The 72,089-nt window shown below is 44.6% G+C and overlaps 1 protein-coding gene and 1 pseudogene across 2 annotated transcripts; both read right to left on the bottom strand.

Moving 5' to 3' along the window:
* Window positions 1-6,467: 6,467 nt before the first annotated feature.
* Window positions 6,468-10,225, bottom strand: LOC119349412 (beta-1,2-xylosyltransferase XYXT1-like). 2 transcript variants are annotated; one of them, XM_037617442.1, is made up of 4 exons: window positions 9,581-10,225; window positions 8,460-8,543; window positions 8,131-8,280; window positions 6,474-8,059 (listed from the first exon to the last, which is right to left on the bottom strand). In XM_037617442.1, exons 1-4 carry the CDS (start codon window positions 9,744-9,746, stop codon window positions 6,861-6,863), a joined length of 1,599 nt encoding a protein of 532 aa, XP_037473339.1. In that variant the 5' UTR covers window positions 9,747-10,225; the 3' UTR covers window positions 6,474-6,860. The 2 variants fall into 2 exon arrangements, with proteins under 2 accessions (XP_037473340.1, XP_037473339.1); XM_037617443.1 differs by lacking the exon at window positions 8,460-8,543 and having other exon boundaries at window positions 6,468-8,059.
* Window positions 10,226-16,822: 6,597 nt separating this feature from the next.
* On the bottom strand, window positions 16,823-47,784 carry LOC119350802 (annotated as a pseudogene).
* Between the last annotated feature and the right edge of the window lie 24,305 nt (window positions 47,785-72,089).

The raw sequence follows: 72,089 nt of genomic DNA on the forward strand, positions 1-72,089 counted from the left end.
AAATGTTGAAGTTGCCATGTTAGCACAAGATAGTACGAAAGAAAGTCACAAAAATCCTCCACTGCACAAACCTAAGATGTGGCAGCTCACACCCTGTCCATCATGGAACAATGACTTGACATGTGTTCAATGGCAAAAAATGTGCTAGGTTGAAATTGCCATGTTAAAATGCAACATAGAATACAAAAAAGCGATGAAAAACATCTAATGAACAACCTGAAATTGCCACAGTGTGTTCAGATATCACAAGTCATCATGGCAAAACACGGAAAATTGAGTCTATCGTACAATGAATTTGCCACATTATACTGACTGTAACATGGCAACCGACATGCTGTGTTCAGAAAAATACTTGCCACATGGAAAGCATGTATATGGCATATGACAGAATTGATGTGCAAATTAGTTGCCATGTTATGCAGCCAATTTGCCACATTATCCTGTCTACAACATGGCAATAGCCACAGTGTGTTCACAGTCTATTTGCCACAAAAACATACTATCCATGTGGCAACAGATACAGTTGATGTGCAGATTAGATGTCATCTAGTGCAATTTGTTGCTGAAACTGCAGTGACTACCGAATTACTAAACTTTACCATTCCTACAGTGTGGCAACTATCACAATCATTCAGGAAAATTAGTTGCCACGCAGAAAAGCATGTTTGTGTCAACTACCATAGTCATTCAAAAAATTAATTGCCACATAGAAAAGCATGTTTGTGGCAACTACCATTGTCATTCAAGAAATCAGTTGCCACATGGAAAAGCATGTTTGTGGCAACTATCACAGCCATTCAGGAAATTACTTGCCATACACTCGTGACATTTACTCAAACTACCACGTTTGCCTTCATACTGCAGTTTGAAAAACAACTAACTAGATCTAGGGTTCAATGGCAACTATAGTGACTTGAAATTCATCCCGAAAATTCTCCCCGAACTGATCGCAAACACCAATTCGAAGCAATGCGCAACTATGAGACCGGAAAACAACGGCCCAATCCCAAGGCACAACCAGTGTGTGTCTCCGGACAGGCAGAGCCACACCGGCGAGACCTCCGCCGCGGCGACGACGAAACTGCCCAGTGCCACCGAAAACGGCAAGCACATGACACCGCCGTCGGCGCGAACACCGACGCATCGCCGAATCGCCTGAATCACTACGAATCTCGAGCGAAGCATCGGACAGGGAGGGGACGGGAAAAAGCAGGCAAGGATTGTGAGAGTGGGAGCGAGCATTACCTTCAATCTGTAGGCGCTCCGGCGAAGCCGCTCCGGTCCGACGAGCACCACCGACGGCCGCGAACACCGTCGACTCTTCCGCCTCTGCCATCGCCTTCTCCCCTCGTCTTCTCTCCCAATGGTATGAAATGCGAGTGTGCTTGTGCGAGTAACTGCGGGGATGAGTGAATGGAACCGTGAGGGGGAGGTGGGCGAAGTGGGCGACGTGTTTGACGTCAACCACGGTCGGCGTGTGGCGTGCGGGCGCATAGCAGTTCCACAGCACGCCCCCGAGTGGCAACCGCTGACCGCGGGAGGGCAACCAACATGCGGGCGATCTGTGTTACATACCACACACTTGCTTTGTCCTACGTGGCACAGAAAATCGACCATATTGTGCCAAGATTTGTGCATCAAGTAGTGGACGGTGATGGATGCGTGTGGTCGAGATGGTGAACGCCCACACGTGTGGGCGTTAACATTTCCGAATTTTAATTGTTGTAATCTATGAATCTTTCTCGTTGGTCCTTGTCACGGAAACATGTACTCCCTTGAGAATTTGATTTGCCGAGACCCGCTTGAGAATTTGATTTGAACAAGGTCCTTTCCAAAAATAGCTGCATGCATTTCTGTTTTTCAAAATGTTCCAAAGGACAGCGGGTGCTTTTAATTAACTTGCTCTTTTTTGGAGATTGAGACAAGGCCCTTCAAGATGAAGTTCCAACAGCTCACGGAGATCGGTGCAAAGCCGAGCTTGATGGAGGCCTAATAATGCAATCCGAACCTCATTGGACTTGAGCAGATGAAAAGCCTATGATGCGTGTTATTCCGGTCGTGGACCGAACATACTATTTTAAGTTTGTTAAGTTGTAATCGTCGAAACCTGGTGCCTTGGTGGCTTTATTAATTTAAAGTCGGACGCTTCTAGCATCTACGTTCCAAAAAAAAACCTCATTGGACTTGGGCAGATGAAAAGAAAACGTGAGCTTGACTTTGGGAAGTGGTACATATGAATCCATTTTGAAAAACACATTTTTAAATGATAAAAAAACTGAAAAAGGTTGCACTGGTACATCTTCATGTTCTATGTGAGTGCATAATTTCACGGAAAAGTAACTTTTTTTGTGTCCCGTACAGAAGAGACAAAAAATTGTGTCGTGAAACACTTTTTAGAAACAGTAAAATTTGTCTTTTCTTCGGAGACAAAACAAAAAGATGTTTTTTTTATAAAACTTTGTACCGCGCACACACGTTTGCAAACATGTATATGTGAAGTTTTCTTTTGAATATTTTGACATTTTAAAACGTATTTAAGATGCATTTTTTGAAAAGTGGGTGCACATGCCCATGTGTGCAGGACGTGCCCTCTCGCTTGACTTTTCTCTAGACAGCAGCTCAGGCAGGAGCCAGCCTCATGGTGAGATGGGTAATGATTTTATAGCGATATTTGATTTTTTGACGGAAACTGTAGGAGATGCTCCTAGAAGAAATTTTATTAAAGGAAATAATGTTAGTACAAAATAGGTACACAATACTAATAAGGAAAACAGAAAACAAAGAAACAACTAGGGAAGGGCACGCAACCAACCTAAAAAGTGGTTGCCTATGCTTCTCCTTGACCCTATATATGCACAAGTAGGTCAATGGTTTGATGCTCAATCCTATGACACTAGGTTAGAAACTTAAAGTGAAATCCAAATTTGTAATTAATCAACTTAGGTCATAATTGTTACTAAAGTGCACTTGTTTATATTTGTTATTGCACGATACAAAAGAGTGCAAGTTTGTGTAATTCATGTGCAAGTTCTCAATATGATATAATTCTTGCATATAACACAAAGTTTAATTCTAAGTATTTATGATTTGTTCATATTAAGCATAGTTGTATAATGTTAAGTCTATTTAATTTCTTGTTTTCTTTCACTCCCATAATTCATTACTTCTTGGAAAGAAAATGCTTTTTTGTTTTTGTTTCTTTGTTTTTAGGGTAATATCAATGGCCTTAATCAATTCTACTTTAGAATAACACATGTTTTTGTTTTTGTTTTGTTTGAATAACACATATTTTTGTTTTTGTATATGTCTTTGTTTACTCATAAAAATATCTAGCTTGACTTTTTTTATTTGCTTGTGCAAATGTTCCTAGCTCTCTTATTTGTTATTGTCTAGTTGATTTGATGTTGCAATCTTGTGACACCATCTTTTATTTGGAACTTATAATATAACTAATTTTTCTAGTCATAACTATTCTTGAAGTTGCACTAGTTTACACTTATTATTTCATAGCACAGAAGAGTGCAAGTTTTGTGTAATTCATGTGGAAATTTTGATTATATTATTGTTGCCACATAAAAGAAAGGACTTTAACATAAGTCTTTATAATTGGTTCTTGAGTGTATAAGAGCATCTCCAGTCGTTCGGCCCCCCAGGGCGCATAAAAATCGCCCCCTGGGGGCGAGCCGGCGATTCTTTAGGCGCTGGGGGCGGTTTTGCACCCAGTCGTCGCCCCCAGCTCGCCCCCAGTCGCCGATTTTGGCCCACTATTGAAGCCCCATTTCGGCAAAAAAGGCCCATATGGTCGAGAATAGGCCCATATTCGGCGTGGTTCGCCGTGGCTCGGCGTTCAATTATCAACATAAATATTTTTTTATCACATATTTCATCACAGAAATTTCAAATACTTCAACAAAATAGTACAACAACAAATAGTTCAATACAAATTATATGATTCAACAAATAAAAACTCATATTTCATCACATGTCGCGCCCGGTGTCGCCCTTGAGCCTCCATAGGTGCTCTATCAGATCTTGCTGCAGTTGATGATGCACCTGTGGGTCTCGGATCTCCTGACGCATACTGAGATAGGCAGTCCAGGTTGCCGGTAGCTGGTGATCAACTTGGGCAAGAGAACCCTGCCGGTGGTATGGTTCAGTGTCAAACACTGGCTCTTCCTGCTTGCTCTCAATGATCATGTTGTGCAAGATGACACAGCAGGTCATGATCTCCTACATTTGATCTTTCGACCAGGTCTGAAACGGGTACCGGACAACAGCAAATCGAGATTGGAGCACACCAAATGCCCGCTCGACATCCTTCCTGCAAGCCTCCTGAATCTTCACAAACCAGGCGTTCTTGCCTCCAGGCACAGGGTTTTTGATGGTCTTGACAAATGTCGACCATCTCGGATATATGCCATCAGCTAGATAGTACCCCTTGTTGTACTGCCGCCCATTGATCTCGAAGTTCACCGGAGGAGAATGACCTTCAACAAGCTTGGCAAAGACAGGAGAGCACTGCAACACGTTGATGTCATTGTGAGTTCCTGGCATACCAAAGAAGGAATGCCAAATCCAGAGGTCCTGTGTGCCCACCGCCTCAAGTACCACACTGCAACCGCCTTTGGCGCCTTTGTACATCCCCTGCCAAGCAAATGAGCAATTCTTCCATTTCCAATGCATGCAGTCGATGCTTCCAAGCATCCCAGGAAATTCTCTTGCTGCATTCTGTGCTAGGATCCGAGCAGTGTCTTCCGCATTGGGTGTTCTCAAGTATTGCGGTCCAAACACTGCCACCACTGCCCGACAGAACTTGTAGAAACACTCTATGCTGGTGGACTCGTCCATGCGCCCATAGTCGTCATGTGAGTCACCGGGAGCTCCGCAAGCATCCTCATCGCTGTTGTGCATTTCTGGATGGAGGTGAATCCAAGTTTGCCGGTGCAATCCATCTTGCATTTGAAGTAGTTGTCAAACTCCAGGATGGAATTCACAATCCTGAGGAAAAGCTTTCTGTTCATCCGATAACGGCGCCGAAATGTTCTGTCGCCGTGAAGTGGAGCATCGGCGAAGTAGTCGGAGTAGAGCATGCAGTAGCCTTCGAGACGATGCCGGTTCTTTGCTTTCACCCGCCCCGGCGCCGAGCCACCTCGCCGCGGCTTTTCATTGCTCGCCAGCAGCTAAGCGAGGGTGGCGAGCACCATGAGATGCTCTTCTTCCTGGATGTCGGCCTCGGCTTCCTCCTCCAGCAGTGCGGCGAGCACTTCCTCGTCATCCGAGTCCATCGCCGAGGCAGGCAAATCGCCGAACACCTTGCGCATGGTGGGCGTGCACCCGTCGCTAAACCGCGCCTCCGCGGCCGGAAAGGGCGGCCGGAAACGCCCAGCTGGTGCCGGAGGGGCTGTCGCGGCGAACCTATGCTTTTTTTCCGGCGGGGAATGGTTATCTACCGGTGAAGGGCGGCGGGGCGGCGCCGGGATATACCTACTTGCGGCCGAGAGCGCGGGGGGTGGGAGGCGGCCGGGGAAGAAAATCTTGACTTTTCACCTGACGGCGTGGGCCAGCCGCGCTTTTCCCTTGCGCCGGAGCCCCCAAGCGCCCCCCAGCGCGCCGGGTTCGGCCTGCGGCCGCCGGCTTGAAAAAAGGGCCGAACCGGCGTTTTTCGTCGTCCTGGGGGCGCGACTGGGCTGTTTTTTTGGCGCCGGCGCCGAAAAAGTGGCCTGGGGGGGCCTGTTGGGGGCGCGGCTGGAGATGCTCTAAACCACGGCAGTTCTTGAGTGCAAACCATGGCGCCAGCAGTACCTTGACCCCACGCAACCCTAAGAAGGACTTTAACATAATGTGTAATTGAATGGTGTATCTTGAGTGTAAAAACAATTTCAAACTCAAACTCAACCGATAAAGTAACAGCTACTTTCTTTTCAAACTTGACTTGTTCCCTCCCGATACTTAGATTCTTTATTGGAGATGGTCCGGTTTCTAATTAGTGTAGGTGACAATTTTTTTGAAACCTTCTCAATTTTTCACCTCAATATATTGATGTCATATGAGGGCACCATGCCAAGTTTCATGTTTTTTCAGACTTCCTTCACATTTTTCATTATAAAAAAAGAACCTACATGTTCAGGATCGAGTCTTAATTAGCACCCAGATGTTTGGAAATCCTTTCCTTTTCCTGGATAAGACCTAAACATTGACTAAAGAACACAAATAGGTTTTTGTAACCTAATTTTGCAACAACGACACAAATCGTGCATTTGTAGTTCAAATTTGAATTATATGCACTAAATGCTTAGAAATGCAATTAATGACTTAAATATAGCAAACATACCCCAAACAAATCAAAATTTTGCATTCGTCATGTAATGGTGCATCTTGAGTGTACAAAAAAAATTGAAGCTCAACAGATGAAGTAACTGACATGTAGATGTTTGAACTTCATTTCCTTTTCTTAGATAAGGCCTAAACATAGAATAAAGACCACAAATAAAAATAATTCACCAAATTTTGCAAAACATTTCATGCACTTGCAGCTCAAATTTGACTCATTTGTCATTCTCAAAAAAGGAAAAAAATATAAGAGTAGTTAAGGAGGTCATGCCGATGTCATGCACGTGCTCAAGTCTTGTTTTCCGGTTGATCGATTTGGACGCCGTGCATTAGTTGTGACCTCGCTTGTGCTTAATTCTTGTCTATTGATCTGACGACTGAAACAACAAGAAAGAAGCAAGCTCTCTGCTCCCATGGTGTGCTTCTTGTAACCTACACCCTAAAACGTTTTGGCAGCTTAAATTCAAACTGCCAAGATATCTTGCATTACATTTAGGAACAGAGGTACTAGTATCACGTATCAAGTTCCCCTATTCCCGGAGTGTGCGAAGCAGCTGATGCAGCGTGGGAGCAAATCTGGTGACATTCAGTCTGATGTCCTGCTCCGCCCAGAAGTAGCGCTTTGCACCCTGCCAACCCTGCTTGTGTACCGAGTCCGGGTCACTTACCGCCGGGTGGTCCTTGCCGTACTTTTCATAGAGTGTGCTCTCCTCGGCGCTGATGAAGTACTGGATGTGTTGCACCATCACCGCCTTGGCCTGATTGCCGTAGTAATGCAAGGCCTCGCGCTCCAGGCCCAACCCCACCACCTGCAGCAGCACCGCGTTGGTGCGCAGGAAGAAGAAGTTTGTGAGCGCGGCCCCGTGCACACCCATCAGCACGTCGCACGAGTCCACCGCCCGGGCGAACTCCTCGAGCCTCATGTCACGGCTCGGCTCCATGACCAGCAGCTCGAACCCGGCTGCCTGCACTGCCGCAGAGACCTCCGGAAGGTTGACGAACTTCCTGCTCTCGCCGCGATTGATGAGCAAGAGCCGCGGCTTTGGTTTCTCCGTGACAGTGCCATTGTCGTTGGCTGCGTTCTTCTTACTGGCCTCCTTGTACGGGATTCCTCGGCTCTCCGGCGGAAGCGAGAAGACCTCCCGGATGTAGAGGCGAAAATCTAGCAATGTGTAGTTGTGCGGCGTGCGGGTTGGGTCGATGTCGAGGTCACCATGGCTGCGGAGGCCGACTATGATGTGCGGGTAGCAACGGACGCCGGCGTCCTTGTTGAAGTCGACAATATCGTAGCGTGACAGGTTGGTGAGGATGAGACGATACTTGTCCACGAACCACGGCTGGAGCTCGGTGACAAGGAACTGGACCTCGCCGTCGTAGGCGCGGGTGGTGATAAAGAGCGGGATCAGGACATCGCTCAAGTCGTGCCATGGGTTGCCTATGATCCCATTCATGGCGAAAACGACGGCAGGGACAGCGTGCCGTGAGGTGCACTCCGGCGCCACCAGGGACTGCGCGGCACTCAGGGTCTTGACATTCACCTCGACGATGTCCCCGAGGTTCTTGCGGGACTGGTCCTTGATGGCCCACTCCGGGCCGTCGGTGCCGCGCTCGTCGGCTGGCGGGACATAGAGGACGGTACGGTTGGCGCCGATGGCACGGGCGTCTCCGATGATGTCGCAGATGTCGTACCTAGGGTCAGAGAGGTCGCAAATGGGCTTCCCCGGAGCACCTGCATGCACGCGGCCGATTCAGAGATGAATGAAATGGCATTCGAATGGAAGCAAGCTAAGCGCAACCTACCATGTATGACGTCTCCATCGAGTTCTTGACGAATGAGCTCTTCCTGCATCTTGTCATTAGTATCATTTTTTACTGTTTGGCCTAACTGGTCCCTTCTTTCCCCATCATTATTGGCTGCGTCGTCCTTCTCCCAGTTATCTATGTCATGTACTGCAGTTGTCAATGTTAGTATGCCAATCAACAAACAAAATACCTAGGATTTGGTATATGTATCTACTACTATGAATTTGGTATAATCGCATTCATAGTTTCATACACATATCTACTACCCTGATACCTATATATGCTATATAACAATATGACCCGACACGCAGTAGTAATTGATATACCTTGAATAGAATTATTAGGTGCCAAGAACGCTGGAGGAGAAGAGATCCTGGCATTTTGCTCGCCCGATGTGGACTGCAGAACGACTACACAAATACGAAGAAGCAAGCATATATTATTCTAAAGTAAATCATGTATATAAATAAACGACTCACAAATTTTAGAAAATATATGTGATCCCGTTTTGAGACTAGAAAAACTCCGTGAGCGAATCTTGTAGCTTGTTTGGCAGTACTGCCCAGCGCTAAATTTCAGTTAGTACTCCCTTCGTAAAGAAATATAAGATCACTTAGAGGGAATACTAGGTAAGTATGAATCGAGGGCGGATTCTATAGGAAACATCGGAGAACTACACACCACGCAAACATGGGCCCGCAGCACATAAACAACTAGTGTCAAAATAATGGACAGAAAGAGAAATATATTAGTGGGGAGAAACCAAAACATGCCAGTACTAAAGGAAATAAACATGAGAGGAAAGTGGAGTTAGGACCCGAGGCGGCTATTCGGATCTCAAGCTCATGTGAGATTGAGTGAACAATAAAATCAAATAAAAAGGAAAAGAAATCAAAAAGTTCTGATTTTTTTTGTGGAAACATTGAAAAATGTTTTGATAGCTTGCAAAATTTTGTCACCAGATGATATTTGTGGAAAATATGGCAAAAATAATTGAAGCTCCAAAATGATATGTTCAAAAACAATTTTTGAGCATTGATTTTTTTGCCACGTCATTGCAGGATGAAATTTTGCAAGCTATATTAAAACTTTTGTCAATGTTTCACACAACAAAATCAGATTTTTTTTCATTTGATTTTTTTACTGTTCATCCGAGCTCACATGAGTTCGGGATTAGAACAACACTTTCGAGATCGAACCTCAAACAGAAGAGGTTGCATCATATACCTACCCTATCCCACTACAAAAGATCTTAGATAACTGACAACAGAAGAAGATAACCACTACTAAGTACCCCTTCGTTCACTATTCTAAGATGTTCTAACTATTTTCTGATTTGGATGTGTATACACGCATTTTAGTGTTTCTGTTCACTCATTTTAGTCCTATATAGTCTATAGTAAAATATCCAAAACATTTTATATTTGTGAACGGATGGAGTACTAACCAATGTCATTCGTGGACCGGGACGGGCCAAACACCACGGTGGTGTGGAGCACGAGGATGACGATGAGAGCAAACAGGAACCCAACCACGGCCTGGCGGCGGTGAGCCAACGTTTTCGCCACGCCCTTCACCGCCTGCGCCGGTGCAGAGAACGAGTTGGCAGCCATCCGGTCGCCGCCCTGACCGGCTTACGGTCGCTTCTCCTTCCGTCTCTTGATCTCTTCTCTCCCTCTGGTCCAACTACATTCTAAATCTACGTGTTGAGTAGCCTCTTCTTCTCTCCCTTTGGTGTAACTACATTCTAAATTTGTGTTTAGTAGTCTCTTCTTCTCTCCTTCTGCTCTAACTACATTCTAAATCTGTGCGCTGTGTAACCTCTTTTTCTCTCCCTCTGCTCTAACTACATTCTAAATCTGTGCCCTGGGTAAACTCTTATTCTCTCCTTCTGCTCTAACTACATTCTAAATTTGTGTCCTGAGTAGCCTCTTCTTCTCTCCCTCTGCTCTAACTATATTCTAAATCTGTGTGCTGGGTAGCCTCTTCTTCTCTCCCTCTGCTCTAACTACATTCTAAATCTGTGTGCTGGGTAAACTCTTCTTCTCTCCCTCTGCTCAAACTAGATTCTAAATTTGTGTGTTGGGTAACCTCTGCCTGTGGCGCATATGTGGAGTATGTGTTTATATACACGCAGCAGGCTGTTTGTTTGCGGGCGCCTATGCAGCGTCCTAGTGATCTCCATGTGCGTGGTTGCAGACTTGTAGTAGTAAGAGGTTTAAACTAGGAAGGGTTGGGCGGTGAGCCCGCATGGGCGCACCTAGTAGCTTCGTCCTTACTCCTGCAAGTCAGCGACCTGGATTAGAATACTGGTAGTACACGAATAGTATGGCAAACGGCTCTCTGTTTGACGATCAGCTGGCGCGGTTAATTGCAATTAGACAAGTGATGGGACCCGACCCGAGGTGGTCAACCCGCCAAACACGCCATTAATAGGGCATGAGAACCCCGAGGCCATCGCTAGCAACGTGCGCCGATCCGATCCGATACCAGATGCAGAAGCCAACCAGCTGTGCCGTGCCGACCCTATGCAGAGGTGGGTGCGGACTGGTGTGGAAGGATCTGGGACGACACCTCGGACGTCGGGTCGGTTTGCATTACTTTGGCCCTGTTTGGATATTCTAACATAGTTAGAGTTAGAGTTACTTTCTAACCCACTCTAACCCAAATAAGCACCTCTCCATCAGGATAGTTGGGTTAGACGGAACTAACCCACTCTAATCCTCCCTATTTGGATACTTCTGGGTTATTTGAGCCCCTAACTAACCCAAACTAACTCTAACCTCATGATCCAAACAGGGCCTTTGACTTGTGATGACCAAAGGCCAATGAATATGAATTCTGCAGTCATTGGCTGAAGAAACGTAGTAGTACTACAAAGATTCATGCATTGGCTTGGATTTCTCATGTGAGAGTACACTCATCTTGCGTATTCTAAAAAAAAAGAGTATACTAATCTGATGGAACACACATACTACCTCCGGTTCTGGTTTATTGGACCCTGTCAGAAGAGATAGAGAGCGAGGATTGGCATAATCTGCTGGATCCATTATTGAGCGTTGAGAACGAGTATATACTGAGGGCTGGTTTATTGGTTCTTCTTGTATTTTGTGTCAAATTTTGACCTATGATTTACCTAACACATGTTAATGCATGTTACAAAAAATAATATCATTGAAAACTACGTTCAAATACGAATCTAACGATATAATTTTTGGTGACATGCATTAATATTTTGTTAGTTAAATCTATGGTCAGAATTTGGCACAAAATCCAAAGGGAGCCAATAAACCAGGACGGAGGTAGTACAAGACTTGAAGGGCAAGACGCCTCCTAGAGATAAGATGGAAACAAATTCTATCTAATCCCGGACAATCTCTAAATGCCAAACCTCTAACATCCCACCGGGATTGTAGCGGTAGCGTTGCGAACAACGGAAGCATTGCGGACAATCAGGCTGGAGAGAATAGCATCCGATTGGCTGACATCCCCCTGCAGTTGCAGCGGGAGCATCATGGGCGGTGTCACATCGCGGACGCGTGGACTGTAGAGGAAGCCGACGAGTTGCCCAAGCGAGCTGATAGCCCTTTGTGCCGTTGTCGAGGTAGCCGAAAGCATGGGTGGTGTAGCCGTGGTCGAGGTAGCCGTGCAAGGTAGTCGTTGTCGATGTCGAGTCAGGGTAGCCAGTGTCGAGGGAGTCGCCATGGAGCTGCGGGCGTAAAGAGGCGTCGAGTTAGTCATGTCCACAGTGGCGTCGAGGTAGTGGTGAGCCGGGAAGAAGACGGTATTGATGAGGCGTCGCGCCGGGTTTGCCAAGCCCGGGGACACCGGACACGGAGTGAACGGAGGCACATGTCGGTGTTGCCAGCACCAGACATGCGTAGATGGACAAAGACAAAAGTTGATGAAGTGTCGCTCCAAGCTTGCCAGGCCCAGGGACACGTCGTGGACGATGGCACGCATCGGTATTGACATCACCGAACATGCAGAGCCGGGGACCTGCAAAAGATGTACGCTATGTCGGAGGAGTCGGAGGGGTTAGCGGAGGAGGACTCAACAACGGTTGCGACGCCAGTTGGCGTGGGGCCGATGTCGCCGACGATGTTCAGAGTAGACGAAGTGGTCGGGGACGATGACGGCGACGTTGGCGATGAGCTGGTGCTGGACGAAGATGAAGGGGGTGGACGGGCGGCGCGACTTGGGTGAGCGAGTAGCAATGGAGTCAAAGAAGAGCGGCAGCCGGGCCCGGGCAGCTGGGTTAGGAGCACAGCGACGATGCTCGAAGTAGGCGAGGAAGAACCTAATAGCGTGACGAATACCAGCGCCGACAGTGGCGTTCTCGCGCGAAGGAAGGCTACGTGACACGTACCACAGGGAAGTCGACGCACGACGACGGCGTAGTGGACCGCGTGCCGCGGCGCTACGGCCTAAAGCGGCAACGCATCAGCAGCATACTAATCGGGGCGTCGACAAGAAGACCTCGCGTGGCAGCAGGGACCGCGTGATACGCTCGCTACGGCCCGACGGGGCGACACCGCGGCAGCGTGAGGGTCGGTTCAGCATGGGTACAACCTAGAGCGGACGACCTCGAGGCGGCGGTGGACCGCGGGCCGCAAAACTATGACCCAAAGGGGCGACACAGCGGCAGCGCGCGGGTCGGCGCAACCATAGGGACGACCACGGCGGCGGCAGGGATAGCATGCCACGATGATACGGCCCGAAGGGGCGATGCAGCGGCAGCGCGCAAGTCGGTGGAGTGGTGAAGAGAACGACAGGGAGATGGCGCTGTCGCCTGACGAGGCGACGCAACGACAACCCGATGCTCGATCGATGGAGGGGCGCGCTGTTATCGAGAGTTGTCTTCACTGGACCTTCGGAGGGGCACGCAGCTGACGGGCCAGATCAGTCGCATGATGCAAATGTGGCGGATCACAGGAGGGCGGGTGATCAATTGGGTCACGCGCGAGGTCGGGGACGCTGGTCGATGGAGGCGGGGTGGTGGTGGAGTCCGAGCTGAAGCCGGCGATGACGGCCGGTGGGAACGGCGTTCAAAACGAGCGGTCAATGCGGCATGGACGCCCAATCGGCCAGGCCCGAACTGCGAATGCAGCGCCATACAGAGATGACCGTCCAAACACGGTGGAGATGGTGGATGATGAAAAAACCCAGTCAGAGTAGGGCGGCAGACGCACGGACGATGGACGTGAGGGCGGCGTGTCACGCAAGGCCGCTGGGTTGAAGTGGAGGCAGGTGGGTCACGCCAATGTCGGAGTAAAGACGCGCTGGGTCGACGGCGACGATGCGCATCACAAATAGATCGTAGATCGAAAAAAAAGAGAAGCACAGATCAAGACGACCAGTGGGAGAGAGAAACCCTGATCAAAAGATCGAAAAAAAACTCTTGAGGGCAGCCGGTCAATAAGACCAGCGGACGAACCCTATGTACGGGCGGCGCGGCCCCCGGCAGCGATCATGGAGACGGACCGCCCCGGGGGTGGCGTAGAGCGGAAGCGGCGGTGACGACTAGGGTTTAACGGTTAGGTTGATACCATGTCAGAAGGAATAGAGATGGAGGATTGGTATAATGCGTTGGATGTATTATTGAGCCTCGAGGGCTAGTATATATTGAGTAAGACTTTGAGGGCAAGACGCCTCCTATAGATATAGATAGATGAAAATAATTCCTATATAATCCCGAACAATCTCTAAATACCAAATATATTTCTAACCGCCCTCTTAGTATTTTGTGCCAAACTTGGACCATAGATTTAACTAAAAAAAATGCATGTCACCAAAACTTATATCGTCGAATTTGTATTTAAACATAGTTTCCGGTGATATTATTTTTGTTTACATGCATTAACATTTTGTTAGTTAAATCTAACGTCAAAATTTAACACAAAATGTGAGGGGACTAATAAAATAGGACGAAGGTAATACTGGCATGGAAAAGGCTGTAACCAGTATTTCCTGGGGTATTTTCTCCGTTCGAAAGTACTTAATGCTCTGATAGATGTATCTACTAGCACCAAAAAACGTCTAGATATTTCTGCTTGGGTGTCATCTAATTCCGGATGGAAGGAGTAGTATTTAATGAATCTGAACCGACAATGAGCGAGAAACTGAAAGGTTGACACAGTATCAATAATTCAGTTGCAAGCATTTGATTAAAAAAAGAGCAGCCCGATGCATATAGCTCCCGTTTGCACAGTGTCCGAGGAAAGGCTCAACCAGTTTGGGTCTATAGTACGTAGCATTTTTCTTGTAAGTGCCTGTTTCCAGGACTTCAACACATGAGGCTGGTCACAATGGGGAGGAACTTAGGAGTAACATCACACACTCTAATACAACTTTGCTCATGTGACACGTATTTAGTGAAGAGAGAGGTGCTTGTGGTAACTAGCTAAGTTACCGGAACATCACACACTCCAAGAAACAATGAGTCTATAACCTAATAAATACATCGTTGCATGACACTACATAGATGTTCCTACTCACTATGATGGTAGTAACATAGTCTAGGGAAGTGTGAAGTTACTAGCTTATGTTTTTGCCCATTGTGACCAGCCTGACCTCATAGTTATAAGACAACAACTTTACCACTGCTCCAGGGCTCCCTTTCTTACAAGCACTTGATTCCTTGATAAAATCCGTTTGACTGAAACCAATGGACACATGCAAATGGTTAAGCTAAAAATAATTTTCCAAGAACCATGAGCAAGCAGAATACTTTGGAACTGGTACTCCCTCCATTTAGGTGAGTAAGTCATCTTAGGTTGTGCACCGTGATCAAGGAGGAGGAGAAAACGAGAGAACTTAATGTTCATTTGCTAATTAATAGCATTGCATGCAATGAACTAACCACTGCATGTCGTGTTTGGTAGTCTCAAGTCATTAAAAGCATGCACACCCCACATCTCTTATTGGTTGATATGTCAAGAAACAAGAAACGAGGTAAAATTTAATGCACCGCGCCTAAGTGTTTTGGGATTATTTGGTTTTCGTAAGATAACTTATACACCTAGACGGAGGGAGTACAACAAGTCTGAATGCTCCAGACAACCAATTAAAAAAGCAGCACGTGAAAGGAGGGGAGAACAATACAACCCATGTGTAAAGACTAAACGGAGTTACTATAAAAAATCATTGTGTGCACTGTGCTCTTCAAAAAGTAAGGGAGAAGTACATCACAGAGTGCAAGATTATAAACTGAAGATCTGAATGAATTTCCATGAAAGTTGTGCTCTTCAGAAAGTTTGCAGGATTATAAACTGAAGTTTTGCGCAGCGCAAAAAAAAAAACTGAAGTTTTGCTGGAATCTCCGTCATGCAACAAAGTTTGATCTTGGAGGACTTCAATCCGAAGTCCAGAGCCTGTACTAACCAAGCAAAAATCTTGCAGTTAAGTGGCAGACCAACACTCCCAAATGAAGGGGGCAGCAGCAGCAGGGAAACGAACAAACATTGCCTTCCAAATTTCAGACCTTCTCGACACTCTGCTTTTGCAAGGTGCTCAGGCACTTCGGTGCAAAAGCCATGCATCACCCCGCTTGGGTGCAAAAGGGGATTTTCAATCGCTCAACATGGGATGTGGGGTTAAACTCTGCGAGGCCAGGAAATGAAACATGAACTGTTCGATCTGAATCTCCATCACCACGTACGGCCGGCCCTGATGCCCACAAACTCGATCCCTGAAGGAAAAGATGAGACACCAAACCATCATTTTTACACATAATGTACTCTGCTCTGTCTGTCTTACAGGACATCGCATAGGAATTTTTCATGATTGTGAATTCGTAACCAATGTATTGCAATTTATATACAGCATCTTTGAGCCACGATGGGTTCGTGCAGAGATGAACGAGAAATTACAGTGAAGAATATTACTCTTTGTCGGGAAAGAAAAGGTGAAGAATATTAGAAAGGTTAAAAAAGATACTTTGTACCAAGCAGTAGCTACTAGTTTATCAGGGAAATTCAGTGCACCAAACATTCAAAAGAACTGTACAGGCACTTGATTATCAGAGAAGCCCAATCGACTGAAACCGATCAACGCATAAGTTTGTTTCTGCAGACGGTATGAGAAAATAATTCCATCCAAGCACCATGAACAAGCAGAAAATTTCAGACATACTCCCTCCGTCCCAAAATATAAGAACGTTTTTAGCATTAGTATAGTGTCAGTATAGTGTCAAAAACGTTCTTACATTCTGGGACAGAGGGAGTAAGTAGTATCAGAAGTCTGAATGCTCCAGTGTCCAGGCAGTACATGAGGGGGCAACCAAATGAAGTTTTAAAATTTATCATGTGCATCGCGCTCTTCAGAACGTAAGGGAGTGGTACATCACAGAGTACAAGATATTTTTTTGCGATAGCACAGAGTACAAGATTACAAACTAAAGTTTTGCAAGAATTTCACGATTGATTTAGTGCAGCTGACAAACCCATTGTGCAACAACAAAGAAACTAGTTAACTCATCGTGATCGCAGAAATAAGTTCAGAGTATTCAGCAAAAGACATCCATGATTACAGTTCAGAAGAGTAGTAAAATCTTACATGTATCGGGATAATTTAACAACACAAAATTCTTGCATGTACCACAATAATTACGTCATAAATGTATCAGAAGAACTAAACTTCTTCATCTTTGTTGAGAGGTATATAAACAAGGCACTGAGATGCTGCTTAAGATCTTCCTCGCCCAGGTTAACAGTCCAGAGCTCTCATTATATGGGTTGCAGCACACACACTGGCTCCTTCAGAACAATAATGCTTATTCTGCAGTTGTGTTCTTTGCAAACCTTGCCCACTTCACAACCACAAGTACATAGACTTGATCGTACGCCTCGTCAAAGAACCGGAAGAAAGCAATTCTCCATGTCCTCTTGAACAACAGTGCACAAAACACTATCCAGAGCCCCGCCACAAGTCCCAGCACAAGACCAAAATGAAAGGTCAGTGGATCAAACTCTTGCTTGCTGCTTCCGAGATCACCATGGATAGAAGTACCATTTGCTGAACAATTGCTATGGAGAGGAGGCCCACAAAGTCCACTGTTGCCGATGTACATAATATATGGGTTGTCCGAATTGAGGGTGTCAAGTTGGCGGCCAGAGGGTATCCTTCCGGATAAATTGTTGTAGGATAGGTTCAAGGCTTCCAAAGATGTTAGACTTGACAAGCTTAATGGGATTCCACCGGAGAGCTTGTTCCCAGAGAGGTCAAGAGATACCAATGACTGCATGGCCCCAATCATGTTTGGAATTTGTCCACTCAATTTGTTCGATGATAAATTCAGATTCATCAGTGCAGCAAGGGAAGTGATGTCTGTAGGGATTTCACCTGTCAAGGAGTTACCTGATAAATCAATGCTCACAAAATATACAAGTGTTGTACCATATAGAAGTTGTTGTCCTTTTATAACTACTGACAATATTTCTCTGAGGTGACCAGCCCCTATATCGATCGGGCCGTCAACCTTTGTGGCTCCAATATACCCATCTTCCATATCCATGAATTCCTTTTGTACTTTTGTCATAATTGTTAGGTTCAATAGGTACCAAGGTATTACACCTGAGAAATTGTTGCATGATAGATCCAAGTATTGAAGGGACCTAGGTCTTGTTATGTCAGCTGGAATATTATCAGAAAACGCATTGTGACCCAGAAGCACAAAACGTAATCTCCCCAGATCTCCTATCCATGTAGGCAAGCTTCCAGACAACTTGTTCCATGCAAGATCCAAGAACTCCAAAGTTGTGTTATTCTGCAAAAATGTTGGTGAAAGTGCAACTACCCCTAGGTGGTTTTGGTAATTTCTAACAACAATAGCTCATTGAGCTAACATCATTCCAACATGAACATTTCAGGAAAAGCTCAATGAATGGCATGCCATGGATAAGGAGAGTGGATCCCTCAAAATACTAAGGATAAAAGGATTGGCTCAAGCTCAAAAGCTCAAGACTCTACATTTTATAGTTTAATGATCCAAGATCACATTGAGTCTATAAAAAAAGCCAATACTATCAAGGAGGGATGAGGTGTTGTTTAATGAGTTTCTTGCTCCACAGTGCTTAGTGATATGCTCCAAAAACCCTCAACTACTTTCTCATATCCACATATGACCCAAACCAAAAGTCAAACTCGGCCCACCGATTCTTTCTACCCGACGCCACCGAGTTCAGATGTCATAACCACTGCCACAAACCCTAGGCAAATCGATCTCACCGATAGGGATCTCAGTCTCACCGAGATAGGATTGTAATCTCTCTGTTTCCCTTCGTAACGTTTCGGTCTCACCGAGATGAGCGATCGGTCCCACCGAGATTGCAATGTAAACTCTCTGTTTCCTTTTCGTAACATTTCAGTCTCACTGAAATGAGCGAACCGGTCCCACCGAGTTTACCTGACCAACTCTCTGGTTAGCTTATTACCAAAATCGGTCTCACCGAGTTTGTGTATTCGGTCTCACCGAGATTACGTTATGCCCTAACCCTAACCATATCGGTCCTACCGAGTTGCATGTCGGTCCCACCAAAAATCCTAACGGTCACTAGGTTTACTAAATCGGTCTGACCGAGTTTGTTGATTCGGTCCCACCGAGATTGGTAAATTGTGTGTAACAGTTAGATTTTGTGTGGAGGCTATATATACCCCTGCTACCTCTTGAGCACTGCGTTGGATTTCCCCGAAGAGGAGAGGGTGATGCAGTAAAGTAGCGTAAGTATTTCCCTCGGTTTTTGAGAACCAAGGTATCAATCCAGTAGGAGATCACGCACAAGTCCCTTGTACCTGCACAAAACAATAGCTACTCGCAACCTACGCGATTAGGGGTTGTCAATCCCTTCACGGTCACATACGAGGGTGAGATCTGATAGAGATGATAAATAATATTTTTGGTATTTTTGATATAGAGATGCAAAGTAAAAAGTAAAAGGCAAAGTAAAAACAAAGCAAGTATTAAAGTAATGGAGATTGATATGATGAGAATAGACCCGGGGGCCATAGGTCTCACTAGTGGCTTCTCTCAAGAGCATAAGTATTCTACGATGGGTGAACAAATTACTGTTGAGCAATTGATAGAATTGAGCATAGTTATGAGTATATCTAGGTATGATCATGTATATAGTCATCACGTCCGAGACAAGTAAACCGAAATGATTCTGAATCTACTACTATTACTCCACTCATCGACCGCTATCCAGCATGCATCTAGAGTATTAAGTTAAAAATAGAGTAACGCCTTAAGCAAGATGACATGATGTAGAGGGATAACTTCATGCAATATGATAAAAACCCCATCTTGTTATACTCGATGGCAACAATACAATATGTGCCTTGCTGCCCCTTCTGTCACTGGGAAAGGACACTACAAGATTAAACCCAAAGCTAAGCACTTCTCCCATTGCAAGAACTACCAATCTAGTTGGCCAAACGAAATGGATAATTCGAAGAGACTTGCAAAGATAACTCAATCATACATAAAAGAATTCAAAGAAGATTCAAATATTATTCATAGATAAGCTGGATCATAAACCCACAATTCATCGGTCTCAACAAACACACCGCAAAAAGAAGATTACATCGAATAGATCTCCACAAGAGAGGGGGAGAACATTGTATTGAGATCCAAAAAGAGAGAAGAAGCCTTCTAGCTACTAACTATGGACCCGTAGGTCTGAGGTAAACTACTCACACTTCATCGGAGAGGCTATGGTGTTGATGTAGAAGCCCTCCATGGTGGATGCCCCCTCCGGCGGAGCTCCGGAACAGGCCCCAAGATGGGATCTCGTGGATATAGAAAGTTACAGCGGTGGAATTAGGTTTTTGGCTCTCCCTTTGATCTGTCGGGGGTACATAGGTATATATAGGAGGAAGGAGTACGTCGGTGGAGCAACAGGGGGGCCACGAGGTAGGGGGCACGCCCGGGGGGGGGGTGGAGGGCGCGCCCCCACCCTCGTGACCGCCTCGGTTGTTCCTTGGAGCAGGTTCCAAGTCTCCTGGATCACGTTCGGTGAGAAAATCACATTCCCGAAGGTTTCATTCCGTTTGGACTCCGTTTGATATTCTGTTTCTTCGAAACACTGAAATAGGCAAAAAACATCAATTCTGGGCTGGGCCTCCAGTTAATAGGTTAGTCCCAAAAATAATATAAAAGTGGAAAATAAAGCCCAATATAGTCCAAAACAGTAGATAAAGTAGCATGGAGCAATCAAAAATTATAGATACGTTGGAGACGTATCAAGCATCCCCAAGCTTAATTCCTGCTCGTCCTTGAGCAGGTAAATGATAAAAAAGAATTTTTGATGCGGAGTGATACTTTGGCATAATTTTAATGTAATCTTCTTAATTGTAGTATGAATATTCAAATCCAAAACATTCAAGACAAAAGTTCATATTGACATAAAAGTAATAATACTTCAAGCATACTAATCAAAGCAATCATGTCTTCTCAAAATAGCATGGCTAAAGAAAGTTATCCCTACAAAATCATATAGTCTGGTTGTTGCTCTATCTTCATCACACAAAGTATTTAATCATGCACAACCCCGATGACAAGCCAAGCAATTGTTTCATACTTTAGTAATCTCAAACTCTTTCAACTTTCACGCAATACATGAGCGTGATCCATGGACATATCACTATATGTGGAATAGAATGGTGGTTGTGGAGAAGACAAAAAGGAGAAGATAGTCTCACATCAACTAGGCATATCAACGGGCTATGGAGATGCCCATTAATAGATATCAAGGTGAGTGAGTAGGGATTGCCATGCAACGGATGCACTAGAGCTATAAATATATGAAAGCTCAACAAAAGAAACTAAGTGGGTGTGCATCCAACTTGCTTGCTCACGAAGACCTAGGGCACTTTTGAGGAAGCCCATCATTGGAATATACAAGCCAAGTTCTATAATGAAAAATTCCCACTAGTATATGAAAGTGACAACATATGAGACTCTCTATCATGAAGATCATGGTGCAACTTTGAAGCACAAGTGTGGTAAAAGGATAGTAGCATTGTCCCTTCTCTCTTTTTCTCTCATTTTTTTATTTGGGCCTTTTTTTATGGCCTCTTTTTTTTTCCGTCCGGAGTCTCATCCCGACTTATGGGGGAATCATAGTCTCCATCATCCTTTCCTCACTGGGACAATGCTCTAATAATGATGATCATCACACTTTTATTTTTCTTACAATTCAAAAATTACAACTCGATATTTAGAACAAAATATGACTCTATATGAATGCCTCCAGCGGTGTACCGGGATATGCAATGAATCAAGAGCGACATGTATGAAAGTTATGAAGGTGGCCTTGCCACAAATACAATGTCAACTACATGTTTATGCAAAAAGCAATATGACAAAAGTAATGTGTGTCATATGAACGGAACGGTGGAAAGTTGCATGGCAATATATCTCGGAATGGCTATGGTGATGCCATAATAGGTAGGTATGGTGGCTGTTTTGAGGAAGGTATATGGTGGGTGTATGATACTGGCGAAAAGTGTGTGGTATTAGAGAGGCTAGCAATGGTGGAAAGGTGAAAGGGTGCGTATAATCCATGGACTCAACATTAATCAAAATAACTCATGCACTTGTTGCAAAAATTTAGAAGTCATCAGAAAACCAAAGCACTACGCGCATTCTCCTAGGGGGATAGATTGGTAGGAAAAGACCATCGCTCGTCCCCGACCGCCACTCATAAGGAAGACAATCAATAAATAAAATTGTGCTCCAACTTCATCACAAAGCGGTTTACCATACGTGCATGCTACGGGAATCACAAACTTCAACACAAGCATTCTTTAAATTCATAATCACCCAACTAGCATTACTTTGATATTATCACCTCCATATCTCAAAACAATTATCAAGCATCAAACTTATCTTAGTATTCAATGTACTCAAAAGAAAGTTTCACATATCCTGAATACCAAGTATATTAATATTAAGCAAATTACCATGCTATTAACGACTCTCAAAATAATCTAAGTGAAGCATGAGAGATCAATAGTTTCTTTAAAACAAATCCACCACCATGCTCTTAAAAGATCTAAGTGAAGTCCTAGAGCAAAAATTATCACACTCAAAAGGTATAAGTGAAGCACTATGAGCAAAACTATCAAACTCAAAAGATATAAGCGAAGCATATAGAGTATTCTAGCAAATTCCATTTTGTGTATGGCTCTCTCAAAAGGTGTGTACAGCAAGGATGATTATGGTAAACTAACAATCAAAGACACAAATAATACAAGACGCTCCAAGCAAAACACATAACATGTGGTGAATAAAAATATAGCTCCAAGTAAATTACCTATGGAAGTAGACGAAAGAGGGGATGCCTTCCGGGGCATCCCCAAGCTTTGACTTTTTGGTGTCCTTGGATTATCTTGGGGGTGCCATGGGCATCCCCAAGCTTAGGCTCTTGCCACTCCTTATTCCATAATCCATCAAAAGAATTCACCCAAAACTTGAAAACTTCACAACACAAAACTCAATAGAAATCTCGTGAGCTCCGTTAGTGAAAGAAAACAAAAAACTACTTTAAGGTACTGTAATGAACTCATTGTTTATTTATATTGGTGTTAAACATACTGTATTCCAACTTCTCTATGGAATATAAACTATTTTACTAGCCATAGATTCATCAAAATAAGCAAACAACACACGCAAAACAGAATCTGTCAAAAGCAGGACAGTCTGTAGTTTTTTCTAACTAACGCAAACTTCTGGAACTCTAAAAATTCTACCAAAATATGAAGTACTGGAAAATTTGTCTATTGATCATAAGCAAAAAGAATCAATGCAAAAGCACGTTTCTGTGATTTATTGAATTTTTTCTTGTGAGCACAAAGTTTCTGTTTTTCAGCAGAATCAAATCAACTATCATCGTAGGTTACCCTATAGGTTCTACTTGGCACAAACACTAATTAAAACATAAAACCACATCTAACCAGAGGCTATATGGATTATTTATTCCTAAACAGAGTCAAAAACAAAAAACAAAAAATAAAATTGGGTTGCCTCCCAACAAGCGCTATCGTTTAACGCCCCTAGCTAGGCATAAAAGCAATGATAGATCTAGGTATTGCCATCTTTGGTAGTCGGAGAGGATGATCTCCTCTCTATGGCATTCATTCTTCTATTTAAGGTAAGCACATGGCCATTGATGGAAGAGATAAGATTAAGCACGTTACGGAAGTTTGTCTCTACACTAGACTTCATCTCTTTAATAATTTCATTTTGATAAAAGCACAAGAGAGTAGAAGATTCAACCTTATCATTCATAGGGTGCCCAAATATTGTTTTCATTTTTTCATAAGTATCTATAGCGTCCCTTTCAAGAAAACTTCCTTCAAAAATAGAATCTAAAACTTGTTTTAAAGAAGCGGGCAAGCCAATATAAAAACTTTTTAAGTAATCTTCAATTTGATATTGAGGCACATAGCTAGCACGAATCCTTAATAACCTATCCCAAGCATATTTTAAGGACTCATCAAGTAAATAGTGAAAAATTCTGGAGTCATCCTCATCAAAATTATTCAAGCTCTCATTGAAGACCCCGGTGGGTCTTATAGTGTCATTATTCATGAGCTTAGAGAGGATAGATGGGTTGTCCAAGGCACTAGAGCTCGGGAGAAAACCCTTAGTTCTTTTTGACTCGGCCATGGCAAAGGGAAGGCAAACGGAAAGGAGAGGAGGAGATTGGGAAAGAGAGGGCGAATAAAACGGCAAGGGTGAAGTGGGGGAGAGGAAAACGAGAGGCAAATAATGTAATGCGAGAGATAGGGATTGTGATGGGTACTTGGTATGGTTGACTTTTGCGCAAACTCCCGGCAACGGCGCCAGAAATTCTTCTTGCTACCTCTTGAGCACTGCGTTGGATTTCCCCGAAGAGGAGAGGATGATGCAGTAAAGTAGCGTAAGTATTTCCCTCAGTTTTTGAGAACCAAGGTATCAATCTAGTAGGAGATCACGCACAAGTCCCTCGTACCTGCACAAAACGATAGCTACTCGCAACCAACGTGATCAGGGGTTCTCAATCCCTTCACGGTCACTTACGAGGGTGAGATCTGATAGAGATGATAAATAATATTTTTGGTATTTTTGATATAGAGATGCAAAGTGAAAAGTAAAAGGCAAAGTAAAAACAAAGCAAGTATTAAAGTAATGGAGATTGATATGATGAGAATAGACCCGGGGGCCATAGGTCTCACTAGTGGCTTCTCTCAAGAACATAAGTATTGTATGATGGGTGAACAAATTACTGTTGAGCAATTGATAGAATTGAGCATAGTTATGAGTATATCTAGGTATGATCATGTATATAGGCATCATGTCCGAGACAAGTAAACCAAAATAATTCTACATCTACTACTATTAGTCCACTCATTGACCGCTATCCAGCATGCATCTAGAGTATTAAGTTAAAAACAGAGTAACGCCCTAAGCAAGATGACATGATGTAGAGGGATAACTTCATGCAATATGATAAAAACCCCATCTTGTTATCCTCGATGGTAACAATACAATACGTGCCTTGCTGCCTCTTCTATCACTGGGAAAGGACACTACAAGATTGAACCCAAAGCTAAGCACTTCTCCCATTGCAAGAACTACCAATCTAGTTGGCCAAACGAAACGGATAATTCGAAGAGACTTGCAAAGATAACTCAATCATACATAAAAGAATTCAGAGAAGATTCAAATATTATTCATAGATAAGCTGGATCATAAACCCACAATTCATCGGTCCCAACAAACACACCGCAAAAAGAAGATTATATCGAATAGATCTCCACAAGAGAGGGGGAGAACATTGTATTGAGATCCAATAAGAGAGAAGAAGCCTTCTAGCTACTAACTATGGACCCGTAGGTCTGAGGTAAACTACTCACACTTCATCGGAGAGGCTATGGTGTTGATGTAGAAGCCCTCCGTGGTGGATGCCCCCTCCGGCGAAGCTCCAGAACAGGCCCCAAGATGGGATCTCGTGGATACAGAAAGTTACGGCGGTGGAATTAGGTTTTTGGCTCTACCTTTGATCTGTTGAGGGTACATAGGTATATATAGGAGGAAGAAGTACGTCGGTGGAGCAACAGGGGGGCCACGAGGTAGGGGGGCGCGCCCGGGGGGGGGGGGGAGGGCACACCCCCACCCTTGTGACCACCTCGGTTGTTCCTTGGAGCAGGGTCCAAGTCTCCTGGATCACGTTCGATGAGAAAATCACATTCCCGAAGGTTTCATTCCGTTTGGACTCCGTTTGATATTCTGTTTCTTCGAAACATTGAAATTGGCAAAAAACAGCAATTCTGAGATGGGCCTCCGGTTAATAGGTTAGTCCCAAAAATAATATAGAAGTGGAAAATAGAGCCCAATATAGTCCAAAACAGTAGATAAAGTAGCATGGAGCAATCAAAAATTATAGATACGTTGGATACGTATCAACCCCTCCACCTCCTCTTCATTCGTGGAGAGAGCCATCAGAACAAACCTACACTTCCAACTTACCGTTTCTGAGAGAGAACCACCTACTCATGTGTTGAGGCCAAGATATTCCATTCCTACCATATGAATCTTGATATCTATTCTTCCCCAAGTTGCTTTCCACTCAAATCTTCTTCCCACCAAATCCAAATCCTGTGAGAGAGTTGAGTGTTGGGGAGACTATCATTTGAAGCACAAGAGCAAGGAGTTCATCATCAACACACCATTTGTTACTTCTTGGAGAGTGGTGTCTCCTAGATTGGCTAGGTGTCACTTGGGAGCCTCCGACAAGATTGTGGAGTTGAACCAAGGAGTTTGTAAGGGCAAGGAGATCGCCTACTTCGTGAAGATCTACCGCTAGTGAGGCAAGTCCTTCGTGGGCGACGGCCATGGTGGGATAGACAAGGTTGCTTCTTTGTGGACCCTTTGTGGGTGGAGCCCTCCGTGGACTCGCGCAGCCGTTACCCTTCATGGGTTGAAGTCTCCATCAACGTGGATGTACGATAGCACCACATATCAGAACCACGTCAAAAACATCCGTGTCTCCAATTGCGTTTGAATCCTCCAATCCCTTCCCTTTACATTCTTGCAAGTTGCATGCTTTACTTTCCGCTGCTCATATACTCTTTGCATGCTTGCTTGAATTGTGTGAAGATTGCTTGACTTGTGCTAAGATAGCTAAAATCTGCCAAAGACTAAAATTGGGAAAAGGATAAGTTTTTAATGGTCAAGTAGTCTAATCACCCCCCTCTAGACATACTTCTGATCCTACAAGTGGTATCAGAGCTTTGGTCTCCATTTGCTTTGATTTCCATAGCTTTTGGGGGTCATAGCCTTGGTTTCAGAACCTAGGAGAGTATGGCATCTAGCGAGGGAAATTATCACAGTAGAGGTCCTTACTTTGATTGTACGAATTTTGCTACTTGGAAGCATAAGATGAAAATGCATATTCTCGGACATAACCCCGCCATTTGGGCTATTGTGTGTATTGGCTTGCAAGGTGAATTCTTTGATGGGAGAGAATCGTGTTGGGGAACGTTGCATAAAATAAAAAATTTCCTACGTTCACCAAGATCAATCTATGAGTTCATCTAGCAACGAGAGAGAGAGATGCATCTGCATACCCTTGTAGATCGTGTGCGAAAGCGTTCAAGAGAACGGGGTTGAGGGAGTCGTTCTCATCGTGATCCAAATCACCAGAGATCCTAGCGCCGAACAGACGGCACCTCCACGTTCAACACATGTACGGTCAGCGTGACGTCTCCTCCTTCTTGATCCAGCAAGGGGGAAGGAGAGGTTGATGAAGATCCAGCAGCACGACGGCGTGGTGGTGGATGCAGCAGGGTTGCGGCAGGGCTTCGCCAAGCAACTACGAGAGGAGGAGGTGTAGCAGGGGAGAGGGAGGCGCCAAGACTTCAGGGTGCGGCTGCCCTCCCTCCCCCCTTTATATAGGCCCCCTGGGGGGTGGGGCGCCGACCTTGGAGATGAGATCTCCCAAGGGGGGCGGTGGCCAGGGGGGTGGAGTGCCCCCCAAGGCAAGTGGAGGCGCACCCCACTCTAGGGTTTCCAACCCTAGGCGCAGGGGGGCCAAGGGGGGCGCACCAGACCACTAGGGGCTGGTTCCCCTCCCACTTCAGCCCACGGGGCCCTCCGGGATAGGTGGCCCCACCCGGTGGACCCCTGGGACCCTTCCGGTGGTCCCGGTACAATACCGGTGACCCCCGAAACTCTCCCGAAGGCCAAAACTGCACTTCCTATATATAATTCTTTACCTCCGGACTATTCCGGAACTCCTCGTGACGTCCGGGATCTCATCCGGGACTCTGAACAACTTTCGGTTTGCTGCATACTCATATTCATACAACCCTAGTGTCACCGAACCTTAAGTGTGTAGACCCTACGGGTTCGGGAGACATGCAGACATGACCGAGACGGCTCTCCGGTCAATAACCAACAGCGGGATCTGGATAGCCATGTTGGCTCCCACATACTCCTCGATGATCTCATCGGATGAACCACGATGTCGAGGATTTTAGCAACCCCGTATACAATTCCCTTTGTCAATCGGTACGTTACTTGCCCGAGATTCGATCGTCGGTATCCCAATACCTCATTCAATCTCGTTACCGGCAAGTCACTTTACTCGTACGTAATGCATGATCCCGTGACTAGAGACTTGGTCACTTTGAGCTCATTATGATGATGCATTACCGAGTGGGCCCAGAGATACCTCTCCGTCTTACGGAGTGACAAATCCCAGTCTCGATCCGTGTCAACCCAACAGACACTTTCGGAGATATCTATAGTGCACCTTTATAGTCACCCAGTTACGTTGTGACATTTGGTACACCCAAAGCACTTTTACGGTATCCGGGAGTTACACGATCTCATGGTCTAAGGAAAAGATACTTGACATTGGAAAAATCTCTAGCAAACGAACTACACGATCTTTGTGCTATGCTTAGGATTGGGTCTTGTCCATCACATCATTCTCCTAATGATGTGATCCCGTTATCAATGACATCCAATGTCCATAGTCAGGAAACCATGACTATCTGTTGATCAACGAGCTAGTCAACTAGAGGCTCACTAGGGACATGTTGTGGTCTAAGTATTCACACATGTATTACGATTTTCGAATAATACAATTGTAGCATGAACAAAAGACAATTATCATGAACAAGGAAATATAATAATAATCCTTTTATTATTGCCTCTAGGGCATATTTCCAACAGTCTCCCACTTGCACTAGAGTCAATAATCTAGTTACATTGTGATGAATCGAACACCCATAGAGTTCTGGTGTTGATCATGTTTTACTCGCGGAAGAGGTTTAGTCAATGGATCTGCGACATTCAGATCCATATGTACTTTCCAAATATCTATGTCTCCATCTTGAACATTTTCACGGATGGAGTTGAAACGACGCTTGATGTGCCTGGTCTTCTTGTGAAACCTGGGCTCCTTGGCAAGGGCAATAGCTCCAGTGTTGTCACAGAAGAGAGTGATTGGCCCCGACGCATTGGGTATGACTCCTAGGTCGGTGATGAACTCATTCATCCATATTGCTTCATGCGCTGCCTCCGAGGCTGCCATGTACTCCGCTTCACATGTAGATCCTGCCACGATGCTCTGCTTGCAACTGCACCAGCTTACTGCTCCACGATTCAAAATATACACGTATCCGGTTTGTGACTTAGAGTCTTCCAGATCTGTGTCGAAGCTAGCATCGATGTAACCCTTTACGACGAGCTCTTCGTCACCTCCATAAACGAGAAACATGTGCTTTGTCCTTTTCAGGTACTTAAGGATATTCTTGACCGCTGTCCAGTGTTCCTTGCCGGGATTACTTTGGTACCTTCCTACCAAACTTACGGCAAGGTTTACATCAGGTCTGGTACACAGCATGGCATACATAATAGATCCTATGGCTGAGGCATAGGGGATGACACTCATCTCTTCTTTATCTTTTGCCGTGGTCGGGCATTGAGCCGAGCTCAAGCTCACACCTTGCAATACAGGCAAGAACCCTTTCTTGGACTGATCCATTTTGAACTTCTTTAAAATCTTATCAAGGTATGTGCTTTGTGAAAGACCTATGAGGCGTCTCGATCTATCCCTATAGATCTTGATGCCTAATATGTAAGCAGCTTCTCCAAGGTCCTTCATTGAAAAACACTTATTCAAGTAGGCCTTAATGTTGTCCAAAAGTTCTATATCATTTCCCATCAAAAGTATGTCATCTACATATAATATGAGAAATACTACAGAGCTCCCACTCACTTTCTTGTAAACACAGGCTTCTCCATAAGTCTGCATAAACCCAAACGCTTTGATCATCTCATCAAAGCGAATGTTCCAACTCCGAGATGTTTGCACCAGCCCATAAATGGATCGCTGGAGCTTGCATACCTTGTTAGCATTCCTAGGATCGACAAAACCCTCCGGCTGCATCATATACAGTTCTTCCTTAAGATAGCCGTTAAGGAATGCCGTTTTGACGTCCATCTGCTATATCTCATAATCATAGTATGCGGCAATTGCTAACATGATTCGGATGGACTTCAGCTTTGCTACGGGAGAGAAAGTCTCATCATAGTTAACCCCTTGAACTTGCCGATAACCCTTAGCGACAAGTCGAGCTTTATAGATGGTAATATTACCATCCGCGTTCGTCTTCTTCTTAAAGATCCATTTGTTTTCTATCGCTCGCCGATCATCGGGCAAGTCTGTCAAAGTCCATACTTTGTTTTCATACATGGATTCTATCTCGAATTGCATGGCTTTAAGCCATTTGTTGGAATCTAGGCCCGCCATCGCTTCTTCATAGTTCGAAGGTTCACCGTTGTCTAACAACATGATTTCCAGGACAGGGTTACCATACCACTCTGGTGTGGAACGTGTCCGTGTGGACCTACGAAGTTCAGTAGCAACTTGATCCGAAGTACCTTGATCATCGTCATTAATTTCCTCTCCAGTCGGTGTAGGCACCATAGGAACGTTTTCCTATGCTGCACTACTTACCGGTTCAATAGGTAGTACTTCATCGAGTTCTATTTTCCTCCCACTTACTCCTTTCGAGAGAAACTCTTTTTCCAGAAAGGATCCATTCTTGGAAACAAAGATCTTGCCTTCGGATCTAAGGTAGAAGGTATACCCAATGGTTTCCTTAGGGTATCCTATGAAGACGCATTTTTCTGACTTGGGTTCGAGCTTTTCAGGTTGAAGTTTCTTGACATAAGCATCGCATCCCCAAACTTTTAGAAACGACAACTTAGGTTTCTTTCCAAACCATAATTCATACGGTGTCGTCTCAACAGATTTAGACGGAGCCCTATTTAAAGTGAATGTAGCTGTCTCTAGAGCGTATCCCCAAAATGATAGCGGTAAATCGGTAAGAGACATCATAGATCGCACCATATCCAATAGAGCGCGATTACGATGTTCGGACACACCGTTACGCTGAGGTGTTCCAGGCGGCATGAGTTGTGAAACGATTCCACATTTTCTTAAGTGTGTACCAAATTCGTGACTTAAATATTCTCCTCCACGATCTGATCGTAAGAACTTTATTTTTCGATCACGTTGATTCTCTACTTCATTCTGAAATTCCTTGAACTTTTCAAAGGTCTCAGACTTGTGTTTCATCAAGTAGACATACCCATATCTACTTAAGTCATCAGTGAGAGTGAGAACATAACGATATCCTCCGCGAGCCTCAACGCTCATTGGACCACACACATCAGTATGTATGATTTCCAATAAGTTGGTTGCTCGCTCCATTGTTTCGGAGAACGGAGTCTTGGTCATTTTGCCCATGAGGCATGGTTCGCATGTGTCAAATGATTCATAATCGAGAGACTCTAAAAGTCCATCAGCATGGAGCTTCTTCATGCGCTTGACACCAATGTGACCAAGGCGGCAGTGCCACAAGTATGTGGGACTATCGTTATCAACTTTACATCTTTTGGTATGCACACTATGAATATGTGTGACATTACGTTCGAGATTCATTAAGAATAAACCATTGACCATCGGGGCATGACCATAAAACATATCTCTCATATAAATAGAACAACCATTATTCTCGGATTTAAATGAGTAGCCATCTCGCATTAAACGAGATCCAGATACAATGTTCATGCTCAATCTTGGCACTAAATAACAATTATTGAGGTTTAAAACTAATCCCGTAGGTAAATGTAGAGGTAGCGTGCTGACGGCGATCACATCGACCTTGGAACCATTCCCGACGCGCATCGTCACCTCGTCCTTCGCCAGTCTCCGCTTATTCCGCAGCTCCTGCTGTAAGTTACAAATATGAGCAACGGCACCGGTATCAAATACCCAGGAGTTACTACGAGTACAGGTAAGGTACACATCAATTACATGTATATCAAATATACCTTTAGTGTTGCCGGCCTTCTTATCCGCTAAGTATTTGGGGCAGTTCCGCTTCCAGTGACCCTTCCCTTTGCAATAAAAGCACCCAGTCTCAGGCTTGGGTCTATTCTTTGACTTCTTCCTGGCAAGTGGCTTACCGGGTGCGGCAACATCTTTGCCGTCCTTCTTGAAGTTCTTCTTACCCTTGCCCTTCTTGAACTTGGTGGTTTTATTGACCATCAACACTTGATGTTCTTTCTTGATTTCTACCTCTGCTGACTTCAGCATTGAAAATACTTTAGGAATAGTTTTCACCATCCCCTGCATATTGTAGTTCATCACAAAGCTCTTGTAGCTCGGTGGGAGCGACTGAAGGATTCTGTCAATGACCGCTTCGTCCGGGAGGTTAATGTCCAGCTGGGACAGGCGGTTGTGCAACCCACACATTTTGAGTATGTGCTCACTGACAGAACTGTTTTCCTCCATCTTACAACTATAGAACTTGTCGGAGACTTCATATCTCTCGACCCGGGCATGAGCTTGGAAAACCATTTTCAGCTCCTCGAACATCTCCTATGCTCCGTGTTGCTCAAAACGCTTTTGGAGCCCCGGTTCTAAGCTGTAAAGCATGCCGCAGTGAACGAGGGAGTAATCATCAGCACGTGACTACCAAGCGTTCATAACGTCTTGGTTCTCTGGGATGGGTACTTCACCTAGCGGTCCTTCTAGGACATATGCTTTCTTGGCAGCTATGAGGATGATCCTCAGGTTCCGTACCCAGTCCGAATAGTTGCTGCCATCATCTTTCAGCTTGGTTTTCTCTAGGAACGCGTTGAAGTTCATGTTGACATGAGCATTGGCCATTTGATCTACAAGACATATTTTGCAAAGATTTTAGACTAAGTTCATGATAATTAAGTTCATCTAATCAAATTATTTAATGAACTCCCACTCAGATTTGACATCCCTCTAGTCATCTAAGTGTTACATGATCCGAGTCGACTAGGCCATGTCCGTTCATCACGTGAGACGGACTAGTCATCATCGGTGAACATCTCCATGTTGATCGTATCTTCCATACGACTCATGTTCGACATTTCGGTCTCTGTGTTCCGAGGCCATGTCTGTACATGCTAGGCTCGTCAAGTTAACCCTAAGTGTTTTTGCGTGTATAAAACTGTCTTACACCCGTTGTATGTGAACGTAAGGATCTATCACACCCGATCATCACGTGGTGATTCAAAACGACGAGCTTTAGCAACGGCGCACAGTTAGGGGGAACACTTTCTTGAAATTATTATAAGGGATCATCTTATTTACTATCGTCGTTCTAAGTAAACAAGATGCATAAACATAATAAACATCACATGCAATTATATAGTAGTGACATGATATGGCCAATATCATATAGCTCCTTTGATCTCCATCTTCGGGGCTCCATAATCATCTTCGTCACCGGCATGACACCATGATCTCCATCATCATGATCTCCATCATCATGATCTCCATCATCGTTTCTCCACGAAGTTGCTCGCCAACTATTACTTCTACTACCATGGCTAACGGTTTAGCAATAAAGTAAAGTAATTACATGGTGTTAAATCATTGACACGCAGGTCATACAATAATTAAGACAACTCCTATGGCTCCCGCCGGTTGTCATACTCATCGACATGCAAGTCGTGATTCCTATTACAAGAACATGATCTCATACATCACAATATATCATTCATCATTCATCACAACTTTTGGCCATATCACATCACATAGCAATTGCTGCAAAAACATGTTAGACGTCCTCTAATTGTTGTTGCATCTTTTACGTGGCTGCAATTGGGTTCTAGCAAGAACGTTTTCTTACCTACGAATAACCACAACGTGATTTTGTCAACTTCTATTTACCCTTCATAAGGACCCTTTTCATCGAATCTGCTCCAACTAAAGTGGGAGAGACAGACACCCGCTAGCCACCTTATGCAACTAGTGCATGTCAGTCGGTGGAACCTGTCTCACGTAAGCGTACATGTAAGGTTGGTCCGGGCCGCTTCATCCCACAATCCGCTGAAGCAAAATAAGACTAGTAGTGGCAAGCAAGTTGACAAGATCTACGCCCACAACAGATTTGTGTTCTACTCGTGCAATAGAGAACTACGCATAGACCTAGCTCATGATGCCACTGTTGGGGAACGTTGCATAAAATATATATTTTTCTATGTTCACGAAGATCAATCTATGAGTTCATCTAGCAACGAGAGAGAGAGAGATGCATCTACATACCCTTGTAGATCGCGTGCGGAAGCATTCAAGAGAACGGGGTTGAGGGAGTCGTTCTCATCGTGATCCAAATCACTGGAGATCCTAGCACCGAACGGACGACACCTACGCGTTCAACACACGTACGGTCAGCGTGACGTCTCCTCCTTCTTGATCCAGCAAGGGGGAAGGAGAGGTTGATGAAGATCAAGCAGCACGGCGGCGTGGTGGTGGATGCAGCAGGGTTCCGGCAGGGCTTCGCCAAGCAACTACGGGAGGAGGAGGTGTAGCAGGGGAGAGGGAGGCGCCAAGACTTCAGGGTGCGGCTGCCCTCCCCCCTTTATATAGGCCCCCTGGGGAGGGGGCGCCGGCCCTGGAGATGAGATCTCCCAAGGGGGACGGCGGCCAGGGGGGTGGAGTGCCCCCCAAGGCAAGTGGAGGCGCCCCACCACCCTAGGATTTCCAATCCTAGGCGCAGGGGGGCCCAAGGGGGGTGCACCAGCCCACTAGGGGCTGGTTCCCCTCCCACTTCAGCCCACGGGGCCCTCCGGGATAGGTGGCCCCACCCGGTGGACCCCCGGGACCCTTCTGGTGGTCCCGGTACAATACTGGTGACCCCCAAAACTCTCCCGAAGGCCGAAACAGCATTTCCTATATATAATTCTTTACCTTCGGACCATTCCGGAACTCCTCGTGACGTGCGGGATCTCATCCGTGAGTCCGAACAACTTTCGGTTTGCTGCATACTCATATTCATACAACCCTAGCGTCACCGAACCTTAAGTGTGTAGACCCTACGGGTTCGGGAGACATGCAGACATGACCGAGACGGCTCTCCGGTCAATAACCAACAGCGGGATCTGGATACCCATGTTGGCTCCCACATACTCCTCGATGATCTCATCGGATGAACCACGATGTCGAGGATTTTAGCAACCCCGTATACAATTCCCTTTGTCAATCGGTACGTTACTTGCCCGAGATTCGATCGTTGGTATCCCAATACCTCGTTCAATCTCGTTACCGGCAAGTCACTTTACTTGTACCGTAATGCATGATCCCGTGACCAGACACTTGGTTACTTTGAGCTCATTATGATGATGCATTACCGAGTGGGCCCAGAGATACCTCTCCGTCATACGGAGTGACAAATCCCAGTCTCGATCCGTGTCAACCCAACAGACACTTTCGGAGATACCTGTAGTGCACCTTTATAGTCACCCAGTTACGTTGTGACGTTTGGTACACCCAAAGCACTTCTACGGTATCCGGGAGTTACACGATCTCATGGTCTAAGGAAAAGATACTTGACATTGGAAAAAGCTCTAGCAAACAAACTACACAATCTTTGTGCTATGCTTAGGATTGGGTCTTGTCCATCACATTATTCTCCTAATGATGTGATCCCGTTATCAATGACATCCAATGTCCATAGTCAGGAAACCATGATTATCTGTTGATCAACGAGCTAGTCAACTAGAGGCTCACTAGGGACATGTTGTGGTCTAAGTATTCACACGTGTATTACGATTTCCGGATAATACAATTGTAGCATGAACAAAAGACAATTATCATGAACAAGGAAATATAATAATAATCCTTTTATTATTGCCTCTAGGGCATATTTCCAACAAACCGAACTGTGAAGCTAGCGCGGATGAGTTAAATATGCTGCAATACAACGCTCAAGCTTGTGATATCCTCTTCAACGGATTGTGCCCCGAAGAATTCAACAAAATCAGCCGTCTTGAGAATGCAAAGGAAATTTGGGATACTTTGATTGATATACATGAAGGTACCGACTCTGTCAAGGATTCCAAATTGGATGTGCTCCAAAGTCAACTTGACAAGTTCAAAATGAAGGATGGTGAAGGTGTCGCTGAAATGTACTCTAGGCTTGCTCTTATCACAAATGAGATTGCAGGCTTAGGAAGTGAAGAGATGACCGACAAATTCATCATCAAGAAGATCCTAAGAGCATTTGATGGAAAATATGATACCGTGTGCACATTGATCCAAATGGTGCCCAATTACAAGAATCTCAAGCCAACAGAGGTCATTGGAAGAATTGTTGCTCATGAGATGTCACTCAAGGATAAGGAGGAACTTCACAACAAGTCAAGTGGTGCCTACAAAGCCTCATGTGAAGCTCCTACATCATCAAGTGAGAAACAAACCTTCAATGAAGAATTGAGCTTAATGGTGAAGAACTTCAACAAATTCTACAAGAGTAGAAGCGAAGAGAGAAGCTCCAAGTCAAGGTCCTACAGTGACAAAAGATCTTCTAGTCGAGAGACAAATTGCTACAATTGTGGGAGACCCGGACACTATTCCGATGAGTGTACGGAACCCCACAAAAGAAGAGAAGAATCACCCAAGAGGAGAAGAAGAAGAGAAGAATCACCACCAAGAGAGAGGAGGAGTAGAGATGATTGTTATGAACAAAGAACATCCCGGAGAAGCAAGGATTAGGAAAGGAAGGACAAGTCATCAAGGAGCTACACAAAATGAAGACATCAAGCTCATGTTGGTGAATGGGTTTCCGGCTCCGACTCCGACAATCACTCCGAGAGAAGCTATCACTCCGACTCCGAACATACTCAAGATGAAGGTGTTGCCGGTCTAGCACTTGTGTCAACCAACTCCCACGACATATTTGATTCACCAAATGAAGGACTTGGAAGATGCTTCATGCCTAAAGGCCCTAAGGTAACACACCCCGAGTATGTTGATTTCAATAGTGATGAAGATGACTTGTTAGGTGATGATGATTTACTTGTTGACAACTCTAGTGATGAATACTATGATGAAACGTCAATTAATCATGCTAATCAAGATAAAACGAATGGCAATGATAAGGAGAAGATTGAGCTTCTAACTAAAGAACTAAACACTCTTAAGTTAGATCATGAAACTATCTTAGAAGATCATCGAGAACTTTTAAGGGCTCATGAGAAGATATGCTTTGAAAAGCTCAACCTTGAGCAAGAGCATGAGTTCTTAAAGGCAATCAATGATGATCTCCGTAAGAAAAGTTCTTCTTACATTGCCAAGCATTTACTCTTATCAACTTACATGCCTCAAGTCAAGTCCATTAACAAGAACAAGAAAGATTCTTCCTTTAGTAGTAACAATAATCATGCTAAATCCAATATTGTTGCTCCTAGTAGTTCTCTTGATTCCACTAATGATTCTCTTAGCCAAGTTACACTTGAGAAAGAAAATAGCTTATTGAAGGAAATTATAGAGAAAGGTGTTTACAAGAGCCTTGCCGGGAGTAAGCAATTTGAGGAAATTGTGCGCAAGCAAGGAAGGCACCGGAAGAACCAAGGTGTTGGTTTTGAACGAAACTTCAATGCCAATGGGGTTGAGTGGGAAGAAGATCAATACCCCAAGACTAAGTTTGTTCCTCAACAAGAGAAGTATGATCCTACTTCCTTCAAGGGAACACAAGCTCAAGATGATCTTCCACCACAAGACCACAAGCAAAAAGGCAAGGACAAGCTTCAAGAGGAGATTGATGCATTTGAAGAAGCACCTAAGGCCTTGGTCAAGTGGGTTCCTAAGACTACGTCAAGTTCTACTTCATCAAGTACAACTACAACTCCAAGGATTCCCATCAAGATGATGTGTATCCCGAAGAAGAAGAACTAGAGAGTTCTTGAGGGTGACTTCGCCAACATACTTCACTCATATCTTTTTGGCAACAACAATTGCAATCAACTTCCGCATCTTGCACTAGTTCAAGGAGTAACAAACCCTCTTGTTGGTAAGACAAGGGACAAGGTAACCTAATGCTTTCATGGACATCATCCTGTGTGTGCATCACTCTATGTCTATGGATATACTTGTTTGTTCCTTGTGGGACTAACCCGTGTATGTATTGAAAGTGCAAGACACTCCAAAGGATTGCTCCAAATGATCTTCATCAACATTGAGCATCCACATCTTCAACACCTACATGAAGTCATCATCGAAAAAACCCAAGGTTAGTTCATCCCTCTAAGGGGGGATCTCACATCTAGGGGGAGCTTAACTCTAAGAATTGAGTCAAAGCAACTCTAATGGTATGAACACATCAATGCATAATGTAAAAGTGGTAGCCCCACTTGAGCTTAAACGATGAGTATGACCTATGATCAAATGTTCTCATTTGACTCCTAAGTCAATATACTCATATATAGATGACCTAGTCATCGCCAATTGTTTGATAGATGCTAGAATTGGTTGTGCATGCTTTGCCACATATTTCATTTGCCATTTTATTGTGTGAGCATGTTGGTTGCATATTTAACTCATTCGAGGACATCCACTTGTTGCTTTGATTGATTGATTTCTTTTTATTTTTCCAAGTGGATGAACAAGAATGCCTAAGAACCTTCTCTAGCTATCTATGCTTTTCTTGTCTCAAACTCTATTCATGCTACATCACAAAATTTGATCAAGTCAGATTCGAACCACTCTGTGTGAGGAGCACTCGGAGTCCCCGATTCGTCATAGACTTAAACTTCCAAAACTTCTTTGTGCATTTCGGTTTGACCAATTCTTCCATTTTAGTCATACTGAGATCACTAAGTCGATCTAGGTTTCAATCTCGGTGCAACCGATTTGAACATTTCGGTCACACCAAGTTGCTGTAACTGTCAATAGTTATGCATCTCGGTGCCACCGAGTTGTTCCACTCGGTCACACATACAGGGTCGGGCTATATATACTCACGGGCAAAAATTTGGAAACTTTCTCCAAACCCCTTCGCCCGCGCATAGCTCGCTCTGCCACCTGGGTCTCCGGATCGTCCTCCTCATCGCCAGCCGCCTCTAGTCGCCGGTCTCCGCGCCATCAACGGAATTCAACCCCGCCGTTGCCACCGTAGCGAGTTCATTGCCAAGCTAGGGTATGGACTCGATCACAGTGCTATCCCCGTCCGATTCCTAGCACATTGTGTTCATCATTATTCTTGCCACGATTGAAACGATTCTATCCAACAATCCATAGATTAGAAGTGAATTGGAAATTTAGGGTTAGGTTTCCGCCGAAACCATCTCAGACCCACCGAGTTGTAGAACTCGGTTCCACCGATTCGGCTAAGGCCATTGCACAAGTGATTCTCAGTCTGGCCGAGAATTGCAAATCGGTGTGACCGAGTTTAGGACTTTGTGAAACCCTAGCAGTCTCAGTGCCACCGAACTGTGACTCGGTCGGACCGAGTTCACTAGTTTAGGTGCCAAAAGCTGCTTCGGTATCACCGAGTTTGCAAATTGGTTGATCCGAAATGCTTTCTGTGGAAAACTAAAACTAAGTTTTTGAATCATTCTTTTGCAAAAACCTCTAGATTTTGTGATGCTCATCCACTCTATCTCATCTATATCTATTCACAGGGTCTGCAGTCAGTATTTTCAATATGTCTGATCAAGGTGACAGCCAGAACCAGTCAGAGGAGCAGATTCACATGAGTGAGGGCACTAGTCCCTCTAGCACCTCAGATGATGGCAGCAGGAGCACCCCAAGCAACTTGGCCAAAGATGCCACCAGGGCCAGAAAGAAGAAAACCTCAGAATCTGAGGATGAAGACTATGTGGGAGTTGAGGATGAGGCCACTTCCAAGAAGAAAGTGCTCAAAAAGGAATATGGCACAACTGCAACCACTAAGCCTGGTATGAAGACCAAAGTGCCTGCAAAGAGAACTCCCATGTCTAAAGCCGGAGCCTCTACTCAAGTACCAGAGACAACTGATCCCAAAGAGGCTGGTGCAGAAGGGAAGAAGAGGAAGGAAAGGGTCAAGAAGATCATGGCCAGAGTTGTTGGACAGCCTTCCATGATGGAAGAGGAAGAGGAAGAAGAGGTTGCTGCACCTGCACCCAAGGCTCAAAAGCTTATGGGTGATGCTATTAGGTCAGGGGTTGCATCGTCAAAGCCCAAAGAAGCATCCAAAGCTGCCTCCAAGCCCAAGCCTGCACCTAAGAGGAATACCAGAAACATACCAGCTGCTGAGAAGAACAAGGCCCCAGTGCCTGAAGCTGTTGCTAAAGAAGAAGATGATGAAGAGCAAATCTTGAGAAAGTTGAAGCCGAAGATTCCAGACCACAATGATGCTCATTCTATGGTTGAGAACATGAAGCTGAGGAAGGATGCATGACTCAGACAGTGGTGATTGTCTGATCCTTATGCTATTAGGAGAAGGACTGCTGTTGACTACAGGTTCCATACTAAGGAACAACATGATTTCTATGAGACTGTGCTGCTGGACAAGAAGCCTATAGTTTGTGCCATGAGGTGGGTGGATTGGAAATACATCAAGGAGAATCAGGAACAATATCCTGGTGTGTATGACAGTTTTAGTGCTTGTGGAGTTGCAGACTTTGTTGGACAGAAGTTCACAAAGTGGAATAATGAGCTCATAATGCAATTCTACTCCACAACACACTTCTATCTAGATGGCAGGACAGTATGGATGTCTGAAGGTACAAGGTATCGGTCTTGAGGAATGGGAAAATCTGATAAATGCACCAAAGGAAAAAGAAGATGACTTGGATGTCTATGCCAAGAAGAATAAGGATCACAATTCTATGGCACACATGTACAAGGAGATCCCAGATAAAGCTCTTGAAACTCACAAGTTTGGATCTATACATTTCCTTCTGTCAGGACTGCCAACCATCAACTGGATCCATAGGCACACACTCTTGCCCAAGTCAGGAGATCACAACATGATCAGAGGCCATGCTATCAATCTGCTACACATATTTGATGTGCCTCAAAAGTTCAAGGTCATGAGCCTCATAGTTGAGACTATCAAGAGGACAGCAGCTGACCAGAAGAGAAGCTGTGGGTATGCCCCACAAATCCAGGAGCTGATTAACTCCAAGATGGGCACAGGCACATACCTATTGGACAAGGATCACATGCCTATCTTTCCAGATTTTGAGGACAACCAAGTGGTTATGGATTAACATGAACCATCTTCTGTGCATGCTCAAGCAAAGAAGGAGAAAGCAAGGACAGAGAAGGCTACCAAGATGCCAACAATGGAAGAGGCCTGGCCACTTGATTGCATCCAGTCTAAGGATTGAGAAAGGACTGGCCACCTTGACTCAAAACCAGGAGAGCCTAGAGAGGATCATGGAGCAGAAGTTATATGACTTGGATGTGAAGGTAACTCAGATCCAGTGTGTTGTTGAGTAGCTTCAGGATGATATGCAGGAGAGGAAGGGCAAGACAACCACAGATGCATTTGCCAGAGTGCCTAGAGCTCAGAGAACAGCTGCAGTGCCAGTGACAGACACCCGAGCCACTTCATCTGCACCAGCTACAGCTCCTACAGCTCCAGTGCAACCATCTCCAGCACCTACACCTCCAGCTCCATCCACATCAACTGAAGCTTTCGTCCTTGGCGTCATATCTACACCACCACATCAAGACCAAGCCTGAGAGGCGACATAGTACTATGCATTTTCTAGGAACTTTTTGGTAACTTGTTGCCAAAGGGGGAGAAAAATGTATAGATCATAGGCTTCGAGAGAGAGAGAGAGTTTGCTTTTGTTCTCTCTTGCTTTGGTGGTTAAACTTTATTTGCTTGTTTGAGATACTTTATGTCTGTGTGATACCTGGATGATCATGTGTTTGATCATATGCTACATTTATGATTATTGGATGACATTATCCCATCTATCTCTATTTGATCATTCACTTTGCTTGGTGATGAGTGCATGTATTCAATCTTTATTATTTTGAGTGCTCCACCAAGATGTATGTGACATGGAAGAGTAACCCATGAGCCTAACTCTTTGTGCATTTGCAGTCCAAAGCAAATCTTAAACTATGCACAAATTTAGGGGGAGCTCTTGCTTATCACATACTTCTCAAAGCGACAATGTTTTTCACTCTTATTATTATTTGTCAAAGCTTTGATCTATATGTTGTCATCAATTACCAAAAAGGGGGAGATTGAAAGTGCAACTATCCCTAGGTGGTTTTGGTAATTCCTAACAACATATAGCTCATTGAGCTAACATCATTCCAAGATGAACATTTCAGGAAAAGCTCAATGAATGGCATGTCATGGATAAGGAGAGTGGATCCCTCAAAATACTAATGATAAAAGGATTGGCTCAAGCTCAAAAGCTCAAGACTCTACATTTTATATTTTAGTGATCCAAGATCACATTGAGTCTATAGGAAAATCCAATACTATCAAGGAGGGATGAGGTGTTGTTTAATGAGTTTCTTGCTCCACAGTGCTTAGTGATATGCTCCAAAAACCCTCAACTACTTTCTCATATCCACATATGACCCAAACCGAAAGTCAAACTCGGCCCCACCGATTCTTTCTACCCGGCGCCACCGAGTTCAGATGTCATAGTCACTGCCACAAACCCTAGGCAAATCGGTCTCACTGATAGGGATCTCAGTCTCACCGATATGGGATTGTAATATCTCTGTTTCCCTTCATAACGTTTCGGTCTCACCGAGATGAGCGATCGGTCCCACTGAGATTGCAATGTAAACTCTCTGTTTCCTTTTTGTAACATTTCGCTCTCACCGAAATGAGCGAACCGGTCCCACCGAGTTTACCTGACCAACTCTCTGGTTAGCTTATTACCAAAATCGGTCTCACCGAGTTTGTGTAATCGGTCTCACCGAGATTACGTTTTGCCCTAACCCTAACCATATCGGTCCTACCGAGTTGCATGTCGGTCCCACCGAAAATCCTAACGGTCACTAGGTTTACTAAATCGGTCTGACCGAGTTTGTTGATTCGGTCCCACCGAGATTGGTAAATTGTGTGTAACGGTTAGATTTTGTGTGGAGGCTATATATACCCCTCCACCTCCTCTTCATTCATGGAGAGAGCCATCACAACAAACCTACACTTCCAACTTACCGTTTCTGAGAGAGAACCACCTACTCATGTGTTGACGCCAAGATATTCCATTCCTACCATATGAATCTTGATCTCTAGCCTTCCCCAAGTTGCTTTCCACTCAAATCTTATTTCCACCAAATCCAAATCTTGTGAGAGAGAGTTGAGTGTTGGGGAGACTATCATTTGAAGCACAAGAGCAAGGAGTTCATCATCAACACACCATTTGTTACTTCTTGGAGAGTGGTGTCTCCTAGATTGGCTAGGTGTCACTTGGGAGCCTCCGACAAGATTGTGGAGTTGAACCAAGGAGTTTGTAAGGGCAAGGAGATCGCCTACTTCGTGAAGATCTACCGCTAGTGAGGCAAGTCCTTCGTGGGCGACGGCCATGGTGGGATAGACAAGGTTGCTTCTTTGTGGACCCTTTGTGGGTGGAGCCCTCCGTGGACTCGCGCAGCCGTTACCCTTCATGGGTTGAAGTCTCCATCAACGTGGATGTACGATAGCACCACCTATCGGAACCACGTCAAAAACATCCGTGTCTCCAATTGCGTTTGAATCCTCCAATCCCTTCCCTTTACATTCTTGCAAGTTGCATGCTTTACTTTCCGCTGCTCATATACTCTTTGCATGCTTGTTTGAATTGTGTGAAGATTGCTTGACTTGTGTTAAGATAGCTAAAATCTGCCAAAGACTAAAATTGGGAAAATGATAAGTTTTTAATTGGTCAAGTAGTCTAATCACCCCCCCTCTAGACATACTTCCGATCCTACAGCTGGGAACTTTCCTGATAAACTGTTGTTGCCAAGTAGAAGAAATTGCATTTTTTGGATGCCAAAGCATTGAGGAATTTCACCCTCTAACAAGTTGTTCGGTCGTTTCTGCAACAGGCTTTGCGCATGGAAGGTTTCGACCCGACTTGGAGAAACCATGTTGAATCCTTTATGCAAAAAGGGAGTGTTGGAATCAAAGTGAATTATGACATAGGTTACTATTTCCAGACACATAAAGGCCTGAGACAAGGAGATCCGATGTCACCTATTCTGTTCAACATCGTAGTTGGCATGTTGACCATTCTAATAGGTAGGGAAAAGGATGCTGGTCAAGTAGGTAGCCTGGTACCTCATCTAGTTGATGGAGGGGTGTCTATCATACAATACGCTGATGATACTATAATTTTCATGGAGCATGACTTGGCAAAAGCGCGAAACATGAAGCTGCTGTTATGCTTATTCGAACAATTGACGGGGTTAAAGATTAACTTTCACAAGAGTGAACTGTTCTGCTTTGGAAGAGCCAAAGAAGAACAAGAGGCATATAAGCAATTGTCGGTTGTGAACTTGTGAATTTACCTTTTAGGTATTTGGGTTTACCAATTCACCATCGTAAGCTAACAAATAGAGAATGAAAGTGTATCAAGGATCGATTCGAGAAGAAATTAAGCTCCTGGAAGGGCAAGCTGATGTCGTATGGGGCCCGGCTAATTCTGATTAATTTGGTTCTCACGAGCATGCCTATGTTTCTTTTGTCGTTTTTTGAGATACCAGTTGGAGTTAGGAAAAGACTGGATTTCTATCGATCTCGATTCTTCTGGCAGAGTGATGATTTAAAAAGGAAGTATCGACTCATTAAATAGGATATTATTTGCCGACCAAAGGACCAAGGGGGTCTAGGTATCGAAAATCTTGAGGTGAAAAACAGATGTCTTCTCAGCAACTGGCTGTACAAGTTATCTGTAGAGTCGGAGGCCACGTGGGCGCAGATTCTGCGTAACAATTACCTTCAATCCAAAACCTTGTCACATGTGATAGTGAGGCCGACGAACTCACCTTTTTGGAAAGGGCTGATGAGAGTTAAATCAGTCTTTTTCAACAGAACAAAGTTTATTATCGGAACGGTACTTCCACGAGATTCTGGGAGTATACGTGGCTAGGGGAAACACCTCTCGCGCTTCAGTATCCTTCTCATTATAGCATCGTGCAACGGAGAGACGCTCTGGTTGCTACCGTGCTTCGGTCCACTCCCCTCAATATCTAATTTAGGAGAACACTTGCCGGAGCGCATTGGGAAGCATGGCTCCATTTGGTGAGAAGAATGATGGATGTGCAGCTTGCTCAACGGCCGGATTCGTTGAGCTGGAAATTAACCAGGAATGGAGAGTTCACGGTTAAATTTATGTACTTAGATGTGATCAATTCTAGCTCTATTCCTAGTTCCAAACATGTTTGGAATGTCAAAGTCCCTTTGAGAGTTAATGTGTTTATGTGGTTTGTACATAAACAAGTCATTTTAACCAAGGACAATTTGACAAAGTGCAATTGGACTGGTTCTACGAGATGTAGTTTTTGTGATCACGACGAGACCATCAAACACCTCTTTCTTGATTATCCCATGGCGAAGGTTCTTTGGCGGACTGTTCACATTGCTTTTAATATTACTCCTCCGAATAATATCAATACATTATTTGGGACGTGGCTGGATGGGATAAAGACCCAAACAGCAAGTCACATTTGTGTAGGAGTATGTGCTTTAATTTGGGCAGTCTGGAACTGCAGGAATGATTTGGTTTTTAACAGAACAACAAATACTCATTTTTTGCAGGTTATCTTCCGAGCTACTACGTTGATCCGTATGTGATCGCTACTCACTCAGACGGAAGCCAAGGAGCATTTGGTTACTGGATCTACCCGATGGGAGATGGTAGCTGGGGCTATATTCAGCCGGTTTGGATGACGGTCATGTAATATGATAGGCAATTAGTTTTCCTATCTTTATTTTGCATGCCGGCTGTGGCTTTTATTTTCCGCTCTTTGTGAGCCGTTTGGTGGCTAGTTTGTAACGGATTACATGACCTTTGTTGAACCTATTTGCTTTTAATAAATGTGGCCATATGCATCTCTTTGATGCAGAGGCCGAGGTTGCGCCCCTTTTCCAAAAAAATAAAATAAAAAATAAGTTGTTCGACAAATCCATATACAATAGCTGTTGCATTTGCAAATAGATTCTGGAATGTGCCCACCAAGTCGATTTGAATAGATAAGCAACATCTGAAGTCGGGAGGCTTCAAAATTTGATGGTATTACTCCTGAAAAGTTATTGTTGGAGATGTCAAACAGAGTGATATTTGTCAGCAACGAAGGTATTGAGCCGGTGAGCCGGTTTGAACTTAGGTAGAAATCTTCCAAAGCCATGCCATCCAAATGCGCCGGCAAGCGACCACTTATCTGATTGTTGGATATGTTGAGATATGTTGCCTGTGAAAATTTATACCAAAGCCAATATGGAAACTTGTCCTCTAAACCGGTGCTCGAAACGTCAAGTGAATCATTTTCCTGCAGTTGCTGAAGCCAAGCTGGAAAGAGAGGACCGATTTGGCATGATGCAAAATCTGCAGCCTGTAGCCTAAAGGGAGAACGCCAATCTGAATCCACTACAATCTTCAATTATTGAAAGACAAGTCTATGGACTTCAAACTTTTTAGATTTGCAAAGTGTTCTTCCTTGATTAAACCACTAAGCTCGTTGTTGCTTAGGTCCAGTTCAACGAGATCCTCCAAAGAACCTAATTCAGTGGGTACACTTCCATTGAGGTGATTACTGGAGAGGTCTAGTAAGGCTAAGCTAGTTGAATGCATAACCTCTGGTGGTATAGGTCCAGTAATTTTGTTCTCTGCAAGACTAAGGTAAGACAAACGCTTCAATTTTCCAAGCTCGGCTGGTATAATTCCAGTTAAGTTGTTGCGGCTCATGTCCAAATAAGTCAGAGCTGTAAGGTCACCAATTTCAGTTGGAATATTACCGTTGAGTAGATTCCAGTCGAGATCAAGGATGGTTAAATGCACCAAATTCCTAAGCTTAGGCAGTATAGGTCCAACAAGGTTGTTGCAAGACAGGTCAAGCATGCTCAAGCTGCTGAATTCCCCTATAAAATTTGGCAGGGCCCCGGTGCAAATTCAGCTCCAGCAGTTTCCCCCGTGCACATCTCGGCAATCCCTCCATCAACACCACTATATCTCCAATCATATGATTTTTAGAGAGGTCGAGGATTTCCAAAGAGCAAAGGTTTTCAATGTTTCCGGTCTTATTCAGATTGGTTGCTGACACATCAAGGACCTTGAGCGACGTCATGTTTCCTAGTGCATCGGGAAGTTTACCGGATAACCAATTTGCACGGAAACTCAGACGAAGACTTAGGTATTTGAGGCTCGTCACTTTCCAAAACCAACTTGATGCAATTGAGTTGCCTAAATTATTCTCGGACAGATCAAGCATCTCAAGTTTCATGAGGTTAAGGTAGGGAAGTGATTGACTTGCAGTATCAAGTGAGCATGCAGCAAGATTGATAACCCTTAGAGATGGAATCATATTCAATGTACCAGGCCAGTCAGTTATCCTAGAGAGATTTATTCCATTCATGCTAAGATACTGCAGCAATGGTAGCTTTGTTAACCAGGTGATGTCTGCCTCGTACATCTCGCTATAACCCTGACCAAGGTCAAGATGCTGCAACTTAGACAGATTACCAAGTTGAGAAGGAACTCTACCGGTAAATGACATGCCGCAGAGGTTAAGATACCTCAAGTTCTCCATGGAGCTCAAGAACTGAGGAATATGGCTACTTGTCCCTAGCAAACAGTTCATGCTAAGATCCATGTGCTCTAGATGCTTCAAGGAAAGCAGAGAGGTACTTATCTCACCGTACAATGAATTAGCATCACTGCATGCATCATAGGTATCAGTTTCCACAATTGTGTCAGCCAATGAATGAGCATGACCACAGCAGCTGGGTAGCTGGGGGAGCAATCGTATGCACTAAATCTGTATGCTACAGGCTCAGTGTTACTAGTATTTAGCTACATACCAGAGCTATACTACAGTCTATGGTCAAAGTCCCAGTGCTTCAGGGTTTCAAGGAGGCCCACGCTCAATCAAGTCGATCTAGTCCATACAATTGTGTGGCCAGGCTGATGAGAGTTGCCAGCCACTGATGAGAGTAGCCTGCCTGTAACGATAGGGTACTGTCAAAGTCATCATCACTCAGCTCTGCTGGATGTAGACGGTGCACTCTGGACTTTGGCACGCTTAAACATTCCTGCCATCTGAAACTCTCTCGACTTTTCAGACTTCGAACTACATCTGACAGGTGGCCCTCGTGTCGGCTGGCCATGGGGAATTGTAGGGGTGGACTGCTCCATCCACCATCCAACAACATCCAACTTCCCTCTTGCCTGGACTGAAACTTCAGAGGAAAAGAGAACAACGACGCTATGATTTTCGGCACTTAACCTTCTGCTCTTTTTTCGACAAAGGGTGAATTTTATTGGCTCAAAATGGAGCATCAAGAAGATACAAACACAATGAGCACACCCGACCTCTGTATAGCTAGGATGCACACAACCAACACCAACACATGCACACAAGAACACACCAACAAATAGCAAAGTCATATAAGACCAAAGCTATGTGTAGGTGAGAAAAAAAAACCCTGAAGCGATCAAATCCATAATCGGCAAACTACATCACTGACCATATCCGCATCAACCATGTTATTACACCAAACGAACTACGAGATTCTTCAACAGCAACGCCTTAAGGAATGGAGCGACGCTCAATAGCCACCGTCGCCGGATCCAACCACCTAGGTCAGAATCTAGGTTTTCACCCTGAAGTAGTCCGAGCATATCCGAGCAATGCCTTCAACAAGGTAACGACGTAAAAACATCGCCATTGCTAGGCATGACCAACTTGAGTCACCTAGGCTTTCACCCCGGAGCTCGAGATCGGGTGCCTTAACCTTCCTGAATGCACTCGAAAGGAAACTTCGGAGGAAAAGAAAACAGACAGTTGAAACAAACTATGCTGTGGCACTTAACCTTCCTCAATGCACTCTGAAATTTTGAAGCTAAAAACCCTGACGAAGCCTAAAGCATTCCTCAACAGCTCAATGCAACGAACAAACACGTGTAGAATTTTTCCAAACGAGGCAACTTAAGAAAGGATGTATTTACGGATTCATGGTGGCCAATAGAAGGCCAGCGACAAGCTCCCTGTTTTGCTGGAGACCGGCGCTGAGGACATAGATGCCAACTGCCAAGGGGGAATTCAGTCGCTCATGTTGCTCACCTCACCATGTTTTTGCTTCTTTTGTCTTATCTTTTCTGTTGCTTTCAGCTTGGCTAGCTTAGTTTTTTGTTATCTTTGCCTTCCTCTGGTTTGTCAGGCTTCTTTTTCCATATGTGCAGATTATGTTTTAAAGATAGTTTTCCTTTCAAATAGAAGCAACCTTGGAATTTTCGCCAAATTGAGTTGCAGGTTGTTGATTTTTGGGCAGAGGAAAGGGGGAGGTAATTGGCCCCGTCATGTTCACTCGATTATCTAGAGATTAGTTATAGTACACATAATTTCCTTGTAAAATATGGTCGCTACATTTCTGGTTGTGATCCTCCAGCTAGCATCTCCAGAAGAAGGTGGATTATGATCCTCCAAAGTTGACTTAGACATCGTCTATGGAGCAACTGGTGGCAGTCTCTGTCCGCGTTGGGGTGAGACGAAGACCACCTAGGCCTTATCTAATTTATTTTTGGGCAGATGGGGGCTGGAGGCATCGGGTTGGTTGGTGGACTAAGCTGGGAACTCAATTCTCACATGACCTGCTGCAAGCAAATCAACGAACAGGTGGTGACCAGAGCACTACACCGCATGCCTTTTTGGTATGGGTTAAGCCTCTCCCCAGCTGCCTTCAAGAAGAAAACAGAGGAGACGCTCACCAGGACGAGCGCCACGCCTGTTGATCACCCACGCCTTGTCGGCCGGCCACCAAGGAAAAGAGAGAACGAAGCAGTCGTTTTGGTATGGGCTCCATCCAACGTCAATGGTAAACTACTCTGCATTCTCTTGAACCGAAACTTGAGCGGAAAAAGAGAGAACAAAGCTGCTACGATTTTTCACTAAACGAAGTTGGAGAGATGGTGTCAACAAACAAACACTACGTACATGGAAGCATGTTCGGATGCTCCTCCTCACATTATGAGAGGCTCTAACACGAGCGAACAACACGGGTCACAGATAAAACAACTACTACTTGACCGAACTGAATGTACTCCTCACAGTTCGCATGCAGAGACGAACCAAAACTTACCATGAACAAAATTTGAAAGGTTAAAGAAGTTAATGGTTAATTATTCTTTTGCCCTCAGTGGTGTCCATGTGCTCAGTTTTGCCCTCAGTTGTGAATCGTGCTCAGTTTTGCCCCTAGTCCATGCGCAGCTACTATGACGAGGCCAAACGGCCAGATTTTAGTCCATTCCGTCCGCCGGCGTTAGTGGTAGTGGGTCTGGAGCTTACACGTGGGACCGCGTGGACGTGGGTTCGCAGCTAACATGTGGGACCGTTCAACAAAATCCCCAAATAAATCCTCGGGTTCTAACCTGCCAACTCGACGCCCACTCTATCCCGTCCGCCGGCCGGCCGTCCTGCGCAGCCGCTGCCAGCACCTGCCTCGCCACCGGCTGCGCTGCCGCGGCCGTCCTGCTCCACCACTACATGCTCCACTCACCACCTTCCTGTAACGCCACGGGTGGGGCTCCCGCCATCTGCTCGACCCGCGACGCGGCCTCCTTCCGTGCACCCGGCCGGAGCGCTGATAAGTGGGGGGCTGGTGGAGCTGTTTGAAGTACGAGGGTGAACTCCAGGGCGAAATGGCGAGCAGCGGCGACCTCGGAGTATTTGGCGAGGCAGGCATCGGGCCGGAGATCCGCCGCGTCCATGACTGGGTTCCCGAGGGGTAAGTCACGCCTCCTGTTTAGATTGAGCTTAGTTGTGCATTCGAACAGTCGATTCGAGTTGGTTTGCCCGGTTAGTGTGCTGATTGCGTCTCTGTTTTTCGTCGGTTAGGATGGAGTTGCGGTTTGCTTTCTTGGTGCATATTAGAAGGGACCGGTACATGTTGAATGCAAAGAATAAGAAGAAATTCCAAGGAGATTTTGATTATCTATTGTCAATGGCTTGTAATTGGAGTTTCAGACAATTTGGGGAGGTAATTTGTAGCCAATATCCTTGGGGTTTGCTTGATGAAGTGGAATAAAAATACTATGATGGGGAAAAGAAATGGGTGACAGTTAGTAATTATGAAGAGCTGGCTATCATGTTTGCTAGGCATAAGGAGAAAGAGAATTTTCATGTGAGGCTGCAAATTGATGTGCTTGAGCAGGCATTTGGACCTAGGATGGCGGGTGCAACATCTCGGGGAGAACTAAGTCGTCGTAATGGCGGCTCTAGCCAGAACAGTTTAGTTAGTGCACGACGACGTGGTGGCTTGACAAGCGTGGGCACCGGCAATAGGGTCCCCCTTGAAGTGGAGCCTGATGCCTACAATTCCGGGGTTGATGAAGAGAAGCTATATTCTGATGTTATTTAGAATTTACGACGGGCACCTCGGGCCAAAAACCAAGATGAGGCTCACAATGCAGTCCGTGTGGCTGATGACGCAGTGGGTGAGGACGAAGACCTTGCAGCTGTTGAATGGGACCCTTTGAACCCTCATACGGAAGAAGGTACCGTTTTTGCATCCATGACTGAGTGTAGAAATGCACTTGTGACATACTGCATCAAGGTAGAACATACTTTCAAAGTTGACAAGAGCGATCAAGTACGTTACAGAGTGCACTGTACGACTGAGGGTTCTCCATGAAGGATGTTCGCATTTAAAATGTGAAATAGCACGAATGTTCAGGTCAAAGTGAACCCTTTTAAGCACACATGCCAAGAATCAACCCTTAGGAATGATACAATTAGTAGAGCCAAGTTAAGATGGGTGGCAGAAGAAGTAAAGAAGTGGGTGAAAGAAAACCAGCAAGTGGGTCCAAAGGAATTGGAGAATAACATCAAAGACAAGTTCAAGATAAATTTACCATACATGAGATTGTTCAATGGTAAACAACATGCTATGGATTCTATTTATGGTAACTGTCATGAAAGTTTTTCAATTGTTGTATTCATTCAAAGGTGAAGTGGAGAGGACCAGCCCAGGTAGTATTGTAGATATTGACCACCACACCGTAGAGTACACATTCAGGGGAGTGACAAAGACCAAGGAATGCTTTAGGAGGGTTTTTGTCTGCTTTGAGGCTTGTCGTCGGGTTTTTTTGGCAGGCTGCAGGCCTTATTTGGCTATTGATGCTACTTTTCTCACAGAGAGGTTTAAAGGACAGTTAGTAGCAGCTTGTGCAGTTGATGCACACAATTTTGTATTTCCAGTTGCGTACGGTGTGTTGGAGACAGAGTCTGAGGAGAGCTGGACTTGGTTTTTGCATAATCTGCGCCCGGCTATTGCACATCCCAATGGGTTGGTAATTCATACAGATGCCTACAAAGATTTAGAAGTGGTCGTGGACAATGTGTTCCCAGGAGTAGAGCATAGGGAATTGATACGTCTCCAACGTATCTATAATTTTTTATTGTTCTGTGCTATTATATTATCCGTTTTGGATGTTTATAGGCTTTACTATACACTTTTATATCATTTTTGGGACTAACCTACTAAACGGAGGCCCATCCCAAACTGTTGTTTTTTTGTCTATTTCAGTGTTTCGAAGAAAAAGAATATCAAACGGAGTCCAAACGGAATGAAACCTTCGGGAGCGATCTTTTTGGAAACGCAATCCATGAGACTTGGAGTGGACGTCAAGAAGCAGCCGAGGCGGCCACGAGGGTGCAGGGTGCCCTAGGGGGTGGGCACGCCCCCACCCTCGTGGGCCCCTCGTGGCTCCCCTGACCAACCTCCTTCGCCTATATATACTTCTGTACCCTGGAAACACCAAGGAGCACCACGAAACCCTATTTCCACCACCGCAACCTTTTGTACCCGTGAGATCCCATCTTGGGGCCTTTTCCGGCGCTCCGCCGGAGGGGGAATCGATCACGGAGGGCCTCTACATCGTCGCCAAGGCCTCTCCTATGAGTTGTGAGTAGTTTACCACAGACCTTCGGGTCCATAGTTATTAGCTAGATGGCTTCTTCTCTCTCTTTGAATCTCAATACAAAGTTCTCCTCGATCTTCTTGGAGATCTATTCGAGGTAACTCTTTTTGTGGTGTGTTTGTCGAGATCCGATGAATTGTGGGTTTATGATCAAGTTTATCTATGAGAAATATTTGAATCTCCTCTGGATTCTTTTATGTATGATTGGTTATCTTTGCAAGTCTCTTCGAATTATCAGTTTGGTTTGGCCTACTAGATTGATCTTTCTTGCAATGGGAGAAGTGCTTACCTTTGGGTTCAATCTTGCGGTATCCTGTCCCAGTGACAGTAGGGACAGCAAGGCACGTATTGTATTGTTGCCATTGAGGATAAAAAGATGGGGTTTATATCATATTGCTTGATTTATCCCTCTACATCATGTCATCTTGCCTAATACATTACTCTGTTCTTATGAACTTAATACTCTAGATGCATGCTGGATAGCGGTCGATGTGTGGAGTAATCTCTACTCCTAATGGAGCAGTTGGTAGTCTCCGCCGGTCAATTTTTGTCCCACCAGAGATGGTTTATTTTCGTCCTACCTCCCACCTCCCACTTTCCACCCCTGACCCACGAACCAACAAAAACCACATACTGCATCTAGGTAGTCCCTACCACTCCAGAAAATCAAACGAAAAAAATCTATGAAAAAAACCAACGAAAAAAAATCCACGAACCGCACGCACGCACTAGTGAGTGAGGCCTCCAGAGTGCGCTCGAGCGACCCACAATTCTCTCACCCTGGCTAGGGTTCCTAGCCCCTCCTCCTCCCCCGCCCCTCCTACTCCGTCGTCGCCGCCGCCGAGCGCTTCCTGACCTCGCCGGGAGCAGACAGCAGGACCCCACCGCCGTGCCTCCCTCTCTCCTTTCTCCTCTTTCCTCTCTCTCTCTCTTCTCTGAACTACGTGTCGTTCCTCTCTGCAGGTGCCTTCATGGCCGCATCATGGATCTCGCCGCCGTGGGCTACTTGCTACTCCTCCGACGGCCTGCGCAGGTGATGGCGAGCTATGTAGATCAGCACCTCCTCTCATCTCTCTGCCAAGGATGCCTTGGCCTCTCCTTTCTCTGTCTGAAAGTGATGGCAGCGGGGGATCTGGGGCCGGTGGCGGACGGGAATGAGGACTGGTGGCAGCAGGGAATGAGATCTGGTAGCGGTCTACTCCTCTCTCTCTCTCTCTCTCTCTCTCTCTCTCTCTCTCTCTCTCTCTCTACTCGGTGCTGGACTGCTGGTGTCGCTGATGCAGTACCAAGTTAGGGTGATCTTAGTCTTCTTCAAGGTGTTGACATAACTGAAGAAGAGAACAGTGCCATGAGCCCATGACAAACTTTGTGATGCAAACGAATCATCTCTGACTCTCTGTAACTTTGTGATTTTTCGACAGTGATAAGTTGACAATGAACTATTTTCCTGCCTGACTTGGATCGTCAATGTAATATGTTATGTATTGCTGGTGAGATTTTATGTATTGCTTTGGTTTGTCCACAGTCAACCAATTTATGGAGTTTCAGTCATATATGTTGTCCATTATTTCATACTCGTCGGTCTCCGACCGCCGACATTGGTAGCACCGCTGCCTCCTCCAACCCTCCTTGTCGGCCGCCTGCGTGCTAGTGCGAGGTAAGCTCAATGCTCTTGGCAAGGTATGTGATCAGATTCAAATGGGCTCTTCTTCAGTTGCTCTATCTGCCTTTTATTTGAACGGATCTGACGCTGGGAAATTTTATTTCAGGAAGCCATGGAGCTGAGGGAGCAGGCGCAGAATCTATGGTACACATCAAATCGAATCAATGGTGGTTTTTTGCAGGCACGTCAGTGCATAAAAATGACAATTGATAGCCTCTCCTTTTAGCTATCATACCATGTGTTGTGTCACTAAGTTACAGTATCAACTGCGGTCTACATATTTTGAGATTACTGAAGTTTATAGCCCTCCAATGCAGTATCAGTATGCTTTATAAAATTATTCGAGTATTGCAAAATTGCATGATACATCAAATTGGAGCGTATCCTACTTTTTATGGGTTATGGACTTATGTTGCTTATTTAGAGGCTGCCGTACATGGATCAGGTATGATATTGATTGCAGAAATTTCTATACGACTCTTGTGAATTTCGACCTTGTTCTTCCTGATTTAGGAGAACTACAATTTTTTGGTGCATGATCTAAAATAGTTGCAACAAATCCTCCCCTAATGTTCTTAATGTTCTGTGGTACACAATATGGGTAAAGGAGAGCACATTACTCTAATGTTTCAATGGATAATATATGGTATTGACTTGGACATTGGTGTTGTGGAACACTCTGGCAGGTTTTGGATCTTGTAGAAGTATCAGTTGGCAGGGTCTGAAAATCATGGTGTAAGTGTTTCAGCCTATTAATATATAGATAAAAAAGTTCGTACATCTCTACCAATAAGGCAATAATCCCAAAGAAAGTTCTACTATTGCAAACGCTCCACCTGAATAAGGAATATGAATGTTTAAATGAAGAAAGAAGCCAGTTTCTCGAGAAGGAATATAGAATAATATTTTGGATTATTTACTTGAGGTATTTCCTTGACTTCATTCTTTATTTTCTCATCCCTCATTATTGGTACTATATAATGGCAATTTGGGACGTTGCAGCATAATTTTTTGGCAACATATGTTGCTTATTAGATGGCCATTTAGGATGGATCCGTGAATTTCTGAATTTACTCTCTTTTAGTTCTGCTAGGAGTGGGATTAATCCTTCTTTATATCTCTTTGTTAGTACAACCAATATTTTACTGAATAAAAATGTAACTCTTGATTATTGAAGTGGTAGTTGGTGGAGTACATAATTGATCAATTGTACGGCAGTAAATAAAAATGTAACTCAATTGTACGGCAGTGACCATAATTGAACTGTTGATTAGTTGTCAACGATGTTTTCATAAACAAAATAATATTTTTTTTCTTATATTGGGAAACTTGGGCTATAGATCATGATCATTAATCGAGTTCACTTTTTGGGCAGTGTAAGTAATAGACATTGGCCAGTAATCTGGCTAAATTTATTGCAGTATAAAATTTGTAGAAGGTTTTTTTTTTGAACAGAAACTAGCTCCCAAAGGACCTAGAGAGCTTCATTGATTCCTGGTCATTATAGTACAAAGCTCAGATAAGGACTCAAAAGAAAGAGAAATTACACACCGGTCCCTGACTTTAACAAGGAGGACCCCAGACTCTAAGATAGAACTGCAATTGGGTCCAACACAGCTTCCCCTCAGATCGAGCTTCGCCGTTACCGGGGACGGACCACTTGGGGCGACGAAGCCTTCATGGCTGCAGCAGCACGCCATGAACTCCGAGACGAAGGTGCAACTGCCTCCCATACGGCATCCTGGCCAGGAGGAAATAGTAGGCTGCCCTTCAACCAGAAAGGTCACTGGCGATGCGTGAGAACCAGGCCATCGACCGCTAAAAGTCGGCTCCAGAACAGGCCAACGGCCACGACAGCCAAGCTTAGCAGGCGCCATCAGTCCGCACCATCCACCAGTGAGGATTTGCTCCAACCCAAATCAGATTTGCTCCAACCCAAATCAGCAAGATCTTGATGTCCACCTCATCCCCTCTTTCTTCCCACCACCACGATAGCAAGGGAAGAACAGAACGAGGCTCTGGCGATCCTCCAGATCAGGGACAACGACTGCGAGCTTATTGGGGAAGGAGCTCCGGCCAGCCTCAACCTCCGCCGCCGCCCTCCACGGACGTCGACAGGCAAGCGAGGTCTTCCACACCTCAGCACCGCTCGCCGGCGCCGAGGACAAGCTCCAGAGCGGCATCACGCCATACGCCACATGGGCAAACACGAGACCACGCCCAGCTCTACATCTAAACCTACATCTACTGCTGTACAAGGGGAACCGGCATCCTAATCCAGCTCTACATCCACCAACGCGAGCGCCGGCGGCGAGAGGGACCGGATCCGGGCGATTGGTGGCGACTCTCAACGGGGGCGATGGAGAGACTTCGGGAAAGGAAAAGAATCGCGACGCCAGGTTAGACACCAAAATTTGTAGAAGGTGGCGTAGCATTTTAGTTGTTATTACTATTCAAAGGAGATGCATGTGCTGATTCATTTTAGCAGGAGAAAGTGGTTCTTTATTCTGTGAAGAAATGACAGAACTTGATTCACACACTCAATCTAATTCATGGCCAAAATTCAGGGTATGGGGAAGTGTGTGTTCAGATGAATCTAGCATGCCAATAACATCTGCTGGTTCCTGATAACTCAAATGAAGTAGTACTATACTAGCGGGCGGAGGCGCGGCGGCACGCCGCGCCCAGGGAGAAACCCATGTTTGCGTTTGTGCTGTAGCAGGCCATGTTCTGTGATATTTTTAGTGCAATGGATGCTGAAATCTGTGGGTGCTATCTGTATGTGCAATGTACAGGTTGTCTGCAACTTCGTGTGCAATTTCAGAATAGATTATCAACACTTATATATTCAATGTACAATTAATCTCTGAATTAGAGTTGATTGTGACCACCTTTTTGTAAACATCCTAATAATTTTGCAGTATGTCCAAGAAGTTGTCATCTTACCGAAGACAAATTAAAGTACGGGTTGACTAAGCTATTTGGTGTTGGAATCGGCTAGGTTGGTCATATTGGTGGTATCCTCTGACATGCATGCCTCTGAACGTCCATCGAGGGGGAATGGTATGTTTCGATAATCCAACTATCAATTTCTGGTGGTACGTCATATTTTTTCTGGTGTGTTTGCTTTTAATTTTTGTCATGGTACTACCTTGTTCCTAACTTTGAAAAATGACCCGATCAAAAGAATTAGTGACACAAGCTCTATCCAAAGAGAAAGGGTTAATCATGGATCTTCAAAATTGATGCAAAGAATTGTCTAACTGTGTAGTAGCTCTGACAGATAATTAACCCATAGTAACCTAGAGAGCTCTTTCCGATCCTTTGTGTGTGTATATATACTCGGGTTCTTAACGATGATCTGGTCTGGTTAATTCTTATGCACATGGTTGCTATTCTTCTCTTAATATTTCTGTGTTTTTTCATGCATTTTTTCCGCTTCGTATCCAAACATGGCGTTCAGTTCACTATCTTTTGTTTTGCACAATACTTGGATATGCCCTACTGAGAAATCTCAAAATTGTTCTTGTTTGAATTGTATAGCTTAGGAGTATATTTATTGTACGTAAGCATATACAGAAATAAGATTTCATCTATTTTTGGGGATATGGTGGTAGCAACAACAAGGAGCATGATCGGGATAGGAGAGTGCAGAGGGCACTACCAGTGCACTACATCACATATGACATCTGTAGGAATGATGGCATCAACTGTCATTTGCACGGTTAAAGATTCACAATGGAGGTGAGATTGGTATATGCTTTGTCAGCAGAAGTCGTAGGTAATGAAGTTGGATAATATACATAGTTTTCCTTTGGATTCCTTACGAAAGACTAATTTCCAGAATCCATAATTTGTAAGACTATTAGGTAGCTTGATTTGACTGCTATTGGAATTGTTTTATTCTTTTAGGTGTCATAATCTCTACCGGTAGCTAGCCTGGTTTGGAGTTGTTGATCTTTGACATCTCATTTGGAACCGTTCGCTCTTCGCTTATGATTTGGATGCCCTACAGTGGAATCCAGCTGAAAAAGTGAAACCAAACGGGGCCAAAGACTCTCCTCATTATTCAGGTATACAAGAGAATAATGGAGTTGTTGAATCTGGAGTTTATTCCAAGGTGCAAAATTTACCAAATGAACTATAATGCTAATGATTTTGTTCCATTTAATTTCTTGGAGTTGTCGCACATTAAATTCTTGACGCAATCCCTCTACATTTTTACGGGTTCTGAATTCTGATGTAGCCATTCGTCTCATAGCTGCAATTGGAAGTCCAAATTCAAAGTTCGGTCTTTTTCTGGAAACTGAAACAGTGGCATATAGTATTGTCTTTCTCTACAGTACATCCTCTTGCTTTCTAGAGAATTGATCATGCCTATCTTGCTTGATTTGTTTGTGATCTGTATGTTACTCTGGATGTCTCTTGAAGAAAATGGATATGAATGAGAGGCGCTCCGAGGAGCAAGAGAAATCATGGGTAAATAGAAATGCACTTTGATTTTTTATGCCATTAATATAACTGAAATATTATTGATGTTTGTATATAGTGTTTTAGACCTGTGGCTCTTTTGTTTACATTATGAGTAGTACCAATCTTATAAGATGTTCGTTATCCAGGTAAAACTTAGGAACATGTATGGATGGACAATGCTATATGGATTTGATACTTTTATTGGCTAATTGTATAGCGTACGATATTAAAGAGTTTAGAGTTGTTTATCCTGTTCTTTATGCTAGAGTTAAAATTTTCATGTATATAATGACATCATCTTCATAATGAAGCCGCAACTTCTGCCTCATGCTTTTTCCATTGTACTCTGATGGCTTCACTTCAATACGTGTATGACAGGAGTAAGGATGTTTCCATACTCCGTAAGTTTTCACCCTACTCCAGGAAGCCATTTCATTAGTTTTTGGCTCCTGACACTTTCAAAAAGGATACTGAATACTGATAACTTGTAGATGTTTAATGGGCATATGCATGCATACACTCGAGGTCCGCCGGCCTATCAATTTTAACTGAAGGGACTGCAGAATAAAATGTAGGGGCGACAGACGAAACTTTGCGAGTGGTGGCGGTGACCCAGTTAGTGCTTCTCTGCGCGCACCCTTCTCTCCACAGTGGGAGATTGGGGGCACGCGGGGTAGCAAAAGCTAGGGCGTGCGGCAGTTGGGCAAGCCAGAGCTCTACATGCGTACTTGTTGTCTGATAAGGAAGCACAGAAGAGGCGCTGGCTGACAATGATTTTCATCGGAACATTGTTCTCTCAACGGCTGTCTGCATATGTCAAGACGGAGAGGCTAGGGAGTAGCGATGTTGTAGTAGAGTTTTGGCCAGAGATGGGGATTCATGAGAGATGTTGCTTGGAGCAACAAATTTTTTACTGGTAATTGTTCTGTCCTCTCTCTTATCTCTATTTGCACTTGTGATTTCTGTTTATGTCTGCGTATAGATTTTATCTAGTAAATTTAGTCCTAGGGACTTTGATATACAATGATACACCAAAGCAAGTAAAGAAACCAAAAGAAGTTAAATACTTTTACCTGCTGCCGGCATCTGATCGATGAGCAGTTGCACTGTTAAAGGGGGTCGAGGAAATACTAAAGAAAAATTTCCATGTGATGCTCAACTCAACTCCTACACCTACCAATACCTTCGAGTGAAGCCATTGGAAATCTCATACAATTCAGTCAATTTCTTCAGTAACAGAGACGAAGTTCTTCTGGTTGCTGAGGAATTTGTTTTGACTGAGGAGTTAGGAATTCACCAGTGCGGATTGCCTACACACTGAGGAACATGATATGTCGGTGGGAAACGCCAGCATTCTATGAGGTTCGCCAGAAGCCACCGATCCGCGGCGGTGATTGGGGCGACGTCGACGCCGACGACGCGAAGCTCGCGGTCGCCACCACCAGGATTCTCCGACTCACGCAGGCCGGGCTCACCCTCGAGATGATCGGGTCGGACTTCATCCGCCGCCGGATTGCTCCTCTGCACGACAAGGGGAGGCCGGCCTGGCTCTTCGTGAACGTCGCCGACATCATGAGGCTGCGCCCCGGCCTTGACAACAACCTGACGGTGCGACGACATGCCCATCTTTGCCGGCGAATCTTCCAGCTCGAGGTTGACGACAAGGGCGAGGTCGAGCGGTCCGGCAAGCTTGCCAGGGCCGCCGCGAAGGCCGACAAGGTCGACAAGAAGCCTGTCTTTAAGCTGCCGACGGGAGTGGTCCCGCTGAGCAACAACTCTCGTCGGAACGAGATCATCGCCATGATGCCGGTCTTCAATGCGCATGTCCTAGAGCCGAGCTGGGTTGAGCCAGACGGGCTCCTGGTGCAGGAGTTCTTCGACACCCTGCACGAGATATATGTCACCGACGAGCCGCGGCTTATCCAGGACACCTCTCCGGCGGAGCTGGACTATATCGCCGCCAGGGTGCAGGAGGCGAGGCTTGCTGCGGAGGAGGCAAAGCTCGTCAGGGAGGCCGGCAGCACCGGCGGTGTGGTGGACAAGGCCGCGGCGGAGGCGGAGGAGGGGGAGCTCGCCCGGTGGGCAGCAGCCGCTGGGGAGGCCAGCGGCACCGACGCCGGGGCTCCCCTCGTCGAAGACACCGCTGACGGGTCGTCCTCGGAGGAGGACGAGGAGGGGAGGACCGCGACCGCCGATCCCCCGATCACCGGAAGAAGGCGGGTCCTGCGGCGGGCCACCTCCGGCGAGCCGGTCTGCCTCGACCGGGCCATGCAACCGCAGCAAACCCAGGAAGCGCCCGTGCGCCAGACGAGGGCGGTCGCGATGAAGAAAACGGCGAAAGCCGTGGCACCGAAGAAGAGGGCATCTGCTTCTTCGCCGTTCAAGCGCGCCCGGACGCCATCGCCTCCCCCCTCGCCGGCAAACACCGGCGTGGGGATTGGGTTTGACTTGTTTGACTTCGGGCCTCTCATCCCGGAAAGAGAGCTCGGGCCTCTCAGCCCAGAGCGGAAGAGGAAGGCCACGGAGGAGGAGGAGGAAGAGAACGAAGAGTGAGCCTCTGCTTCCCTCCCTCATCCCTTACACTCCCCTGATAGTGTTGCTTACTTGTCTTCATCTTGCAGGGATGTGGAGACGCTAGCCCAGAGGATAAAGAGGGCCAGGATGTCGGCGAGTGGCCAGCCCCCGGTAGGCACCTCCAGTACGCCACTGGTGGTGTCGAGCAGCCCGGAGAGCAGCCCCCAGCCCAGCCCCCAGCGTGAGTCCATCACCCGCTCTCTATCAACGTGCGCCATGCGCGATGCTTTAGTGTAACCGTGCCGTGGATGCAGGAGAGGAGCAGCACCAAAGGGAGCCACAGAGGGCTTCTCCGATCGTGCCGCCTCCGTCAACTACACCGCCCAAAGGGGCGTCACTGGCAAGGGCACCAAGCACCAAGGCCGTGCACACGGGGGAGGGGGAGGACAACGCAGGCACCGGCAGCTTTGCCTCGACGCCAGAACTTGGCGGAGAAGGGGCTTCCGTCCCTCGGCCCGGCACGGGTAAGCCACTCGCTCTCCACTTCTGCTTGCATTCTTCCTTTCCTATTTTCCTTATTGGCTTTCGATCTTGGCTTCTCCCTGTCCCTTTCTTGGCGTCCAGACCCCTCCTCGGAGGACGTCGACACCACCATCAAGGACGTCTCCGTGGAGGCCGCGGCGGAGGCGGAGAAGATTGCCGCTGAGAAGAGCGCCAGGGGCGCCGCCGAGGATGCCGCCAAGGGGCCCGCCGAAGAGCCCGGCAAGGGGCCTGCCGGGTGATGTCTACTACACAACCTTCTTCTTGTAGACGTTGTTGGGCCTACAAGTGCACAAGTTTGTAGGACAGTAGCAAATTTACCTCAAGTGGATGACCTAAGGTTTATCAATCCGTAGGAGGCATAGGGTGAAGATGGTCTCTCTCAAACAACCCTGCAACCAAATAACAAAGAGTCTCTTGTGTCCCCAACACACCCAATACAATGGTAAATTGTATAGGTGCACTAGTTCGGCGAAGAGATGAAGATACAAGTGCAAAATAGATAGTAGATATATGTTTTTGTAATCTGAAATAATAAAAACAGCAAGGTAACGAGCAGTAAAAGTGAGCATAAACGGTATTGCAATGATAGGAAACAAGGCCTAGGGTTCATGCTTTCACCAGTGTAAGTTCTCTCAACAATAATAACATAGATAGAACATATGACAAGCCCTCAACATGCAACAAAGAGTCACTCCAAAGACACTAATAGCGGAGAACAAACGTAGAGATTATGGTCGGGTATGAAACCACCACAAAGCTATTCTTTCGGATCGATCTATAAAAGAGTTCGTACTAGAATAACACCTTAAGACACAAATCAACCAAAACCCTAATGTCACCTAGATACTCCATTGTCACCTCAAGTATCCGTGGGCATGATTATACGATATGCATCACACAATCTCAGATTCATCCAACCAACATAAAAGTACTTCAAAGAGTGCCCCAAAGCTACTACCGGAGAGTCAAGAACGTGTGCCAACCCCTATGCACAGGTTCCCAAGTGTCACGAAACCCGCAAGTTGATCACCAAAACATACATCAAGTGGATCAATAGAATAACCCATTGTCACCACGGTTATCCCACGCAAGACATACATCAAGTGTTCATAAAAGACTCAATCCGATAAGATAACTTCAAAGGGGAAACTCAATTCATCACAAGAGAGTAGAGGGGGAGAAACATCATAAGATCCAACTACAATAGCAAAGCTCGGGATACATCAAGATCATGCCATAGATGGAACATGAGAGAGAACACGAGAGAGAGAGATCAAACACATAGCTACTGGTACATACCCTCCGCCACGAGGGTGAACTACTCCCTCCTCGTCATGGATAGCGCCGGGATGATGAAGATGGCCTCCGGTGATGGGATCCCCCTCCGGCAGGGTGCCGATACAGGGTCCCGATTGGTGTTTGGTGGCTACAGAGGCTTGCGGCGGCGGAACTCCCGATCTATCTTCTGTTCTGGAAGTTTTAGGGTACGTAGGTATATTTGGGTGAAGGGGGTACGTCGGTGGACCTCCGGTTTGCTCACGAGGTAGGGGGCGCGCCCAGGGGGCGCATTCTCCACCCTCGTGGGAAGCCTGGGACTCCCCTGGCGTGCACTCCAAGCCCATCAGGTTGGTTTCCTTCCAAAATTTACTTCTCCAGTTGATTTCGTTCTGTTTTGACTCCGTCTGATATTCCTTTTCCTCGAAACACTGAAATAGGCATAAAACAACAAATCTGGGCTGGGCCTCCGGTTAATAGGTTAGTCCCAAAAATAATATAAAAGTGGTTATAAAGCCCAATATTGCCTAAAACAGTAGATAAAGTAGCATGGAGCAATCAAAAATTATAGATACGTTGGAGACGTATCAAGCATCCCCAAGCTTAATTCCTGCTCGTCCTCGAGTAGGTAAATGATAAAAAAGAATTTTTGATGCGGAGTGATACTTTGGCATAATTTCAATGTAAAACTTATTAATTGTGATATGAATATTCAGATCCGAAAGATTCAAGACAAAAGTTCATATTGACATAAAGAATAATAATACTTCAAGCATACTAATCAAAGCAATCATGTCTTCTCAAAATAACATGGCAAAAGAAAGTTCATCCCTACAAAATCATATAGTTAGGCTATGCTTCATTTTTGTCACACAAAGATGTTCCCAACTTCTATACCCCCGATGACAAGCCAAGCAATTGTTTTATACTTAAATAATCTAAAAAAATTCAACCTTCACGCAATACATGAGCGTGAGCCATGGATATAGCACTATGGGTGGAATAGAATATGATGATGGGGATTGTGTGGAGAAGACAAAAAGGAGAAAGTCTCACGTTGACGAGGCTAATCAACGGGCTATGGAGATGCCCATCAATTGATGTCAACATGAGGAGTAGGGATTGCCATGCAATGGATGCACTAGAGCTATGAATGCTCAACAAAAGAAAACTGGTGGGTGTGCATCCAACTCTCTTGCTCACGAAGACCTAGGGCATTTGAGGAAGCCCATCGTAGGAATATACAAGCCAAGTTCTATAATGAAAAATTCCCACTAGTATATGAATGTGATAACACATGAGACTCTCTACATGAAAAGCATGGTGCTACTTTGAAGCACAATATACGAGACTCACTACATGAAGAACAAGGTGCTACTTTGAAGCACAAGTGTGGAAAAAGAGATAGTAGCATTGCCCTTTTTTCTTTTTTTCTTTTTTTGGGCCTTTCTTTTTTTTTCTTTTTGGCCTTTCTCTTTTTTTATTTGGGCAATGCTCTAATAATGATGAGCATCACACTTCTATTGATTACAACACAAGGATTACAACTCAAAACTTAGAACAAGATATGACTCTATATGAATGCCTCCGGTGGTGTACCGGGATGGTGCAATGAATCAAGAGTGGCATGTATGAAAAATAATGCAAGGTGGCTTTGCCACAAATACGATGTCAACTACATGATCATGCAATGGCAATATGACAAAAGTAATGTATGTCATGATGATGATGATGGAAGTTGCATGGCAATATATCTCGGAATGGCTATGGAAATGCCATAATAGGTAGGTATGGTGGCTATTTTGAGGAAGATATAAGGAGGTTTATGTGTGATAGAGCGTATCGTATCACGGGGTTTGGATGCACCGGCGAAGTTTGCGCCAACTCTCAAGGTGAGAAAGGGCAATGCACGGAACCGAAGAGTCTAGCAAAGGCGGAAAGGTAAAAGTGCGTATAATCCATGGACTCAACATTAGTCAAAAGAACTCATATACTTATTGTAAAGATTTAGAAGTCATCAAAAATCAAGTACTACCCGCATGATCCTAGGGGGATAGATTGGTAGGAAAAGAGCATCGCTCGTCCCCGACCGACACTCATAAGGATGCACAAGCCAGGTACACTTCATGTTTCAAATTTGTTACATAACTTTAACCATACGTGCATGCTACGGGACTTGCAAACTTCAACACAAGTATTTCTCAAATTCATAATCACTCAACTAGCACGACTTTGATATTATCACCTCCATATCTCAAAACAATTATCAAGCATCAAACTTTTCTTAGTATTCAATTCACTCAAAAGAAAGTTTCACATATCTTGAACACCAAGTATATTAACATTTAGCAAATTACCATGCTATTAACGACTCTCGAAATAATCTAAGTGAAGCATGAGAGATCAATAGTTCCTTTAAAACAAATCCACCACCGTGCTCTAAAAGATCTAAGTGAAGCACTAGAGCAAAAATTATCACGCTCAAAAGATATAAGTGAAGCACATAGAGTATTCTAAAAAATTCCAAATCATGTATGGCTCTCTCTCATTAAAGAATTTCAGATCTTGATACTTTATTTAAACAGCAAGCAAAGCTAAAGAAAACTACATTTCAAGGATAGCACAACTCATGTGAAGAAGCAAAAACTTAAGCTCAACCGATACTAACCGATAGTTGTTGAAGAAGAAAGGTGGGATGCCTACCGGGGCATCCCCAAGCTTAGATGCTTGAGACTTCTTGAAATATTATCTTGGGGTGCCTTGGGCATCCCCAAGATTGAAATTTTGTGTCTCCTTAATTCCTCTCATATCATGGTTTCTCTTTTTTTATCAAAAGCTTCATTCACAACAAACTCAACAAGAACTCGTGAGATAGGTTAGTATAAACCAATGCAAAACCTTATCATATTCTACTGTGACAAATCACTTAAATTATTATTCAACATTGCATACTAAATGCCTCTTTATATTTAATACTCCTATCCTCAAATAGAATCATTAAACAAGCAAACATATGCAAATAATGCAACCATAACAGCAATCTGCCAAAACAGTACAGTCTGTAAAGAATGCAAGAGTATCAATACTTCCCCGACTCCAAAAATTATGAACTAAAATTCCCACTGTAATAAATTTATCAGAGCTAAGTATTCAAAAAGATTCAATGTTAGACCATGCTCTGAATTTTCTAGGGAATTTTTGCAACAGCGGTAAACTTTCTGTTTTCAAACAGCAACATGCAAACTAGCAAAATAAGCATGGCAAAGGCTATCCTTGACTTTTTTATTGAACCTAAAGATGCAAAACATTATTCTAACTAACAGAAAGCAAAAACTAACAAAATAAAATGACGCTCCAAGCAAAACACATATCATGTGGTGAATAAAAATATATCTCCAAGTAAAGTTACCGATAGACGAAGACGAAAGAGGGGATGCCTTCCGGGGCATCCCCAAGCTTAGTTGCTTGGTTGTCCTTGAATATTACCTTCGGGTGCCTTGGGCATCCCCAAGCTTAGGCTCTTGCCACTCCTTATTCCATAGTCCATCGAATCTTTACCCAAAACTTGAAAACTTCAACCACACAAAACTCAAAACAAAACTCGTAAGCTCCGTTAGTATAAGAAACTAAAACCACCACTTAGGTACTGTAATGAACTCATTCTAATTTATATTGGTGTAATATCTAATTTACTCCAACTTATATATGGTTCATACCCTCCGATAGTACTCATAGATTCATCAAAATAAGCAAACAACACATAGAAAACAGAATCTGTTAAAAACAGAACAGTCTGTAGTAATCTGTATCAAACGTATACTTCTGGAACCCCAACAATTATGAAATAAATTGCTGGACCTGAGCAATTTGTCTATTAATCATCTGCAAAAAGAATCAACCTAAAATCGCTCTCAAGTAAAAGATGGCAGATAATCTTGTGAGCGCTAAAGTTTCTGTTTTTCACAGCAAGATCACATAAACTTCACCCAAGTCTTCCCAAAGGTTCTACTTGGCACTTTATTGAAACAAAAGCTATAAAACATGATTACTACAGTAGCATAATCATGTGGACACACAAAAATAGTAAGGATAAATATTGGGTTGTCTCCCAACAAGCGCTTTTCTTTAATGCCTTTTAGCTAGGCATGATGATGACAATGATGCTCACATAAAAGATAAGAATTGAAACATAACGGGAGCATCATCAAGCATATGACTAGCACATTTAAGCCTAACCCACTTCCTATGCATAGGGTTTTGTGAGCAAACAACTTATGGGAACAATAATCAACGAGCATAGGAAGGTAAAACAAGCATAGCTTCAAAAATTTAAGCACATAGAGAGGAAACTTGATATTATTGCAATTCCTACAAGCATATGTTCCTCCCTCATAATAATTTTCAGTAGCATAATGAATGAATTCAACAATATAACCAGCACCTAAAGCATTCTTTTCATGATCTACAAGCATAGAAAATTTTCTACTCTCCACATAAGCAAACTTCTTCTTTATAGCATACGTATCATCACAATAATCATCATAAATAGGAGGCATGCTTTCATCATAGTAAATTTGCTCATCAAAGCTTGGGGGACCAAATATATCATATTCATCAAACATAGCTTCCCCAAGCTTGTGGCTTTGCATATCATTAGCATCATGGATATTCAAGGAATTCATACTAACAACATTGCAATCATGCTCATCATTCAAAGATTTAGTGCCAAACATTTTAAAGATTTCTTCTTCTAGCACTTGAGCACAATTATCCTTTCCATCATACTCACGAAAGATATTAAAAAGGTGAAGCGTATGAGACAAACTCAACTCCATTTTTTTGTAGTTTTCTTTTATAAACTAGACTAGTGCTAAAACAAGAAACAAAAAGATTCGATTGCAATATCTAAAGATATACCTTCACTTACCTAGCCTCCCCGGCAACGGCGCCAGAAAAGAGCTTGATGTCTACTACACAACCTTCTTCTTGTAGACGTTGTTGGGCCTGCAAGTGCACAGGTTTGTAGGACAGTAGCAAATTTCCCTCAAGTGGATGACCTAAGTTTTATCAATCCGTAGGAGGCGTAGGATGAAGATGGTCTCTCTCAAACAACCCTGCAACCAAATAACAAAGAGTCTCTTGTGTCCCCAACACACCCAATACAATGGTCAATTGTATAGGTGCACTAGTTCGGCGAAGAGATGAAGATACAAGTGCAAAATAGATAGTAGATATAGGTTTTTGTAATCTGAAATAATAAAAACAGCAAGGTAACGAGCGGTAAAAGTGAGCGTAAACAGTATTGCAATGATAGGAAACAAGTCCTAGGGTTCATACTTTCACTAGTGTAAGTTCTCTCAACAATAATAACATAGATAGAACATATGACAAGCCCTCAACATGCAACAAAGAGTCACTCCAAAGATGCTAATAGAGGAGAACAAACATAGAGATTATGGTCGGGTACGAAACCACCACAAACCTATTCTTTCAGATCGATCTATAAAAGAGTTCGTACTAGAATAACACCTTAAGACACAAATCAACCAAAACCCTAATGTCACCTAGATACTCCATTGTCACCTCAAGTATCCGTGGGCATGATTATACGATATGCGTCACACAATCTCAGATTCATCCAACCAACATAAAAGTACTTCAAAGAGTGCCCCAAAGCTACTACCGAAGAGTCAAGAACGTGTGCCAACCCCTATGCATACATTCCCAAGTGTCACAAAACCCGCAAGTTGATCACCAAAACATACATCAAGTGGATCAATAGAATAACCCATTGTCACCACGGTTATCCCACGCAAGACATACATCAAGTGTTCATAAAAGACTCAATCCGATAAGATAACTTCAAAGGGGAAACTCAGTTCATCACAAGAGAGTAGAGGGGGAGAAACATCATAAGATCCAACTACAATATCAAAGCTCAGGATACATCAAGATCGTGCCATAGATTAAACACGAGAGAGAACACGAGAGAGAGAGAGATCAAACACATAGCTACTGGTACATACCCTCAGCCCCGAGGGTGAACTACTCCCTCCTCGTCATGAATAGCGCCGAGATGATGAAGATGGCCTCCGGTGATGGGATCCCCCTCCGGTAGGCTGCCGGAACAGGGTCCTGGTTGGTTTTTGGTGGCTATAGAGGCTTGCGGCGGCGGAACTCCCGACCTATCTTCTGTTCTAGAAGTTTTAGGGTACGTAGGTATATATGGGTGCAGGGGGTACTGTAGGACCTTGAAGTAAGTCTAGAGGGCGGGGGTGATTAGACTACTTGACCAATAAAAACTTAACCTTTTCCTAATTTTAGAGTTTGGCAGTTTTTAGCTACTTTAGGACAAGTCAAGCAATCATCACACAATTCAAGCAAGCATGCAAGGAGTGTATAGGCAGCAGAAATTAAAGCATGCAACTTGCAAGAAAGTAAAGGGAAGGGTTTGGAGGATTCAAACGCAATTGGAGACACGGATGTTTTTGGCGTGGTTCCGATAGGTGGTGCTATCGTACATCCACGTTGATGGAGACTTCAACCCACGAAGGGTAACAGCTGCGCGAGTCCACGGAGGGCTCCACCCACGAAGGGTCCACGAAGAAGCAACCTTGTCTATCCCACCATGGCCGTCGCCCACGAAGGACTTGCCTCACTAGCGGTAGATCTTCATGAAGTAGGCGATCTCCTTTCCCTTACAAACTCCTTGGTTCAACTCCACAATCTTGTCGGAGGCTCCCAAGTGACACCTAGCCAATCTAGGAGACACCACTCTCCAAGAAGTAACAAATGGTGCGTTGATGATGAACTCCTTGCTCTTGTGCTTCAAATGATAGTCTCCCCAACACTCCACTCTCTCTCATAGGTTTTGGATCTGGTGGAAAGAAGATTTGCGTGGAAAGCAACTTGGGAAGGCCAGAGATCAAGATTCATATGGCAGGAATGGAATATCTTGGCCTCACATGAGTAGGTGGTTCTCTCTCAGAAATGGTAAGTTGGAAGTGTAAGTTCGTTCTGATGTCTCTCTCCACGAATGAAGAGGAGGTGGAGGGGTATATATATAGCCTCCACACAAAATCTAACCATTACACACAATTTACCAAACTCGGTGGGACCGAATCGTGAAACTCGGTCGGACCGATTTAGTAAACCTAGTGATCGTTAGTGATTTTTGGTGGGACCGACATGCAACTCGGTAGGACCAAGATGGTTAGGGTTAGGGCATAACGTAATATCGGTGAGACCGATTACACAAACTCGGTGAGACCGATTTGGTAATATGCTTTCCAGAGAGTTGGTCAGGTAAACTCGGTGGGACTGATTTGCTCTTTTCGGTGAGACCGAAATGTTACAAAAAGGAAACAGAGAGTTTACATTGCAATCTCGGTGGTACCGATCGCTCACTTCAGTTAGACCGAAACGTTACGAAGGGAAACAGAGAGATTGCAATCCCATCTCGGTGAGACCGAGATCCCTATCGGTATGACCGATTTGCTTAGGGTTTGTGGCAGTGGCTATGACTTTTGGAATCGGTGGCGCCGGATAGGAAGAATCGGTGTGACCGATTTTGGCTTTGGGATTAGGTCATTTGTGGATGTGGGAAAGTAGTTGAGGGTTTTGGAGCATATCACTAAGCACATGAAGCAAGAGGCTCATTAAGCAACACCTCATCCCTCCTTGATAGTATTGGCTTTTCCTATAGACTCAATGTGATCTTGGATCACTAAAATGTAAAATGAAGAGTCTTGAGCTTTTGAAGTTGAGCCAATCCTTTGTCCTTAGAATTTTGAGGGATCCACTTTCATCATCCATGCCATGCCATTCATTGAGCTTTCCTGAAATAATAGTCTTGGAATAGCATTAGCTCAATGAGCTATATGTTGTTATGAATTACCAAAACCACCTAGGGATAGTTGCACTTTCAATCTCCCCCTTTTTGGTAATTGATGACAACATATAGATCAAAGCTTCGAAAAATGATAATAAAATTAAATAACATCGTCGCTTTGAGAAGTATGTGATAAGCAAGAGCTCCCCCTAAATTTGTGCATAGTTTAAGATTTGCTTTGGACTGCAAATGCACAATGAATTAGGCTCATGGGTTACTCTTCCATGTCACATACATCTTGGTGGAGCGCTCAAAATAATAAACAGTGAATACATGCACTCATCACCAAGCATAGTGAGTGATCACATAAGATAGATAAGATAATATCAAGCATGCATAAGTGTAGCTTATGATCAAACACATGATCATCAATGTCTCACAAGCATAGTATCTCAACCAAAAGCAAACAAAGATTGAAAAACCACCAAATAAAGCAAGAGAGAACAAAAGCAATACTATCTCTCTCTCTCTCTCTCGAAGCCTATGATCTATACATTTTTCTCCCCCTTTGGCAACAAGTTACCAAAAAGTTCATAGAAAATGCATAGTGCTAGATCGACTCTCAGACTTGATCTTCTGGTGGTGGTGTAGAGATGGCTCCTTGGACGAAGACTTCAGTTGAAGTGGATGGAGCTGGAGGAGTTGGTGCTGGAGCTGGTTGCACTAGAACTGTAGGGGCAGTGGCTGGTGCTGAAGTTGTTGCTCTAGTGTCTGTCACTGGCACTGCAACTGACCTCTGGGCTCTGGGCACTCTGGCAAACACATTTGTGGTAGTCTTGCCCTTCCTCTCCTGCATGTCATCCTACAGCTGCTCCACAACTGACTGAATCTCAGTTACCTTGACATCTAGATCATAAAATTTTTGTTCCATGATTCTTTCCAGGCTCTCCTGGTTTTGAGTTAGGGTGGCCAACCCCTTCTCAATCCTCAGAGATGATGCTATCAAGTAACCAAGCTTCTCCTGTTTGGTTTTCAAGAAATATTCAGATGCCTCCTCTTGAGTTGGCATCTTGGCAGCCTTCTCCCTCTTTGCCTTCTCCTTCTTGTCCTGAGCTTGAACTGATTGTGGATCATCTTCATTCATGACAACCTCATTGTCCTCAAAGTCTAGATAAAGTGTAAAGTGTTCCTTATCC

This window comes from Triticum dicoccoides, chromosome 1B (genome assembly GCF_002162155.2).
Source record: "Triticum dicoccoides isolate Atlit2015 ecotype Zavitan chromosome 1B, WEW_v2.0, whole genome shotgun sequence".
In the NCBI taxonomy this organism is placed as follows: domain Eukaryota; kingdom Viridiplantae; phylum Streptophyta; class Magnoliopsida; order Poales; family Poaceae; genus Triticum; species Triticum dicoccoides.

Coding starts and splice junctions, on each gene's coding strand:
- LOC119349412 (XM_037617442.1), bottom strand. CDS start 9,746: ATGGCTGCCAACTCGTTCTCTGCACCGGCGCAGGCGGTGAAGGGCGTG. Junction 8,544..9,580: donor CCGGTCCACGAATGACATTG/GTTAGTACTCCA, acceptor GTATTTGTGTAG/TCGTTCTGCAGTCCACATCG. Junction 8,281..8,459: donor ACCTAATAATTCTATTCAAG/GTATATCAATTA, acceptor TGACAACTGCAG/TACATGACATAGATAACTGG.